Source organism: Amphibalanus amphitrite, unplaced genomic scaffold (genome assembly GCF_019059575.1).
Source record: "Amphibalanus amphitrite isolate SeventyFive unplaced genomic scaffold, NRLGWU_Aamphi_draft 002052F_arrow, whole genome shotgun sequence".
Lineage (NCBI taxonomy): Eukaryota > Metazoa > Arthropoda > Thecostraca > Balanomorpha > Balanidae > Amphibalanus > Amphibalanus amphitrite.
The window spans coordinates 1-67,633 of NW_024883545.1; the positions used below are offsets into that span (position 1 = coordinate 1).

The 67,633-nt window shown below is 49.1% G+C and overlaps 2 protein-coding genes across 3 annotated transcripts; both read right to left on the bottom strand.

The window, feature by feature from the left end:
* Positions 1-8,824: 8,824 nt before the first annotated feature.
* On the bottom strand, positions 8,825-13,180 carry LOC122376207. The gene is made up of 2 exons (XM_043355985.1): positions 12,292-13,180; positions 8,825-10,063 (listed from the first exon to the last, which is right to left on the bottom strand). The coding sequence occupies exons 1-2, from the start codon at positions 13,063-13,065 to the stop codon at positions 8,948-8,950; spliced, it is 1,890 nt and encodes a 629-aa protein (XP_043211920.1). The 5' UTR covers positions 13,066-13,180; the 3' UTR covers positions 8,825-8,947.
* Positions 13,181-33,444: 20,264 nt separating this feature from the next.
* On the bottom strand, positions 33,445-40,121 carry LOC122376209. Of its 2 annotated transcripts, XM_043355986.1 has the most exons (3): positions 39,958-40,121; positions 38,679-39,835; positions 33,445-38,061 (listed from the first exon to the last, which is right to left on the bottom strand). In XM_043355986.1, exon 3 carries the CDS (start codon positions 37,861-37,863, stop codon positions 34,048-34,050), a length of 3,816 nt encoding a protein of 1,271 aa, XP_043211921.1. In that variant the 5' UTR covers positions 37,864-38,061; positions 38,679-39,835; positions 39,958-40,121; the 3' UTR covers positions 33,445-34,047. The 2 variants fall into 2 exon arrangements, with proteins under 2 accessions (XP_043211921.1, XP_043211922.1); XM_043355987.1 differs by having other exon boundaries at positions 38,679-40,121.
* Positions 40,122-67,633: the final 27,512 nt, after the last annotated feature.

The following is a 67,633-nucleotide window of genomic DNA, read 5'->3' on the forward strand; positions in this document are numbered from 1 at the left end:
GCATCGGCATGCCGACGTCGGCCCGACGTTGGTCCAACCTCGGCACGACGTCGGCTGGATGTCGGATATGCCCTCATGTTCCGACGTCCAGCCGAGTCCATCCGACGTCGGGCCGACGTCGGACCGAGATCAATTGCTGAGGTCCAGCCGACGTCGGGCCGACGTTCGGACCGACATCGGCCGCTGTTTTGACCGTTAAAATAATATAAAATACATGTTTCATGTTTCATAAAGAGCTTCTGTATTCAAAATATCCTCAGGAAACTCAAATCTTCCTCCACGCCGCAACCCCCTGATCCGGACTGGACGGGAAACTTTATCCCATTCCCATTTGGGATTGCCCTAGCCGAGCTCGCCCGTAAGCCGGGTGCGGTGAGTGCTTGGGGGCTGCTCGGCCTATCCTTTGGTCAGGCTCAGCCCCGGCAACTCACCAGGGCCGGGCCCAGTTCATATAAAAGGCCAGTCGGCAAGTGTCACTTTGCCAAAGTGCCACTTATCAAAGGGTCACTGTAAGCAGGAACTGTATTTCCACTGCCGCGGTCGGCACCTGCACACCGAACGACGCGCAAACCCGATCCTCCCCTCCGCCTGACCCCCACTGCCCGGCGGCCGCTGCAGATGGCCTTCGCCGCTGCCGGCCGCCGGCACATCCGAACTTTGACCCGCCTGCGCGCGCGCCAACATGAGCGAGCCGGCGAAACAGATCAGCGCTGCCAGTACACAGTACAACACAGTACAGACACTTTGGGAAACGTTGGTGCAGGTGTGTAAGAGTGGCTATATGAATCCATTGTGGGGTCGCCCTTTCCAATAAGTGTCACGTAACAGCAATGGGACCAGGGACTCTACATATATGAACTGGACCCAGGGTGCTCGCCAAGAAGACCAATGTCTCCATCCTATGATCCTTCCGGGTCTGAAATGGTCTTGTCAGACCGAAAGGGCATAACCCAACAAAACAAACCAAATTTGTTAGCTGGCTGCGTGGTGTAGTGGTTAGCGCACTAACCTCGCGTTCGAATGACACGGGGTTCGAATCCTATCGCCGGCTGATGCTTTTGGCGTGTTGTCCCAGTAAACATGCCGACGTCGGCGACTGGGGGGCTCGAATCCCGCCGCCGGTTGATATTTTTGGCGCGTTGCCCCAATAAACATGCCGACGTCGGCCCCGTCGGTCCAACGACAAACGATCTCGTCAACCTCGGCAAACGATCTCGGCCCGACGTCGGCTCGACGTCGGCTGGACTTCGGCTGGACGTCGGAACATGCGGGCATATCCGACGTCCAGCCGATGTCGGGCCGAGGTTGAACCGACGTTGGGCCGACGTCGGGCCGAGCCTCGGCCCGACGTCGGGCCGACGTCGGCATGTTTACTGGGCTATTACCACGATGTGGTTAGCCAGATGCTTTTCTTCAACGCTCCCTTTTGGCTCAGACACGTCGCTAAACGTGGCACCCGTAGCAAACGTGTCAAACGTGACAAAACTTCACAGTCCCTACGAACCCTCATCAGCACTCCTTGGCTTGGTGTGTGACCCGTGCCCTTTGGGCGAGACAGCCGCCAGCCTATACCGCGCGCCGCGCGGCGCACCCCTCCTTGGCGGGCGGGGGAGCGCACCACGCGCTCCCCGCCCACACCCCTCCCTCCTTCCCGAGGTCGTGTCACGAAGGTTCGGGATTACGCTACTATCAGCCACTGCGTAGCTGCCGCCCAGCGCATGGGAATGCGTGGTTTGGTCCGGATTCAGCCAACTACCGGCTCGCGACACCAGCGCCGCGTGGTGGCGAGGGGACATTCTTTTTAGACATACTATACTGTCGAACTGGCTGCGCCGGCGGCGGCGGCGGTGGCGGCGGTGGCGGCGGCGGCGGCGGCGGCTGCGGCGGTGGCTGCTGCGGCGGTGGCTGCTGCGGCGGTGGCTGCTGCGGGGGCGGTGGCGGAAGCGGCGGCTGCTGCGTCGGTGGCGGCGGCGGCTGCAGTGGTGGCGGGGGCGGCTGCGGTGGGGGCGGCGGCGGCGGTGGCCGGGGCCGGAGGTGGGATATGCGCAGAGACAAAATTCAAAATTTTCAGTTCGCTCACTTCTGAGAAAAGCTGGCTTATTTGTGGCGTTAGTCGCCTGACCCCGCTGCCTTTCCCTTGGTGCACCTACCTCTTCTGCATTATTGCCATCCAATCTCCCCCCCCCCCCACGAGCAAACAGTGTTCAATAGAAGAACAGAGATAATGACTACCCTACATATTGCATCAATGAACTGTAGGGGCCTTTCAAGCACGCAAAAGAGAAGAGATGTCCTCAATTACCTGAAAACTACTAGCTATGACATTACACTGTTACAAGACACCCATGTCACATCAAGATCAATCCAATATTTCAATCAACTCTGGTCTGGAAAATGCTTTCATGCCTGCAAATCGTCTGTAAGCAGGGGAACCGCTGACCGCAATACTTTTTAAGCAAGGTTTACAATTTGATATAATTGATGAAAAATACGGTGAAGATGGGAACCTTGTGGCAATTGTGTGTAAAATCGAGTCCGACTTATACACACTGCTCAGTATCTATGGACCAAACGATGATTCACCCTCTTTTTACCGTGATCTAGATGAAATGCTGGATGGTTTTCCCCACGACAATATTATCATAGGAGGCGACTTCAATTTTGTGATCAATCGTACATTAGACTCCAACTATATGCATGAACATAACACACAAGCCAAAAGGATATTCATAGACGCTACACAAAAATATGAGCTTATAGATGCTTGGCGACACCAACACCCAGATGTAAAAGAATACGCCTGGATGAGACGAAATCCTGTTAAGTACGGGAGAATAGATATGTTTTTTTTTTTGTAAGTGAACACTTAATAAATCAACTAAAAAGTACGGAAATTTTAGCTGGTTAGAGAACCGACCATAACAAAATAACCCTTTCACTGACTACGACGAATGAGCCACGTGGACCAGGCATTTGGAAATTTAACGATTCCTTGCTAGAAGAGGACGAATACTTGAACATTGTTAGATCTTGTATTTGTAAAACTGTTCAACAATTATGCAGTTCCAATATATACGAATGCATGTTTATCTAACCCCTTAACCCGCGCCCTGGTGGGGTCTGTTTATAACGCGACCTGGTGGGGGGGGGGCTATTTTTTGCCCCCCCCCCTCATATCTCCGAAACTACTGAACGGATCCGCAAAATTCAAACGGCGTTCGAAAGGCCTGTCAAATTTGTTGAAGGGAACCAAATTTCATTGACCTCGAGGTCACTGATGACGTCACGGGTCAGGTCAAAGATGAAATGTTTCACCGTTCACGGGTCTGCTAGGGAATGCGCTATAACACCGAGGAAAACGCATTTTGTCGATAATCAGCGATAGGGCGTCAGTTGCCTGGTAGATATGTTGCTATTAGAGGTCACTGACAATACCAGGTCAGGTCACAGGTCAGGTCACCAAGGGTCACAGGTCAGGTCACATGAGCCCAACTTTACTAAGGTTGTGTGATGCATGTTTTATGGCCAATTTTTCATTTCCAACTCAATGGTGTTGGTTATAAGACTATCAGGTACGGCTTAGGTCACTTTCTGGTGAAGTTCAGGTCAAGGTCAGGTCAAGGTCAGGCCAAAAGAGGTCAAATTTTAAAGTTGATAGTTTTGCATAAAATGGGTATTGATTCGATGCAGCTCGTCACGGGGAGTCTAATGGTGGTCTTTGTTTGGCGCTACGGGGTCTAGAATTGCTAAAAATTGAGTTTAAAAATTTGACGTCATCAATTTTGAACAGTTTTTTCGCTATAACTTCGCCAAAAAAAGAGGTATCAATCTCAAATTTGGTATGTGGATGGAAGGCGGTAAGGACTATCACATATATTCCGGTTTTTGCGAAATTCAAAAAACTTTTTGGATTTTTCTGGTATTATATCCAAAAAAAATTATTTTTTGATTTTTGGGGGTCCACATCCAAAAATTTCAAAAATCCGAGATAACTGTTTTGTAGCCCTGTTGATTCTACAGCTTTTATATCCTTATCATTTTTCTGTATTTGCAAAGCTATAGGCCTGGCAGCTCTTCCCGCGAAACCCTTTTTTGGGTCGAAAACGGCAGAACATGACGTCACTCTGACGTCATTTCCGGCCAACCTATCATAGCCTTTGGAAAAATTTTAGTAACAATGTGTAAAATTGATGTCCGGGAGGGTACTGAAAGTTTGGTGACGATCGGCGCAGCGGTTCTGGAGATATATCGAAAAGTCTGGAGGGGGGGGGGGCAAAAAATAGCCCCCCCCCCCCACCAGGTCGCGGGTTCAAGGGACTATCCCACCTTCTAAAATGTTGTTAAAACCAGTTAAATTGTGCCCGACTTTATAGATTGGATGACCAGGAACACGGTTCTGGCATTTATTCTTCATTAAACCATTAGAGCCGAAAACTTTTTTTGTCGACTTTCACTGCGATTTTAACATATGTTTGTCAGGCACCCTTTAGGAGAATACATGTGCATTTTTAGCCAGATCACGAAACCGGAAGTGTACGTTTCCGGTCTGGCAGCTTTTGCTGCCAAGCGTATCTTACATAGTCAAAAATGGAGTGGTTTGTCACATTTCAAAGCACAAACATATCAAAACCGCGAGGAAATGATCTTTCGATACCAACAACCTTTGCCACAGAGTGTCTCCTGTTGGTGCATGTACAATTTTCACGAACTATTTTATTTACGTACCAGATATGATCTTAAATATGTGTAATTGTTCGAAATTCCATTCGACCGTAGCCTGCAAATAACGACCGTTGAGCCAATAATTCTCAAGTATAATGAACTCAAAATCCAGACCTCAGCTAACAGTTCAGCTCGTTCTGAGAGATCATGTTATTTCTCTCATTATTTCAGCTCACACGCGCTTCCCCTCCCCACAACATCTTATATAGGATGCGACGAAGGTTTTGATGACTTCCGTCGACCGTTTACTCGTATTTAAAGCAGCTTGGCGTGTTTCCAATGTGCTCCTAAATATCGCGTTCCTTTCAACGCATTGTGTCCCTGAGTCTTTCTCTGAAGCGGAGATTATCTGAAAAGCTGACCTTTACCAATGGGGGTCACTGGCATGGGTAATTGTTTAACCATTGAACGGCGCATTTACTGAACGTCTAAGCATGACGGTTTAGCTTTACAGTTGAGAGGTTCGTAGTTGCGCTGTTGGCATGCTCCAAGCTGGCAAGTGGCAACACATGGAAGGACGCTGCCTCACACTTCTAAGCCCCCGTTTTCACCAACAAGCGCTGGTGGAAGAAGTTTAGGGACAAGTAGCGTCACGCATAAGCCCCAACCAGCATGGTCCTCCTGCGTCTCAACCGTCGCCAAGATTGTCATGAAGAAAGCACCTGGGAAGTCTGACCATTTTGCGGAGAATCTGAATTCTTATTCATAATGATCACTCGGATAATGTTGTCCATTGATAAGGGAGGAACGCCCTTGGACTGAAGGCGCTTGACTATTGGTGCGGCCAAAATAACGAAAATCAGCAAGCCCAGAGCCCTCAGATTTGCACGAAACGGAGAATCTGGCCGGTAGAAGAGTGGAAACGGAGTAGGTATGTAGAAGCGGGTCTAGTTCGGCGACGAGTCTCCGTTTCAATGGTTTCACCACACGGACCCCCAAAACGAGCATGGGCTGAAAACGCGGCCCAAGTTCCGACAGACTTCTGCGAAAAATTCTCGCCGCAATGGTATGTCGAACGATCACGATGTCCTAGCAGGGCCTGAGCTGAACCAGCTGGACGTGATCTAGCAAAAGACGAAGTCGATCCCGACTACTACCTAGAAAACATACTGAAAAAGCATGCATTTGACATTAAAAGACCACTACCCCGTGCTCCAACGGCGCATGGTGTCCTGCAGGTCGGACAGCATTTTCATGCTGGACGGTAGGTACTCCATCTCATCGATCTTCCGGAACTAGGCGGTGCCAGGACCATCTGTCCGATATCTGGGGGAAGGACACTTGGCTAGGGAACAGTCCTGGCCTAACTACAATCGAATTATTTTGGAGGATAGTGCAGCAGGAGCTGGACATATGCAAACTTTCCGGCGACCTCGGACAGCTCGAAAGGGCGCTCAAGTCCCAGGCGCCCCTTTTTCACATGGAGGACGTCCCTTTAAGCTTTATAGGCACCTCTCTTTCCCATGTAAGCGCCCATTTGGTCATCAAAGGCGCCCCTGTAGGTCTCAGAGGCGCCCCTCTTTCTTGTGCAATGCGCCTCTTTTTCATATGCAATGCGCCCCTCTTTCGCATAAAGGTGCCCTATGGACATTGCATGCACCCCTATAGACCTTACAGGTGTCCCTCTTTCTCGTAGAGGCGCCCCATTGGGCTTCATAGGCGCCCCTCTTCGGCATGCAGGCGCCCCTCTTTCGTGCAGATGCGCCATTATGGCCATGACCTTCGTAGGCGCCCCTCTTTTGCACGGGGGGCGGGAGCGGGGCGGGGGGGCGGGGGCGACCCCATAGTTAGGCCTCAAATGCGCCCCAACAGGCCTAGCAGGCGCCCCTCTTCCCGTTCATCTATAGAGCCACGGCACCACCTTCCCTTAGGCGACGGCGCGCCCCTTGAGGGATGGCGCCTCTGATGACAGTTTGTCCGCACCACTCCGTTCAACGTCCCTGCTTTAGCAATGGCGGAATACATTACACGCCTGGTAGTGTGTTGGTATGCAATGTTCTGCAGACAAGAATAAATAGCAGAAACCCTGGTAATGACCATTTTTGGAAAGGCAAAGAACTGGGGCATTACACTATGAGCCATAAAGCCAGACATTGTTGCTCACTTACGAATGGCATAGCAAAAAGGACGTAACTGCTCCATTTTTGACTACGTAGGTAAGATACGGTTGGCAGCTTTTGCTGCCACTTAAATATAACGCACGATTGGCGATGCTTAGAGAAATTCATGTCGCACCTAAGCTCTTCCCATTGATAATCACATATTTCTTTACAATAATCAATAATAAAAAGGTAACATTTATTCACACCACCTTCGCAACTGACTTCTTTGGTGTCCGCCACACGGCCGCCATCGCGCGCCCCTCGCACCCCCGCGATAAATTGTTTATTTCTCAACCCATTCGCTTTCTCGATCAATAATTCGGAGCGCACATGACGTGCATTGTTTTGGTCTTCCGTTCGGGTGAGAACTTTGAAAGTTCACCGCAACGTTTAGGAATGCGGCGCTATTTTGCCCTGTGGCAGCAAAAGCTGCCAAGCGTAGGGTAAGGTGCCTAATTAGCGACCCTTTCCGATTTGCGACCTACCTCCCTACAGAAAAACTGGCAGGATAAAACGGGGTAAAAACATCGTCAAAAGGTCAGCCATACTTTGGTTATCAAATTAAATTATTTTCCGGTCGTCGATGTTTCTGGTGGGACGTTTCAGGTGAGTTTAAATGAAAATAACGAGTTTCTTATCCAAAACGTGTGTGTTTGGGCCCTCTCTGATGAAAAGCGATGCACATTAGGATGATGCACCTTTTTTATTCTGAATTGACATTCCTTTTTCAATTGATTGCCGTTTTCCCATAGTGAATCGCTCAACTGTGCACAGCATGGCGGTTAAAAATGTGTCGCAACTCATATTTCCTATTTGCGCCTGACATGGTCGCAAATAGCTCAAGAAGGGAAAGAAAGGGGAAAGAGAGAAATGAAAATGAGGTGTTGCTGAAGCTTGCAATGTGTGGCAGGGGATGCCAAATGTCGTCACCGACTGCAGGGGTGCCGAATTCAGCGCGAACCTCGAATATCATACGAGATAGCCCGCAAAATTTGGGTTTCCGCCTTCTTTTCGCATTCGGTGCATCACGTGATCAGCTTTTACTTACGTAAATGTGTTGGATAAACGTCCCTGTTCGAGTGATTGAGTGCTTTGCGAATAGGTTACCTTTTTGAGATCATATTTCATCTTTTCAGGCGTCGCATTTTTTGCCATTTTTAATATGGGTAAACCCATAGACTTATTAGCGACCGCTCCCCGGTCGCTAATCGGGAAGAGTTCCCTATTAGCGTTTTTTGCAATGTGTTGCCAAAATGCTCACTACAAATAAGTTAGTGAATATTGGGACAGAAAATGACAATATTTTAATAGAAAAATGAACGATCTCTCCGAAAATCAAGCCAGTAATACAGTGCCACCCACAGAGCGTGAGCAATGACGGTTCAAATTAAGGGGGTCGCTAATTAGGCACCTTACCCTATCTAATGGGTTAAACATCTTAGGCTTCCCATATTCCAAACACAAACTTTCAAATATGTGACGTCCAGGCATCGGTAAAATCCTTTTTGAAAGGATTGCATTCCCAATCCACATTCCTAGTGCCGAAGTGGATTGCATTCCTACCCGCAATCTCCTTTTTTCACTTGGATTGTGATCAAATCCGCAATCCTTTTTTGCAATCCTGTTGTATTATTATGTGCACTAGTGGATCTGGGGGAGGGAGGGGGGCATAGGGCCGTGCCTCCATCCCCAAATCACCCATTTCTAGTACCTAGTCTTGCGAGTAATTCCTATCTAATGCACAGGTATTTTATGGAAAATATTTTTTGCCTCAAACACCCCCACATTTAAACCTTTACCCAACCAGTGTTTTATATTTTTAAAACTCGCCCTCAAATACGTAATTTTGCCTTTCCTATGTAGTTCATCAGCGTATATTATTTTGAGCGTTTAAATTAAAAGCGTTTAAATTATTTCAAGTTTCGATGTAAAGCCCTTGATAGCAAAGTACATTAAGCCGATGAAGCCGATCTCATAATTTTCAATCGCAACAAACCATTTCAAAGCACTTATCAAACACCAAAACACATTTCTTTCGTCAAATCGTGAATGTATTTGACACACTTGGCTATAACTGCAAGTCAACCATCTCTGGCTGTCCTCTCCGACCACTGCCGACCACACTACGTTGTGTTGAGCTTCAGCATCAGCTGCATCTCGAATGTGTCGTCATTCAGCCTATACCGGTTCTTCTTGAATATTCCTGCTCCGTGCGAAAACAGGCGCTCCACTGCGGCGGAGGATGGGAGCGTGGTGTTTACCTTGCGGAACAGTTTCTCCACAGTTTCGTGGAGATCTCGGAGGGTACTGCCGCGTCCGTGGAGGTGCGTATCAACAACCTCCTCCACAGACTCACGCGTGGATGAGCATGGTCGTGGAAAGAATAAGTCCACATCAGGATCGTCCACATCAGCATCACCCTGGGTTTCACCAGCTGCTTCTTCCACTTCCATGAGCTGAATCTGTGAAATACCGTCCTGTAGGAGCCGCTTGGCACGCGTCCGAACCACTTCATCATCCGTCCACGTCAGCTTGAAACGCGGGTGGACGGCAGCGGCCAGGATGTGCTGGTCGTCGTCGAACTTGGGTCCGAAGCGCCTCTTCAGAGAAAGTAGGAGTGCATCTACCAGGGGGGCGCAGATACGTAGGTCGTGCACTTGCGCATCCAACACCTTCTGCAGCTGTGCAACCGTGGGCAGAACGAAGCCCAGGTAACTGTTCTTCTGGCCTTGCAGGATGTTCAGTGCCTGTGCTACTGGCTTCATGACCTTGACGTATTCGGCGATAAACGCGATTTCCACCTGCGTGAACCGTGGGAGACCCAGTTTGTCCATCAACCCATCCAGGTTATCCGCTGGCGCTGACTTAGCCATGATGTCTTGCACCCGCTGCAGGGCGTAGTACAGACTGTTCCACCGAGTGGCGCAGGGGACCACGAACAGCCGCCCGCATGTCTCACGGATGATGTCCGCACTCGTGGAACTACGTCTCTGTTTGTTCCAGAGCGCCTGACACTTCCCCATCGCTGATCGCGTTACCTTGTTGAATCTGCTGTTCGCCGACGCTTTTTCTGAGTCGTTCGCCACGAGATTCATTGTGTGCGCGGCACAGCGCTGGTGAGGCGGGAGTCGGAACAGCTGATCGTCATCGGCGGCTTCTTGCAGCATATCGGCCACGTCGATTATGTCCACTTGATCATGTTCGTCAGCGTCACCATCTTCCGGCTCAGCGTCGACCACCTGCAAACCGCATTAATGTCATGTGATGTGATCACGAACCCCATTCAGGTGTAAGAGTTGCGCGTTTTTCACCATATTCGCCGGCGTAGTTATGAATGGCCAAAGGAATAGTGTACATTACATTAGATTACATATGTACATTACATAACGTTAGAAATTAGTGTGATACACAATATAGCGACATTGTGGCATTGGGGAAAATGTTCACTCAACAGCAGGGGCAGGTCCATTTTTAGGGGGTGGGGTAGCAAGCCGGGGGCACATGTAGATAAGTGCATATAGGTATCCGCAGAAGGGTGCCAAAAAATGAAAGTTAAATTTTCGACTCTTCCTTGGTCGGATACTGCGGGACGATGAGAAAACGCCGTGGATTAAGTTTGAGCTCATTCGAAGCAAATTTAGAGGTGGCGGATGGCGATTTTTCGTTTTCCCATTGCGCCATGTATGTACATATTTCAATTTGCAATGGGGTGACGTCTGTGTTCGTCTGTTAGAATTCTCTTGAATAACTCAGGAAATAGGAATAAATAACTCCAGCCAACTGAACGCTTAAAAGTAGTTATGTTATTTCCAGCACATTGACCGGTCCTTGGATACCCGAGTCAAGCCGCTGCCATGCCAGATCGGTGACGTATGACGTCATCAGTTTTTTTTTTAATTTGCGATATTGAAGTCAGGTTAGCCCTCGCCCGTATAGGGGGGGGGGTCGAACGGACCCCCCCCCCCCATGGTTTTTCGCGAATAACTCGCGTAAAGAGCGGCCGATCGTGACGAAACTTTCAGTACCCTCGCGTTCATCAATTTTACACCTACCCTGAAAATTTCATGACCCTGACCCAAATGACCTTTGACCTGTGACCTACTTTTCGAGACCATGTTTGGCCGGAATCGCGATTCGGCGTATGTCGGCTCGCATTAGCCGCGCGTTTGCAGTCTTCGTGGTTTCAAGCGTTCAAACATGTGATATGATGTTGCCCCCATGCATTAGGGTGGGTGTCAAGGTCACCTGAAGGTCAGGTCAGGTCATTGACCTTTGATGACCTCGGTTCACTTTTTCGAGTTTTACATGTTTCTAGGCCAGTTTTTAGAGCTGAATTCGAATTTAGCAACCATATGAACATTTACGAAGTAGTTTTGGTGCCTTCGTAACATGTTACGAAGCTGTCAGAGGCGGTTGCCACCTACTACGAACACCCTTACTGGTTGACCTGACCTGACCTGACCCGACCCGGCCTAAATGCATGAAGACATCATTTGTGATCAAAACTAACATGATATTCGTGATCAGCACCCCGAAAAACCCCATAGCAGCCACACTTTACGACGTTCTAACAGGTCCCGATTTTCCCGACTTTTGGGTCATTGACCTGACCTGCAAGGTCAACCAATGACCTAGGACCTTAAAATTGGGTATCATCGGCTTCCTCTCGTCACGGGCAACACGCTCGTTTTTTCCGCGAAGCTCTAGCTCGATCAGGGGCGAAACGGCAAGGGGGGGGGTCCAACGGACCCCCCCCCCCCCTTATACGTTCGCGGCTGGAAAAACACCAATACGGGCGAGGGTTAAATCACCAGCCTGACGTGGCATTGACTTAGCCCGGGTCCTCAGACCGACTTATGGGTTGGTAGGTAAAAGCATTCTAAGAGTTTACGAAATGTTATTTTTAACTGGTCTATAACGTCATCAATGTCATCAATATCCTTTTTTCTGACTAGGTATTCAGAGAGACCTTTCACAGAGGTATCGAATGTCATTTGAATTTCATAAATCGACCCAGTATTTTCGGAGATCACGGGGGGAGGCCAAGTGACACCAATCCCACGGCCCCGGCCAAATGACCGGAGTAGGCAGCGGGGTCATTTGACCACCTTTCAGACCTTACATAAAAAAACGGTACCTACCTACAAGCATTACTGCTGGAATGAATTTAGCCAGGTTAATGAAATCCACATGCCGGGAGAACAACTGAATGTACCTACCACACTTCCACAATGTGGTAGTGTGGCCATTGTGGTACCAAAATTTGGAAGTACCACATGCTCCCATTGAGAAATCGATGGAAGAATGTCAGTTTTTTTCACAATTTTGACAGAACAAAAAAGCGGCCAGATGACCAAGTTCTCCCTTTTCTCCTTTTCCAGGCAGATAAAAGTCGATTTAGGCCCAGCTCTCTGTTTCCTAAATCAACCTATCCCAAATTCAACATTTGGCAGAATTAGCTTCTTACCTGGAAGAGACGGAACGCCTTGACGAAGTTTGATCCGCTGTCCGTTGTGACGGCCGTCACCTTGTTCTGAATGGAGTACTCCTTGAGGACTTCCTCCATGGCGCTGGCGAGCTTGTCATACGTATGCTTCCCGATGATCCGTTTGCAGGCCAACACTACAGACTTTCGTTCCAGGTCAGCTTTCAGCCAGTGGGCGGTCATTCCGAGATAGGATCTGCTAGTAGCCGTCCAGCAGTCAGCTGTGACTGCGATGTGATCCACTGACGCCATCTCTGACGTCATGGATTTCTTCATTTCCTGAAACGCTGCTGTTAAACGCTCCTTCATGGTTTTCACGCTCATTACTCTCTTCCCAGGAAGGCCTGCCAGCACTAGATCTCTGAAGGATTCACTTTCAACGATGCTGAAAGGCATCGCCTCTTGCACTACGAAGCGCACCACCTTTTTGTCGAGGGACTGTTGTGTCACGAACGCAGCCTGTGACGACCCTTCTCCGGCAACGAAGGCGTCAAGCTTGGCTTGTTTCGGTTTGGATGGTCCTTCTTTCGCTTTCAACAGGTTCAGATATTCTTGCATGTTACCTTCATGCTTTCTCTTTACATGTCGCGTTAGATTAGACAGAGCTCTGCTGGATGCCGAGATAGTTTTCGTTCCAGGGCACCGCAGGCACGAAAACAGCAAGTTTTTGGAAACTTCGTCTTTGTCATTTGTAACTTCCACCAATTTAAAGAAAGAATCAATACGCTTATACTTTTCCTGTTCCTCTGAAGCCATTTCAAAACTGTCACAGTTTGTAACACGGCACGTCAGCGACACACAACGGACCACCCGGACCAGCCCTTCTCGGTTGCGAAACTGTGCCGCCCCCGCCCGGAGCTGCGCCGTCAGTCACACGAGAAGCTGTCGGGGGGGGGGGGGAATCCCCGTCGCTTTTCTGCGCGCGCTTCCATTGTTGGCCAGGGGCGTACAAAGAAAGCGCTCCGTGTACGTCATTATATGGCGGTCTTGTTTTCTTAAACCAGGGGCTTACCTATTCTCACCTCGACATGTTCCATAGTGTATGGAAATATGGGCAAACAGGTATAATACGCACCTTCTTCACTTTTCTCTATGTCCCCCCCTCTGTCTCTCTCTCTCTGGATCCGCCATTTAACGTGGCGTAGTTCTCGCCTCTCGCCCGGCCCCGTGTTGTCATGCAAGCAGCGCAGCGCCAACTTTGCCTTGAAGTTGAGACTGGGATAATTTGTGTCTATGGCAGCCGGCAGTACTCTAGTTAGTTCCGTCGATGCACATTGCACAACTTAGCGGCTGCACATCATTTTAGGCCTATTAAGATCGGGAAAATATCAGACACGACTAATTGCCCCAAGAAAGGATTGCAATCCGGATTGGATTGCAAAAATTGGACGTATGATGCAATCCAATCCGCAATCAAATCCTGTTTTTTGGAATGGATTTCAAATCCAGGTGCAATCCACCAAAAAGGAATGCAATCAGGATTTTGCAATCCTGCAATCACAATCCTACCGATGCCTGGTGACGTCACAGCCCAAAATTACCTCCTTCCCCAGGCCACATTACTGTCATAAAGCTGATTCTTTTTACTCTGTAGGCACCACAACAAAGTTCAGACCAAGTTTTAAGCGATTTTTCAACGAACAAACCCATTTAAATCAGCATGACTAAACGAGGTGACGTCACACTAACGGTCGCTCCATGTTGAAGATAGGGCCTTGCACAAGGCCCATTTTCAAATGAAGGGAACGAATTTCTTCAACACCAAGAGGCCGCGGGGGTTGCAACCTAGATAGATAGTGGTTTCTGAACCTCGCCGCAAACTTGGCTATCTCAACTCAAACCCCATGTTAAAGGTGGGATAGTCCCTTTAAATTTCGGCGAAATAGCTTTTGGCATTGATATTAAGCTTTTTTATGAAACACTCCTGATGATGGTAAGGGGAGAAACGGTCCAATATTCTAAGCGAAAAGCTGGGAAACGTAGGGAGGAAGAATGCGCGGCCATAGCAAAGGTTAACCAACTACGAACTATTTTTGCAGCAAGCGGCGAAGAAATAGACTCAGAAAATCTCGCATTAGCTTAGCACAAACGGAACTAGAGAGGATTCGAGAACCCAAGATCAAAGGATTGATAACGAGATCAAGGGTACGATGGTACGAGGAAGGCGAGAAGTGTTCCAAATTTTTCCTTTCACTTGAAAAAGGTTACTCGAAGCGCAAATCTATCCAGACATTAAAAGGACCCTCCCACCTTCAAAAAAGTTAATGAATTGGCATGAAAGTGATGTCCCTTGGTTCAGAAAGAGCGAAAACGAATATCTACCAAATTTCACCGAAAAATATTCACTGGTTTTCAAGATATTAGGCTTTTACTTTTGTTTACTTTTTGGGATCTCCCCTGTTACTAGCGACTTTATTTGGAAGCAATAATTTGGCAGCCTTAAAGTGCGGCAGACGTTGCGCGCAAAGCAGCGTATACCACCACGTGTTAACGATGGTTTTAGTCTAAGATTTAAAAATCGTTAGATCTCCGCTGACGTCACAAATTCTAAGGGGGCATTCCAATGCATTAGCCCCTTAGAATCCGAAAACTGCAAGTTTGAAATTTCATATCTTCGAATTAAAGCATTTTTCGATGTTGTGAGTGCCCAAACCGGTATTTGCAGGCCATGGCCACCAATTTGGCTATCTCAACTCAAAACTAATGTTAAGGTGGGAGTGTCCCTTTATGGCACGGAGATGACATTTATGTGAGAAAAAAGATATTATCTCTAAATTTAGTCAACACCTCAGTAAGCGATATACCTACACCTAGAGTGGCTCAAAATAATGAACAATCGGAATATTTGGCAGCTAATATTAGGAATAAACTTAATGACGAACAAAGGAGAAACTTTCGCAAGTCCACCTACGGCACGTCGCAAGTTACGACACATGTCCCGTCGCAAGTTGTGTCGTAGCGAAAAAGGAGGGATGTTGAGGAAAGAGGGGTTTGTCGGAGCTACGACAGAACGTAGCTACGACGAGGCTTAAATACCCGCTTTACTCGAGAATTTAACCCGCGCCCGGCTGGGGGTCCTGGATTTCCACGCTGTCAGGTCCCTGTGTGCGCCTCTGCGCCGCTCCGCTGTCCGGTCCCTGTGTGCGCCTCTGCGCCACTGTGCCGGCCGGCGCAGAGGGTCATGTCACGGAAAGACAGTTCGGTACTGGCGACCGCGGTGTTTGGATCGCCGTGCCGTGGCGGAGTGGTGTCGGGCCAAATCGAGTCACACCGTGACATGGTGGCAGCCGGGTGTCTGAACCCCGCGGCAGCAAGTTGCGATGGCCGAGATCAGTGTTTCGGTCAGTGACTTTCCCGGTTATGACGGCTCGTCACCACCGGACGGGTTTCTGAGACAGTGCACGAGACTGGCCTCGCTTGGCAAGATCTCCGATGATCAACTCTGTGTGATCGTTGCGGCTAAGTGCCGTGGCCGGGCGCTAGCGGTGATCAATGATATTGAGGACTACGGGGATAAACTGTCCTGGGCTGCAATCAAAACGCAGCTTCATGCTCACTTTGGTGACGCGGACAGGTCTGTGGAGCAAGCAGCACAGAATCTGTCCTCTCTGGTGAAAGGCAGCCTCTCCGCCCAGGACTACGGACTCAGGGTCAAGCAACTGGGGCGGCAGGCGTGTCCCGAGTTTTTCGGTGATGGAGGTCAGTTGAAGAAAACATGCGTGCCATCTTACAGTGCAGCTCTATACAGACACTTTTTGATTGGGCTCACGGTGGAGGAGAAGCGCCTTCTCTCTCGCCTGAAGGCTACTACTTTTGACGAATGCCTGACGGAGCTGACCCGGGAGGAGGGTCTTCAGTCGGAGGGGGCGTCCAACGCCGTGACCGCACATCGTGTCCGCTGGCACAGCCTGGACAGCCCTGGGCGTGAGCCGGGACGTTCCGGGTGGTCGGGCTCTCCAGGACGCGATGAACCTCGTGATACTCCGGTGGACAGTCCAGACCGACAACCGGGCGGCGCCGACAGGTGGTACCGCCAACCGACAGACGGATGGCGCCGCAGGCGCTCGAGCTCACCGGCCGCTGAAGCTGGTGGACCTATGCATCGAGGTAGCTCAGTTTCGCCGCGGCGGCGGGACGACCGGCGGCGGGACGACCGGCGACAGACGACGGGTACGAGCGGTCGCAGCTGGACGCCGTCGCGCCGGTTCGGCCGACCTGGGATGGGACGCAACACGTCACCTACGGGCGGCGACTCATCGGACTCGTCTGACGGCGGGCAGGGACATCGTGACCGGCCCAGGGACGGAAGTCGTAAACGGGCGCCGCCCGATCGGCGAGCCGAGACGCAGGAACCACGGTACCCAGTCGAGGGACGGAGATCAGGTACCGTTCGCTGTTGGTCGTGTGGAGGAGTGGGGCATATAAAACGACAGTGCCCAAACGAGTACGCGGGCAGACGCACAAGGTGGGATTAGTTTCCTTGCCAGTTACCAGGGCCTCAATAAACGGTTTCATCATTAATGATTGTCTCTTAGACTCAGGTAGCCAGAAAAGTCTCATAGACAGCCGGGTGTTTAACATTATCGCACCGCGGGCGGAGCTCAAGCCAGCTACCACCCTGATTTCGGCATCTGGTCATCATCTTCATGCCCTGGGGACGTGCAGTCTGCCCGTGAAAATCGATGCAGATGGGGGAGGGCAGGACGAGTGTTTTGTTTTCACTGTTGTTGAGAATCTTTCCCATGGTTGTATATTTGGCTGGGATTTTTTGAGAGCGAATCATGTAGTGTTCGATTGTTCCGACGCGGTGAATCAGGTAAAGATCAGATTGAAAAAGCCGGTGCGTGTGCCACCCAGATCCGTGTCTTGTCTCTGTGTACGTACTGACCAAGAACTTTCCGTGGATACAGAGTATGTCTTTAGCGGTGTTCACGCTGCACCAATCGAATTTAGAGACACGCTTGTCAAACCGTACTCGTCTCACGAAATTCCGCTAGTGGTGAGGAACAGGTCGGACCGTTTCGTGACACTCCGTAGGCGGGATGTAGTCGGCTATTTGCAGCCTTTAGATGGCGCAGATGTGGCCGATGCTATTCCCCGTGACACGCCCACTGACACGCCGGAGACAAATGCCGTGTCTAGCAATGATGCACAGTTTCTCGGTTCGGACACGGATGAAATTCTGACTCACTTCGCAGTGGGTGATCAGGTGACGGGATCGTCTCGTGAAAAGATGGCCTCTCTACTACAGTCGTTTTCTGGGGTTTTCGCCACCAGCTACGCAGACGTGGGATGCTACAATAAGGGTGACGTAGATTTAGAGCTAGCACCAGGCACCAAGCCCCAGTTTTCAAAACCATATCCGGTTCCCTGGGCTAAGGAACAGGCACTGAAGGAACAGCTTGATGAGTTGCAGGCTAGCGGTGTCATTGCCGTAGGCGAAACGAGTGATTGGAACTCTCCAGTCATTCTGGTTCCGAAAGGGAAGTCACGCGAGTTTCGTATCGTGCAGGACATGCGGGACATCAACAAGAATTTGCTACCGAAAAAGTTCGTTCTGCCGAACATCGATGAATTTTTACATTCATTAGAGGGGTGGAATGTCGCAAGCTCGTTAGACATAAAACATGCTTTTTGGAACCTCCGTTTGTCCGAGGAATCTCAAAAGATTTGCGCATTTTACGCGCTGGGAAAGACATATTATCCACAGCGAATGCCCATGGGCTGTGCCCAATCATCCTATTTTTTGCACTTAGTCATGCATCGGGTACTTGGTGATATACCCGGCGTATCTATTTACGCGGATGACGTACTCTTGACGAGCAAAAATATGGAGAGTCATCTGAAGCTCTTGCACACGGTTCTAAATAAGCTTCATGGGGCGGGTTTCAAGTTGTCACCGAACAAGTGCAAGATCGGCATGCGAAAATTGTCCTATCTTGGGCACCAGATCACCCCCGAGGGTATATCAATCGACCCAGAACGGATTCAGTGCATCGAGCAACTCAAACCGCCCGTATCGGTGAAGGAGGCGAAGCGTATTTACGGATTTTATGCTTGGTTTAGGAAATTTATCCCTTCTTTTGCGAGCATCTCAGCGCCTTTAGTTAAGCTCTCAAACTCGGACACATTCTACTGGAACTCCGAGTTGGATGAAGCATTTCATTCTTTGCGCGGGTGCCTGCTGTCGAATCGCGTTTTGTCATATCCATCTCGCAACGGCGACGGATTTATATTGTACACTGATAGCAGCACAGTGGGCTCTGGTCAGATTCTGTGCCAGATGCAGAACGGCGAAGAAAAAGTCATCGCGTTCAATGGAAGCAAATATAGCAGGGCACAATCGAAGTGGACTATTTTTGAGCTCGAGGTTTTCAGTTTTATCACAGGCCTCAAGAAATTTTATAGATATTTGGCTGGAGAAAAATTCATTTGGATTTGCGATTGCAAAAGTGCGCTAAAAATTTTGCAAAATAACGATGACACGAATCCCCGTATCGCTCGGTGGCGATCATATGTAAGCCAGTTCCAGTTTGACACTGAGCATCGCCCTGCGGCCTCGATGCAGCACGTTGATATGATCTCAAGGATCCCGGAGAATCAGCCGGAGATTGAACAGATGAGTAGGACTGAGACGGTCAATGGGGCGGTAACGGTGGTGGAGGCTACGGCGGGTGGCCGCAGCCCGGCGGTGGCGGCAGGTGGCCGCGGACCGGGGGTGGTGACGGGTGATCGTCCCCCGGCGGCGGCGGACGGTCGCAGGCCGACGCGCGGCGACGGTGTGCCGATCGTGGGCGATCGAGTCAACATCCGTAGTTGCGGCGCCCGCCACGGGCGGCGCTGGCCCGGCGAGCGGCGGTGACCCGACCGCTCGCCGGGTCAGTCTGGGCGCGTGCCAGCAACGTTGGTTTTCTGAAATGTCAGTGATCCGGGCAGTGCCGACCTACCGATGGCTCGTGAGTCGATCGTTTGGTATCAGAAGCACGACAGGGACTGTCGCGCTCTCGTTCATCACTTGAAGTATTCGAAATGGCCCAAATTCTGTCCCCCCGCACTGAAAAGGGAGGACATTTCTAAATTCGAACTGCGTGAAGGCATTCTGTGTGTGCGAGGGAAGGAGGGGAGAGAGCCACGGATCGTATGGCCACGAGCCAAGCGATTCGAAATGATGTATCATCATCATGACCCTTCACATCACGGACACTGCGGCCACGAAAAACTTTACGACAAGTTATCGCGACAGATTTGGTATCTGGGTCTCAAACGTGACTGCAAAAACTACGTCGATAGTTGTAGGCGCTGCAGTGAAAAGAAAGATGATCGGGGACCACCGGCGCCGCCCCTGTTACCTCAGCCGCCCGGGGGGCCCGGTGACACGCTGGTCATTGAATTGTGTACATGCCGACCAGCCGTCTCACAGGGAGAAGTCTGGTGCTAACATGCGTAGACAAATTCACGGGATTTCTTACACACTATCCTCTTCAGACTGGCGCTGCTGACGACGTAGTCGAAGCGTTGTCGACGCAGTTCTTGACATATGGACCCCCTCTGCATATCGAGACGGATGCGGGGGCTAATTTCAAAAGCCAGAAGGTATCAGCGCTGTGTCAATTTTGGGGTATTACCATTAGACATTCCGTCGGCCATCACCACGAAGGTATAGGGAAGGTAGAGAGGAAGCATCGTGATATTAAGCGAAGGCAACGGGCGTTAACCGATTGTTACGGTGTCGATTGGGAGAGCCACTTGCTACCCGTAATCTTTTCACTCAACAGCGAAGTTTCCGATTCACATGGATATTCACCTCACTTTCTTTTCTTTATGAGGCATGTCAATGCGTCTGTCTCTCGTCTCATCGCGCAGCCGGTATCGAGATATTCAGACGATTTTGTGCAGGAGAAGATGCGACTGGTCGCGGACACCTTGAAAAATGCACATGACACATTGCGAATGACACAGGGGGATCAGAAGCGGCGATATGATTTGAGGCATCGGGCGCGGGAGCCGCTTATCAAGCCCGGCGATCAGGTTAGGATACGAAACGTCGGTGTCATACCGTTCGAAAGCTCCTGTAGCAGCGGGAATCGAACTAGAGTCGAAGAATCGTCTACCTCGATAGTGGAGTGGTTAGAACCGTGGACTATCACCGGGGAAACCCGAGTTCGATTCCCGCTGTCTACAGGAGCTTTCGAGCGGTATGACACGTACGGCGCAACGCCACCAATATCCAGGTCCTTCTAAGCCCTAAGGGCCAAAGAACACCTGACGACGGCCGGAGAAGTAACTGGCCGAAACGTTGTGAAACTAACATCTCAACTCAAGACGGGGACGAAAGTCCGACAACTAACATCAGTGATGTGATATGATGTTGCCCCATGCAGGGTGGGTGTCAAGGTCACTTGAAGGTCAGGTCATTGACCTTTTATGACCTCTGTTCTCTTTTTCGAGTTTTACATGTTTCTAGGCTAGTTTTTGGAGCTGAATTCGAATTTAGAAACCATGTGAAAATCTACGATGTAGTTTTGGTGTCTTCGTAACATGTTACGAAGCTGTCAGAGGCGGTTTAGATATTAAATGTCTTAGCTTTGCGACTGTCAACATATTCTAAATTATTCAACACATTCTGTGAATGATTCAGTCATTCTTACGCGAAAACAAGCTTATAGGTATTCGGAATATTTGGGGGTACTGTACCCCCAGGTAAATTATTGGGGGGTCCGGGCCCCCGCGTACCCCCTGTGGCGGCGCCCCTGTTAACGACCCTATCGCTGCAGACTGCAGAGCGGGCAGTTCATCAGTCCATCTGCGTGGCCGTCTGTGGACTGTTCCGACCGAGCGGGAAAACGGGACTGCCGCGGCCGGGCTCCAGCCTCTAACAGCTTCTTGCGCTGCTCCGCTCGTTTCCCGTTCCTAACCACATCCTGATATGGATCAGGTGCTGGTAATCCGTGGCTTTTCTCGGCCGCGCTCCCCTCCAATTTCCGACGGGTGGAGATGGGCTCTCAGGGCCGCCGCCTGCAGTAAGTATTTCCTGCCGCCGTCGGCCGGCTCCCGGCACGGGCGGGGCGCTCAAGACAAATGCCGCGTCTGATTGGAGTTGACAGCAGCCGGTTGTCATGGCGACGGTATCGACGACGGTGGATGGTCGTCGGGGACGGCGCAGAGGGCGCACCGCCGTCCAGAGATGGAGGGCGGTCAATAACTGGGGGCCAGAGGACAGGAAGTCCGCGCCCACCGGTATTCGTAAAAACAATTCCATTGTTCTTAACAAATCAAAGCTTAGCCTAACAGTGTACCTAATACCTTTATCAGAACAACATAATGCTTACTCTTGTATGTATCATGAGGTTATCGGTGGAGCCAACAAATAACTAAATGAAATTACTTTTATTGACGTTTCGGTTCCAAGCAACCTTCGTCAGAATTACAGGTTAAAATGTAAACATACGTATCAAAATGCACATATTTCAAACATACTGCAACTGAGAACATGGCAGAGATAAGTTCAAACTGTGTCAACACTCTATGTACATACATTTGAAGTCTTCGTGGAACGTGACGCTCAAAGTTTTGTTCATCCTACTTGTAGTGCTATTTTTGCAGTATATTTTGATAGTGTGAAGAAACCGGCTCTCGTGTTTAGTTGTCTCTTCAAGACAGATGAACGCTTTACGCTGCTTCAATCGTTCTTCTTAGTTGCCTGCTAGCGCATTCCCGCAAAACTGAAGCCCTATCCCACCTTGGTAAATGGTCTGACTCTGGCTTCCTTGTTGAATGCTTTGCTCACTTTCTGTGCGAATCCATCGGGCTTCTCTAGGTATGTGTAGTTATTCTGTAGCAAATCCTTCATTTTTTGGTCGTATTCAGACTTATCCAGATCAGGACCGTCTCCATGCGTTGAAGGAACGATGGGTACCTGCGAATCGGGACGAGTTCCCCACGTGCCATCATGACAATAACGGAAAATCGCGCCCAGGAGGTGCACGGAGAAAACCTTGACAGACTTCCCGTGGCTGGCAGTGTCCCAGTTTGGAGAGCAGACCGGCGCCTGGTGTGTCAGCTGCCTGCTGTTTGGAGATTAGCGACAAGGGCGGGGGTCAGAACTGGGAAAACTTGTCACGCAGCCACTGAGATGCTTCAAAAGACTGACTTTTTGCGCCAACACGAACTCCAAGAAAAGGAAAGATGGACATCTGACAGAGCACAACTCCCTTCCCTACCACGTGACGAACAACATTCGAGCAACAGAGTTCGTTCGGAGGATGGAGGCATCCCAGGGACAAGTTTCAGAGCAGATGAAGGCTCTTGCAGAACGACAGGACAAACGGACGGTAGTCGCACTGAGGTCTGTCGTGGAAACAGTTTGTGTGGCTGCGACTCGAAACATAAGTTTTCGCGGGCATAGAGACGACGGGAGAGTCGATCCGGAAGCGAATGTCCTATCAGAGACCAATGACGGAAACCTCCGTACCCTCTTGAGGATGAGAGCTCAAGCTGGAGACGACACACTTGCTGAGCATCTGAAGAAAGCGCCTGGAAACGCCATGTACTTGTACATATGTGTCAAAAACAGCACAGAACGAAATATTGCAAGTATGTGGCAGCATGATCACAGAAAGCGTTGTTAAGCGGTGTAACGAAGCACCTTTTTGGTCCATTGGTGCAGATGACACGACTAACGGCGCAAATAGAGAACAAATGTGATCACAGTGCGATACGTCGCGAAAGGCAGAGGGGGCAGTGTCAGCGGTACGTCCAGCCAAGGTATGGTCGTAAGAGAAGAACCTGTGGCGCTATTGAATGTCATGGACGAAATGGAGGGCATTGATCATGAGACAGAGAAAAGGATGAGTGTAAAGAATCTTTTTTTCCCTCTTGAACGTTTATTTACACAAACGTAAAACATATGTACCAACGGTAACAATACTGATATAACTTATCGCGCTGATCGGGCTCTAGAAAAAAACGCTATAACGGCGGCATTCACGCAATGCAGTTTACCGCGGCATCGACACCAACGCTTCCCCACGTGCGTGTCTTACCCTGGTCAGGGATACATGAACACACGCATTCTGTACACAATCTTATACACACATCGCGCTCAGGCAGACATAAATAGAGGTTCGCGACTCGATCAAAGCGGTTAGAGCCAAGGTCCCACGGAAGGCAGGCGACAGATGCTGCCGGGATCGGGGACACCCGGGGCGGGAGCACGCCGAAACGACGAGGCAAACGGGACAGCAGCCCGTGACCGCAGCAGCGGCAGCGCTCAAGTGCTACAGTGACTGGGATACCTGTCGCCCGTCGCGTCGATCCGCATCCAGCCGATCCAGGCTTAGCGCCCGTAGTGCGTCGGGGGACGAAAACCGGCCGCATCGTGGGCGACAGGTATGATAAAGGTAAATGATGTCAGGCGAAAAGGATATACATCGTGTCCTTGTGCAGTGTTTTATGTGTTAGGTATATATTGCTAGATATTGATGCTAAGTAAATGTACAGGCTATGTTATACATGTTATGAAAATAATACAGCTTGAGAGGCAGCTTGTGTATCGATAATTATAGTATATTATCAGTTATCTTGTGTTTCATGCTGATATTATATTGTAGGTAATTTACTGATCATTACAATAGAGTAATTTATTAGAATAATTTATTACTTTATTTTTAATAGAATAGCAACAGTTCAATACCTTCTCAATAATTGCATAGTTTACGAGTAGGTATAACTAATTTAACGGATCGTCTTTGATAGCTGCTTAAAGCACCTTTCTCGCGATCTTATAAGAGTTCGCTGATGTTGACTCCTGGAAGTGTCTCAAGCTTTTTCCATTTATTCTTGTATTTTTCTACATTGTTATTAAGCTTGGCGGAGTAAAACTCTTTCTCCGCTTCTAGTTTCAGATTATTTAAAAAGTGTTGCACTGATGGTTTTGTATGTTGTTGTTTCGAGGAGTATATTGTTATTTTTGCAAGTGAATATAATATAATTTGCATCTTTTCACAGTTGTTGTTCTTATTTGGGAAAAACCATGTTTTCTCCTCTATTGTGTACGTTAATCTGAAAAATCTTGAAAGAACATTGGATATTTTTAAAATAAATCTTTGCACTTCTTCACATCCCCAGAAGAGATGGTGAATTGTTTCTACTTCAGAAGAGCAAAATTCACATAGGTCATTTTCAGTTTTTCCAATAATGTGTAAAAATCTGTTGGTGGAAATAATCCATGAAGTTATCCGAAAATAAAAAGATTGGATGTACGTATTTTTTGTAGCGTTCTTCACATCTTTCATGCTACCTTCTTCAAAGTAGTTGATGTCTCTCATCCACTTTCCTTGTAATTTGTCTTGCGAACTCTTATAGTCTTTCCTCAAGGATGCGATGTATATGCCATATGCGATTCGAGAAAATTTTTCTTTTCTGTGCATTAAACTTATGTTATGCGGTATTAATGGGTATAATATCGCTGACTTATGATTATTGTGTATTATATTTGTTGGAAGAGACCCCATTAAGGCGGAATAACAGAGGAAAGTCATGCGAATGTTATAAACACTTTCCAATTCTTCTTTTGAATATATAGACCCAGTCGTGTTGTTGATCCGCAACGAATCGTATGCCTTTCTTATCCCAAGCTCTTCTTATTCCATTTCTGAATCTAGAAACATCGTTGAACCAAAGTCTTTCATTTATTATCTGGTCCGGGGTTAGAACATTTAAACAACAAAAATCGATCCACGCTGCAATGACTTGCTGCCAAAAAGGATTTTTTAACTTGTTTTTCACTTTGGATAGCGCAGTATTGCCGTACATTAACAATTCTTGGATGGGTGGGAGCTGGTTTTTAATCATAGTCGCCCAGTCTTGTTGTGACTGACTTAGCCTCTTAATCCAAGTTACCTTCAAACTTTTTACGAAGCTGTTTATATCGACCATGTTTAGGCCACCATATTCAAACCCTTGAACTAGTTTTGAACGTTTTACACTGTCGTTTTTATCGCCCCATAAGAATCGAAATAATTTTGATTCTATTTCTTTAAGATCTTTTTTTTAGGGAGTTGGCATTGACAGTAACAAATGCAGCAGCACCAGTGGTGATGTAAGTAAAGATTTGATCACGGTTATCTTCCCTAGCATGGTTATATGTCTACGTACTATCTGTTTTTCCATCTGCGGTAATTTATATTTCAGGTTTGTTGCAAATATTTCATCGTTCTTATTCCTGAATACTATTCCAAGGATTTTTAAATCAGTAACATATTGAATATCTGGTGAATCCACCATAGGGTTACTAGAATGGCGACCTATTGGAAGGCATTTCGTTTTCTCAACGTTTAATTTTAAGCCTGACATGGATGGCTACGTGTTAATTTCTGAAATTGCGCAAGCTATTGAACGAGGTTTTTTATCTAAAAATAATATCAAATCGTCTGCGTACTGCGAAATGCGTACTTCTTGTACGCACTACGTGGTACAATAGAAGACACTACGTGTCTTCTATTGTACAGTATGTCTAAAAAGAATGTACCGTCGCCACTACGTGGCGCTGGTGTCGCGAGCCGGTAGTTGGCTGAATCCGCACCAGACCACACATTCCCAAGCGGTAGGTGACAGCTGCGCAGCGGCCGGTAGTAGCGTAAGCCCGAACCTTCGTGACACGACCCCGGGGGGGGGAAGGGAGAGAGGGAGGGGATCGCGCGGGGCAGCGCGTGTAGGGAGGGGTGCTCCAGCAAGCTGGCAGTTGTCGCGGCCAAAGGTCAAGGGGTCACACACCAAGCGAACGGACGCTGATGTGGGTTCGTGGGGATCGTGAACTTGTGTGTGGAAGGTGCGTCTTGCGATGCACGGGTGATACGCCAGGGGTCTAAGCCAAATGATTCAGGGGAGAGCTGAAGAAAAACACCTGATCAACTACGGCGAATAATGGTGCTGAAAAATCGAAAGTATGGGTCAATGCAAGCCTCCATGATTATAAACAACTTTCCTGAGGACGCAAAGGCCAGCATTGAATAACTATATCCGGATCGAAATTAGCAATGATTTATAATTACATGCCAAACAAATAGCACTGCAAAACCAGTAAATTGTCAAGTCGGATTCATACCGACTTGAATTGCAAAACCCACCTAGTAAATTGTCAAGTCGGATTCATACAGACTTGAATTAAACTATCCTAAATTAAATTGTTAACCCGCGCCCCGTAGGGCTACCGGCGGACCCTACCACCCGTAGGGGGGGGGGGGCGTTTCGGCCCCCCCTAAGATCTCGGAAAGTTACCGGCCGATTTTCAAAATTCAACCGGCGTTCGATAGCCCCACCCGGGAACTACCTAGTGACCGAATTCCATTGACCTAGGTCAAACCGATGACGTCACAGGTCAGGTCAAAGATCAGATTTTCACCGTTCACAGGCATTTCAAGAAATGTGTTGTGAAATCGAGTTAATTGGTAATTTATTGAAAACCATCGATGGTACATTGTTCGACAAACACATACTTTGCTATATGAGGTCACTGATACCAGGTCAGGTCACAGCGAGGTCAGGTCACCGGGGGTCACAATATGAAAGTGTCGTGTGATACATGTTTTATGGTCCATTTTACATGAAAAATGCGATTATGTGGGTTAGGCAGCCTTTGGGGCCAGCCTAGGTCACGTTTTGGTGAAGGTTAGGTCAAGGTCAGGTCAAATTAGGTCAAATTTCAAAGTTGATATTTTTGCATAAAATGGGTATCGATTCGATGCAGCTCGTCACGGGGAGTCTAATGGTGGTCCTTGTTTTGCTCTACGAGGTCTAGAATTGCCAAAAATAGAGTTTGAAAATTTGACGTCATCATTTTTGAACAGTTTTTTCGCTATAACTTGGCCAAAAAACGAGGTATCGATCTGAAATTTGGTATGTAGATAGAAGACGGTAGGTACTATCACATATATTCCGGTTTTTCGAAACTCAAAAAACTTTTTGGATTTTTTGGCTAATACTTCGAAAAAAAAATGCTTTTTTGATTTTTGGGGGTCAAAACTCAAAAATTTCAAAAATCCGAGATAGCAGTTTTGTAGCCCTGTCAATTCTACACCTTTTATGCTTGATCATTTTTCTGTATCTTCAAAGCTGTAGGCCTGACAGGTCTTCTCGCGAAGGTCTTTTTTCGGTCGAAAATGACAGAACATGACGTCATTCTGACGTCATTTGTGGCCAACCTATCATAGCCTCTGGAAAAATTTTCGGTCACAATGTGTAAAATTGATGCCCGGAGGGGTCCTGAAAGTTTGGTGGCGGCGATATCTCCAGCCGTTTAGGAGATATCGACCGAAAAGGACAGGGGGGGGGGGCCGTTTCGGCCCGCGCCCCGTATATAAATTAACTGTCTAACACTGACGTTCTTTATCATATGATAAGTATGGGGTTAACCAAGATTCAGCATCTTCCGCGCTTAAACAATCACCCGTAAGGTTAGAACATTAACGGCCAGGGAAAAACAAGGTCGGGATTTGATTAACCTCGCAATATGGTCACAGGGGAGCTCGGTGGTATTACGTTTGTCATGCTCAGCCGCGCCAAATAGTAGAAATATGCACAGTGTATACAAAAAAAATGTATACATTTTTCCGGGCAAGACCATTGTGAGGCCCTAGGGTCAACTTATAAGACAAAACCCTTTTGGCTCATCTGTTTTTCGTCAATAACTCCCGATCAACTAAAGCTACCGAGTCGATAAAGCCACTAATGGACATGGAAAGACCTGCCGAATCGATTGATATGCAATATGACCTCCTTTGACCAGTTTCGTGACCTGACGGGCTGTGACCTGACCTTGACCCAAAGTTAACACCTTAAGTTGATCTCACCCGAAGAAAAAGTATACCATTCGACACGCCTGAGCCAGACAAACACGATGCTGCTAAAATCGCGGATCTGCGATCATTTTTAGCTAAGTTATTTACCAAAAACCGAACCTGTGCCTTGGACCACTTGACCTGACCTCAGAAGTCATCGGCTGACCCTAGTCCTTAAAATCGGAGACCAATCGCTGCATTTCGTAACGACGGACACGATCGTTTCTTTCGTGAGGCTCTAGCTCAATTAGGGGCGAATCGGCGAAGGGGGTTGTTCCCTCACTTCCAACCCCCCAATGCCTCCTCGGTATTCAGAGAGTTAAAACGTTGCTCCTGAACGAGGAAGAAATGTAAAAGTCAAAGCTCTATAGACGTCCTGTAAAAGTGGCCATAATAAATAAATTGGTTAGAGATAAGATGCTTTTTAAACGACTTCCTCATATAAAATCGGGTGCTGGGACCAATCTTATAAACGCTTTAGAATGGACAGGGCGTCACTGGCTAAAGTTTGGGTGCAGAAAACGGCTAATAAATGCAAAATGGTTTTCATGCATTTCAGTCAATTGTATATTGACGGTCCCAGTGGCCGAGCTAAAAAAAGTTATGTAGTGTTTTGCATCTTTTACGCCCTAAGAAACTACACCATCTGTTGAAGTGGGCGGGCTTATTTGAATGGGAGGTCGCATTATGCACCAATCGTGTGCTTTCGTTTGTTTTGGACTGTATTTTACCACATCCACTGCTGGTATCACTATTTATTATCTAATGCCGTGAATACGACAGCATTCCATTTATAAAATTCGACCAATGGAGTCGCGCCCCGCGAGCTCGGTTTTCCGCTCGGCCGCTACGGGCCGAGGAAGTCGGTCTTCGCCTGAGGGCAGGACGGAGGTCAGCGAGGGAGCGCGGGGTCAGCCAGGTCAGCCCAGTGCCGAGCGGATGCCGCTCCCTCCCCTCTCTTCCCCTCTTCTCCCCTCCCCACCTCGGTATAGATGGGGAGGGACCGAACTGCCAATGACATGCGAGCGGTCAAGGCCGCTCGCGCGCCAGCGACCCTGGCGGCCGGGTGCCGCAACTGGGATTCAGCCAAGTTAACGAATCGCCTCCTGTGGGAGAGCCAAACCAGGGGACATACTTTTTATATATACTGTACAGCGTGATGCCGCGTATCGCTGTCGATTGCTGAATATGGCAAAGGTTAAACAGATAACCTGATGCCGGGTCCCCCTGTCTAATTCCTCGATTCATAACAATTTTGTCTCCAAGATAACCGTCTAAAAGAATCCGGGAAAAGTTAGATTTATTTAGGTATGTAAGTTGTATTAAAGGATATAAAGTTTTGACCAAAATTGCAACAACTTAGTACGTTTTCTAGAAAACTCCATGATATACTTTCGAAAGTGGCTTCGAAATCTGCTGCAACTATAAAACCGGCGCCTTTTTCTGCATTTATTTTTTCGATAACGTCATACACAAGCCTACTGTTCTCTGCAATACATCGTCCTTTGATGTATGCTGATTGAGATGGCGATATTATATCGTTAATCACACTCTTTAATCGATTTGTTAATGCTGATGATATTATTTTAAAATCTACGTTTAATAGAGAGATGGGTCTCCATCCTTTCAATGAATCCGGTGATTTTCCAGACTTTGGTATTAAAGTTACGACGGCTTCTCTATGAGAGCCAGTGAAAGAGCCTTCTTTTACGCTGTCTTGAAAAACTCTGAACAAAAATATTCCGAGGTATTCCCAAAAGTGTTTAAAAAAGCTCGCTGTGAAGCCATTGGAACCAGGAGATTTTCCGTTTTTCATTGATTGAAGTGCGGCAGTTAATTCTGACATCGAAATAGGTTCTTCTAGGATTTCTTTTTGTTCCTCTTTCAGTTTATTTTTTACATTAAGCTTGATGAATTCGAATGAATACGTTTTGTGTACATTATCTATTGTATTGTATCGTGCTCGTAATTGCTCGCTGAAAGCAGATACTATTTCTCGCAAGTCTATGTGTATAGACTTGCGTTTAGCGTTTGTTTGTTCTAGAGACAAAAAGTACTTGGTACACTTTTCACCTTCATCGTGCCAGTGCACCCTTGATCTGGTAATTAGCCCCTGAATTTTTGGTTTCCTTATGGTTTCTAATTGTTTTTGAGCGAGCAAAAGACGATCTGCATTCGCCTCTTTCGAGCTTAGTGCAAATTCCTCTCGTAGCTTATTAAATCGTGATATTATCTGTTGTTCTTCATCGCGAGCTTTTCTTGATTTTTGTTTTGAGTATTTAATGGTCTCCCTTCTAATAAGTATGAGTAGTGTTTCATAAAATAATTTAATAGAAATAGTAAATTGGATTTCTCTAAAATTCTTTGGGCTCGATACAAAGGAGGTTGAGTACACTGGATTCGCGTATTGTTTTATTGTTTCGACTATTACCGATTCCACAATCGATATGTATTCTTTGTCTTGCAAGAGGGAGTCATTAAATTTCCATAAGCCCGGGCCGCGGGGTTCTGTGGTTATTTTCAAAGACATTGTTACGCAGTTGTGGTCGGTTCTGTATCCAGACAAAATATTGATGTTGTCTGTAAAATTAACTAGGTGGTCGCTTACGAATATCATATCGATTCTGCCGTGTTTTAACGGGTTACGTTTGAGCCAAGTAAATTCACGTAGGTTAGGGTGCATATGTCGCCAAACATCTATTAGGCTATGAGTTTGAGTTAATTCAATAAATTTGTTTTTCGCGCGTATGTTATTATCATGAAGGTAATTTGAGTCTGTAATGCGATTGATCACAAAATTAAAGTCACCGGCAATAATAATGTTATCTGGCGGAACTTCTTGTAACTTCTGGTTTATACCGGGTGGCCCAGAAAAAAACGTTCCCAACTTTAAATCAATATTTCTCAGAAAATGATAAAGACACAACATTGAAACTTCCAAGAGTCAATGCGGCATATATTTTCAGTAAATTGTATTATTTGTATGTTATTCGGGCAATTACCTTTTAAATGGTTCGTGTTTCTAGCATGCCATGTAAAAATTACTTTTTTGCTCAGATGTTTACTAAAAAAAAATGTGAGTGAACGGGCCACTTCCATCTCCGTACCACGGCCGGCAGCCATGACTGCTACTGCCAACTAGCCTCACTGATTGTTCAGGCCTTAGGGTGTCACATTCCCTGTAGCTTTTTTCCTTGTTCGGTCGATTTACTGATTGATCTTCTTGAAGGGAGGGCAATGGCAGCAGTAACCCATGCACCGCGCCACTCCTGCTCGAAACAGGACTCTGTTGCAACGAATGGCATCCATTAACACCATTTTGGCTCAGTATTTGAATATTCGGCACATAAGTGGGACAAAATATTTAAAATAACATCACTCGTGCTGGTTTCATTCGCGTGTACCATTTTTCTATTTTTTCCCTTTCATGTTACGTCTAAGCCAATCATCACTACCGTCCAACATCGGCAAAAAAAGCAAAAACGTCTTACTTAATTCAACATAAGATTGCTGGCTTGAAAATGATTACGGAGCGAGCGAAGCGAGCGTAGTCTTTCCTTAGATTAACAGAAATTTCTGAGTATGAGCGGCCGGCCGGCCGGCCGGCCGGCCGTGGTCACGCTTTTGCGAGGCTTATATCTCAGCAACCACTTGACCGATTTACACGCGGTAATTTTTGTAGGGTAGCTTCATTCCTGCTACCAAGTATTGGACTATTCCCGATGCATGTAGGTGACCCCTTATGCACGTGCCACGTGCAAAACGAAGAGGTGTCAGTTTTGTAATTGTTGCAATATCTCGGTAACTACTTGGCCGATTGCGCTGAAAGTTGGCATGTAGGTAGGCACCCAGTAGGGACTGCATATCCATGTGCCAGAGTTGGGGTGCTGCTGCACGTGCGCACGTGCAGGGGTCGTTTCCAGATCTCGGGAACGGCTGGACCGATTGCGCTCAAATTTGGTACACGGATAGGGACCGGTTAGTAGGGTGCCGTGCACAAGTCAGTTGGGACCCATTTTGCACGTGCGCACGTGCAGGGTGCCGCTTCCAGATCTCGAGAACGGCTGGGCCGATTGTGCCCAAATTTGGCACATCGCTAGAGACCAGTTAGTAGGGTGCCGTGCACAAGTCAGTTGGAGGTACCCCCTCGCAATTTCGCACGTGCAAGGCCCACCCTCTCGCTCGCTCCGTTAGTCGCCCCAAAAGGCGTTATACTGGTGATAGAGTGTTATAATTTGGCATACCAATGCGCAAAGAAGTGACGCAACCTTGATGAGAATTTTGGCTCGTTATTTGCACTCAACTTTGAGATATAGGCCTCCAAAGTTCGGAACGTTTTTTTTTTGGGGGGGGGCCACCCGGTATTTTCAAACAGTGATGGACAATCATCATTTGGCCCGTAAATGTTCACGAATGTATATATGTTTGAAAGGATTTTGCATACGATTAAGATGTAATTACCGTTTGGTTCGTGTTCTTCAGCTATAATATCGTGGTGCAAATTTCGCCTAATCAGTATTGATGTACCCCTACTGTTAAATGTTCCACAAGAATGGTAGCCCATTCCAGGCCACAGCCTATCAAAATTTGCAATGGACTCATTGGTAATATGGGTGTCTTGTAAGAATATTATGTCGTACTTGGAATTTCTTAACCCGCGCCCGGCTGGGGGTCCTGGATTTCCACGCCCTGCTGGGGGGGGGGGGTGTTTGAACATCCCCCTTGTAACTCGGCTCCTGGGCCACGTAGCGATACGCGGAAGGCGGCGTTCGAAAGAGCGTCAAAAACCAGTATAACGCCTTTTGGGGCGACTAACGGAGCGAGCGAGAGGGTGAGCCTTGCACGTGCGAAATTTCGAGGGGGTACCTCCAGCTGACTTGTGCACGGCACCCTACTAACCGGTCTCTAGCGATGTGCCAAATTTGAGCACAATCGGCCCAGCCGTTCTGGAGATCTGGAAGCGGCACCCTGCACGTGCGCACGTGCAAAATGGGTCCCAACTGACTTTTGCACGGCACCCTACTAACCGGTCCCTAACCATGTGCCAAATTTGAGCGCCATCGGTCTAGCCGTTCTCGAGATCTGGAATCGACCCCTGCACGTGCGCACGTGCAGCAGCACCCCAATTCCGGCACATGGATATGCATTGCCTAGTGAGTGTCTACCTACATGCCAACTTTCAGCGCAATCGGCCAAGTAGTTACCGAGATATTGCAACTGTTGACAATTCAACTTGACTCAACTCTCAACTCTCAAATAAATCCGAAAAATCTCCGACACAGACCTGGAGACACGTGGCTCAAGCCATTTCAATGCGTATATATTGAATCAGACGATTCCTGCGCACCACATCACATTTCTCAGGCCACGTCGACGACCGTCGAAACACTAAACCACTGCTAAAAAATAGTCGTTGAATCGCTGCCAAGAGAAGCGTTCACTAAATTCCGTAACATCCTCCCCCCTGAAATGCGAACTTCAGAGGGCGCGTTTCACACAGGTACGGAACCGATCTTACAACGACAGATCCATAGTTCACAGCGAACAAGACTGCATCACTTAATTCAATTCAGACAGATTCAGACAGAGAATCTGAGTCAAACGCATCAGTCTACAAACGCAAACGTAAATCGATTCACCACTCTTCAAACAAACAAACGCCAACCTCGACGCAAACGACATCAAACTTGTCACATCACCAGGGCCACTTTCACCCTGCACTCTGCGAGCCACCACACGCAACTGTCAACTCAGCGCGTCCTCTGCACGCCGCCTCACTGCTCAGAGCGACATCTACAGTCGGCGCCCAACACTACCTTGCCTGTAATCGCAGACGAGAGAAAAACAAACTAACACTGCTGACGAACACTGCGGTCTAACACCGCCGACGAATGTGAGCGGTTCACGGCTCAGAGGACAGCGGGTCGAGGTCAAAAAGCCTCTGGATGGGACGGGTTTTTAGACCAGACGGAGTCCGGACTTCTGCCGACCTCACCTTTCCGTCTCGGCCGGTGATCAGTCTCGTGACGACGCCATGTACCCACCTCATGCGCGGCACGTTATCCTCCTGCAGCATGACCATGGAGCCCTCGGACAGCTTACCTTGAGGCCTGAACCTTCTGACAGAAGGCGGCAGGGTCCTGACATACTCCTTGTACCAGACAGACCAAAATCTAGCCAGACGCTTCTCACACACACGAGCTCTCTCAGTCAGCGCCTTCGCATTCACACAGGCAGGGTCCTCCACCACCCGCGAGGAGAACCCGGTCCCTCTGCCCGTCAGAAAGTGCGCCGGGGTGATCGGGGGGCTCGAGTCCAGTCCATCACCAACAAACGTCAATGGACGGGAGTTAACACAACACTCAACTTCTAACAACACAGTCTCCAGCTCATCCCGTGACAGACAGCGTGACCCAAGCGACTTGCGCAGGCCCACTTTCACGGAACGGATGAGCCGTTCCCACCATCCGCCCCACCACGGCGAATGCGGTACAATGAAGCGCCACTCAGGCGCCAGATGACTGTAGACACGCTGCAGCTGCTTATCAGCTCCCCTGAAAGTAGGTGCGTTGTCAGAGTACATGATCCTTGGTAGACCGCGCCTGGCTGAAAAACGCCTGAGTGCTAGCATGAATGCCGGTAACGACAGGGCGTCAGTCATTTCAAGGTGAACGGCACGCGTGACAGCACACGTGAACAGGCACACGTAAAACTTCTTCCGTGGAAAATCGACGCTGAACAGGGGACCACCAAAATCAACACCAGTCACTGTGAATGGAGGGGACTGAGTCACTCTGCAGCCCGGCAGAGGCGCCGCCTCCTCGTTGAACGGTCGAGAATCGTGACGAAGGCAGCTGACACAGCCGCGCTTCACACCCTTGGCGATGCAGCGCAAGCCCAAGATCCAATACGCTCCTCTGAGCGAAGTCATCATCGTTGAGACACCCGCATGTTTCAGAAGAACATGCTGCTCTCTTGCCAAAAGCACAGCCAAGTGACATTTTGGCAGCAGAATCGGGTGCTTCTCCTCGTACATCAAGTCAGAGAACTCCAGCCGACCCCTCACTCTGAGAAGTCTATCGTCAGCGATAAACGGGTCGAGACCGATCAGGCGCGAGCCCTTCGGCAGCGACTGGCGCTTCTCCAACGCGCTCCATTCTCCAGAAAACGCCTTCCGCTGCTCCTGTCGCAGCAGATCGAGCCTCGCGTCAGCTAGCTCGAGAGTCGTCAGATCAGGAAGACTGCACCTGTCAGCTGGGACACGACAGTTCCGTATAAATCGACGGACCCAGCCCGCCACACGGACAGCCTTGGACATCTTACCCCAGCGTTCAACAGGAAATACTTCCTCAAACTGTGAAGTCACCAAACAGAAGGACTCTACTTCAACCATCTCCTCAGTAATAGGATCAGACACCTTCTCGTCAAACGAACACACAGCTCCGTCCGGTGTGCACAAGGTAGCACCGGGCGAGCACACGGCAGCGCCGGGTGAGCACACAGCCCCGCCAGGCGAGCACGCCGCACCGCCGGACGAGCACACAGCACCGCCAGGCGAGCACACAGCACCGCCAGGCGAGCACACGGCTGCGCCGGGAGTGCGCACAGCCCCGCCAGGCGAGCACGCCGCACCGCCGGACGAGCACACAGCACCACCAGGCGAGCACACAGGCGTGCACACAGCACAGCCAGGCGAGCACACAGGCGTGCGCACGGTACCGCCTGGTGAGCACACAGGCGTGCTCACATCACCACCAGCTCGGTACACATCACCACCAAGGGAACACACGTCACCTCCACGGGGGCACACGTCACCTGCACGGGGGCACACGTCACCTCCGGGAGAACTCACAGAGACGCCGGACAAATCGTGCTGCACCAAGACAGACTGGTTCACGTCAGGTGTGTGACAGTGTGACAGCCAAGATGGCCCACTGAGCCACAGCTCTGACCTCACAAGCTCCTCAGCAGACACCCCGCGTGTGGTGAGGTCAGCCGGGTTACACTCCCCCGGACAGTGCTGCCACCGTTCAGGATCCGTCAGACTCTGAATTTCAGTCACTCTGTTGGCCACAAACTCCTTCCACTTACGTGGATCGGCCCTGATCCAACCCAGTGCTACCATTGAATCAGTCCAACAGAGGCACGGAGTACTGTGCGAGAGACGGAGCGCACTCCTCACGAACACGACCAGGCGGGCCGCGATCAGGCAGCCAAGAAGCTCTAGCCTAGGAAGACTAAGCTTCTTAACAGGCGCCACACGGCTCTTTGCCATCACCAGCGACACATGAAATGACCCATCCTCCAAAGGGACACGGATGTAAACGGTAGCTCCATACCCTTTGGGCGATGCATCGCTGAATGCCAGAAGCTCAGCGCCGTGGCCGTCCCTCCACGCGCTCGGCGAGTAGCCGCGCGGCACACGCAGCTCCTTCAGCACCGCCAGTCCACTCAGCCATCTGGCGAACGTCTCACGACAGGACTCCGGCAGCGGGTCATCCCAGTGCAACCCCAGCTGCCACAGCTCTTGGAAGAGAGATTTCAGAGTCATCACAAACGGGCTGATGAATCCAAGGGGATCGAACATGCGTGCGACAAAGCTGAGAACGACACGTTTTGTGGGAACAATGTCGTCAGGCAGTGACACGCCCTGGAATGCGAACAGGTCATCAGTCGGGTTCCAGATCACACCGAGCACCTTCACATGCTCACTCTCACCAGACACACCCTGCGCCTTGTCGAACAACAGGGGGCTGTTAGAGCGACACTTGGTCAACATCATGTGGGCATCTCTCATCACACGCTGAGCCTCTGAGAGCAGCGCGGAGGCCTCACTCTCGCTGTCGGCACCCGACAACAGGTCATCCACATAGAAATTCTCACGCATCTCACGAATGGCAGGAGAATCAGGGTACAGAGACAAATGATGTCTAATCGTAGCACTTAGGAGGAAGGGAGAACTACTGACACCAAAAATGACCCTCTGTGACTTCATCACACGCACACGACCGTCACAGTCCCACAGGAAACGGTGGGTGTCTTGATCCTCGACACTCAGACCGACCTGCAGAAAGGCTTTCGTGATGTCAGCGGTCACTGCGAACGGCCAACGCCTGAAACGCAGGAGAACCTCCAGCAGGTTAGGCAGGAGGCAGGGTCCCACCTCCAAGCAATCGTTCAAAGAGACACCGTTAGGCCCACGAGCGGACGCATCGAACACTGGGCGGACTTTAGTAGAGGTGCTGCTCTCCTTGACTACCGGACGGTGGGGCAGGTAAAATGTAGGGTTCTGGGTTACCAGCTCCTCCACAGGCACCTCTGTAATCACCCCAGCCCCCTCCATCTCACACAGGGCACCATCATAACAGGCACGCAGGTCAGGGTCCCGCTCCAGCTTACGTCCCAGACCAGTCAGCCGCTTCTCAGCACTAGCTCGGTTATCCTGCAACAGGTCAACTGCACCCTCCTTCCATGGCCGTTTCACCACATAACGACCATCAGCTGATCGTTCCACAGTGGACTCGAACGTGGTCATCACATCAGACTCATCACCAGTGGTCACATCCGTCACACCTACTCCCTCCAGTGACCACAGACGGCGCAGCGCCGACTCATGTATGTCACCCAGACACAGGAGCTGACATCCACCCTTGTGGTCATCTACGCCACTCACCTGACCGCTCAGCACCCAGCCGAACACAGTTCTCTGAGCCACCATACCCTCTCGCAGTACTCGCGTCTCCCCACTTACCAGTTGCCAGAACTGATCAACACCGACCAGAATGTCGATGTGCAGACTCTCACTCTCTAGCGGGTCAGCCAGGACTACACCATCAAGCTGATCCAGAACAGAGGCCGGCAGAAGTGGACGCGCGAGGGGGGCACATATGGCTGGAACCGCCACAGCTCTGAGGTTCTGAGGGGCAGATACAGAACCATGTGAACCACTCACACTCAGCTCATACACGTCACGGGTGGCTCTGGGAACCTTTCCTCCTCCGAACACTGCATACCCCACCTCCGTGGAGCCACACCAACGCGGCTGCACCTTGCGCACAAGCGCACTGCTCACGTAAGTAGTGTCTGAGCCAGAATCCAACAGAAGGTTGGCCTCAACAAGACTCCCCCCGTGACCCTGCACCAGCACCCTTGCTACAGGGAGCACAGAACACTTCTTATCTCCATCACATGACAGTGACGCACCTCCACCCCCCTGGGGCCCTCCCTCCGGGGCCGCATCAGCCACCACACTGAGACTCTGAGTCTGACTAGAGTCAGACTGAGGCAGAGCAGCTGTCTGCTCTCTCTCCACACCACCTACCTCTACACGGGATGGCACTCCGACACTCTTACCCATGCACAACAATGGGTGATGGTTACCTCCACAACGATCACACATCCTACCACAATCAGTGGCCCGATGGCCCACCTCAAGGCATGAGAAGCATGCGTACAACTCACGAAGCTTCTGAAATCTCTGACGGAGATTCAGACGCTGGAACACTCTACATCTCTCAGAGACATGTCCCTTACCGCAGAAAGAGCACTTAAGCTCAGATGAGTGCAGAGCTGCCCCGGAGGGTAGACCAGGGCCGGTGCCCCGCGCCTCCGTGTACACAGACGGGCGCCGGCTAGTGACAGCAGGGTGGCTGCCCCCACCTCTCGAAGATGAAGAACCGCCGGCACTGCCAGCCCGAGCGGAGACTCCGGCACCACCAGCCCGTGAAGAAGCGCCGGCACCACTGGCTCGTGAAGATGAAGATGATGCTCCAGCACCAGCCAGTCCCACGTAGACACCAGAGCGACCTCGCCGCTCCACCTCCCTCGTCAGGAACCCGATGAGATGATCAAGATCAGCCTCCTTCTCCTCGGCTTCACGGGCCCACTCCAGGCGGACAGCATTGGGCAGTCGGGAAAGGATGATAGGATTTAGAAGGACACCATAGGACTCTCCTGTAATGCCGAGGGCTTCCAGGCTTCTGATGTGGATGAGGAGGATATCTACTAGGTCACGGAGCTTGTCCAAAGGAATAGGATCAAGGTTGAGGAGAGCTTGCACATGAGAAAATATTATTAAATCCTTGCGTCCAAACCGCTCTTGCAGAAGATCACATGTTATCTTGTAACTCTCGCTACTCAATGCGAGCCCCTCCACGCATCTCTTCGCCTCACCATCCAGCAACGTTCTCAGATAGGTGAGCTTTGTGACATCTGCTAACTTCGAATCATGTACTGCGACACAAAACGCCTCCCAAAATGCAGGCCAATCTTGGGGTTTTCCAGAGAAACGGGGCAGGTCCAACCTCGGTAGCTTGGGGGTCTCACCTCGGATCCCAGCACCAGAAGCTGGTGCTGCTTGGTGGACTGCCAGCAGTTTCATGGCCCTCGCTCTCAACATGATCAACTGGTCCAACGACCCTGAAGACTGGTCGGACAGGGTGTCCTCCTCAGATTGTTCCGACTCAAGAGCCGTCTGCGCGGCTTCAAAGTTACACATCCTCCTATCAAAGAGAGCAAGCATGGTTTCCAGTTCAAAAAGATCCACATCTTTGCTTGTCTGTGCGTCACTTTGCTTTGCATCTTTGCTTGTCAGCGCGGCGCTCAGGGACTCGCCTGCACGATTCAGCCACCCTCGGGCGGCGTTCCTCGAACGCTTCAAGCGCTCTATCTCCGCCATACTCGATATCAGACTGGAAACGGGAAAGAACAACTCAGTAAATATTCCCGGGCAGTTTCGGCACCAAAATGTTGACAATTCAACTTGACTCAACTCTCAACTCTCAAATAAATCCGAAAAATCTCCGACACAGACCTGGAGACACGTGGCTCAAGCCATTTCAATGCGTATATATTGAATCAGACGATTCCTGCGCACCACATCACATTTCTCAGGCCACGTCGACGACCGTCGAAACACTAAACCACTGCTAAAAAATAGTCGTTGAATCGCTGCCAAGAGAAGCGTTCACTAAATTCCGTAACAGCAACAATTACAAAAGTGACACCTCTTCGTTTTGCACGTGGCACGTGCATAAGGGGTCACCCACATGCATCGGGAATAGTCCAATACTTGGTAGAAGGAATGAAGCTACCCTACAAAAATTACCGCGTGTAAATCGGTCAAGTGGTTGCTGAGATATAAGCCTCGCAAAAGCGTGACCACGGCCGGCCGGCCGGCCGGCCGCTCATACTCAGAAATTTCCGTTAATCTAAGGAAAGACTACGCTCGCTTCGCTCGCTCCGTAATAATGACGAAATCACTTCAGTCAATTTTTTGGTCAGGTCAAAGGTCAGGTCACCAGAGGTCATTGAAGGCAAAATTTCGCCGATTTTCAGGTCGAATGTCGAAAATTTCCAAGAAGCCAACGCATAACTCGGGAACCAATAGAGCTACAGCGCCGCGGAAATACGCATTCGATAGCCCTATTAACGCCCTTTCTGAGTAATTCTCTCAGATTTGACCTAACGTCAACGGTTTTGCCTGCAGGGGGCAAAAACTGCAAAAATAGCCGATTTTTTCGGAAACAGTTTTTCTGCAATAACTTTTGACCCAAGCCTTGTACGAGCTTACTTTTACCGGCATCGTGTTCCTCTCGTCAAGACGCATCGAATGAACTATAACTTGACCTTGAAAGGTCAGCTTGAAAATTTGACCTCAGGTCAAGGTCATGACCTGACCGGAAAGGGTCATGTTGCATATCAGTCGATCCGTATCGTCGAGCTGAACACATCTAAGATGTTTTTATCGCTCTAGCATGCCTCTATCAAAAGTTATTTGCGAAAAACTGTTAGATACCATTCGTGACCTAAGATGACCTCAGGGCATAAACAAGGGTCACGGACACCATTTTCATGTTCAGTGTGTCTAAACCACTTGTAATTCGGTGTTTGGGAGTGTTTATAATGTCTTTCGTCCAAAAGAGGCGCATTTCAATTTTCTCCCATTGACTTATAACCCTCGCCCGCACATGGGGGGGGGGGGTGGTTGCCACCCCCCCAGGCAGTCTTTCTGCTCTGCACTCAACATTTTTAGAGCTAGAAGGCTGATTTTTCGTATAGCTGCTCGTCTATCCTTTCTTGATGTCCACTGAAAATTTCAAGTTTCTGTGATTTTTGGTTTCGGAGATATGACCTTGTTTTTCAGGTCATGTCATGACCCAAATGGCCAATTCTCAACATCTTGCGTTTGCCATGGGCCTTGTTAGCTTTTGACACCCTGATTTCGGCCTTTTTTGCCAGTCTTACCTCCCACCTATCATGGAACATGTTGTTCGACGATGTACAGGGGTCAAGGTCAGGGTCAAGGTCAACCTAGGTCATCTAAGATAATTGCGTTTTAGGCAAGCTGAATTTACTTTTTGTGAAGTTTTTTGACTGCATTTTTGGTAAAAGCTTCTCAGATCATGATTTCATGTGATATGGACCCAAAAACAATCGGTGCACACATCAGTATACACACAGACACACACAGACATACAAACACATATAATTGACCTTGACCTAACTTGACCTGAAATGACCTCAGCAGCAAAATTCTGGTCGGATAGTGTGACAAAGAGGCTCTAGCTGGCTTGGCACCAGAAAACAGCATCGTCATCGGTATTTGATAAGCAGCGCACTTGATATCCAACGGTGACCCAAAACAGCTACATTTTTTAGTTTGACCTGACCTGGAAGGTCAGTGACTGACCTGAGAAGGTAAAACTGGGTATCATTGGATTCGTCTCTTCCCAAAGAATCTTTTTGGTCTTTACTGCTAAGCTCTATCTCCAACAGGAACGAAATGGCGCGGGGGGGTGGCAACCACCCCCCCCCCCATGTGCGTTCTAGGATGGGAAAATGGCATGTGCGGGCGAGGGATAATGGGAGGTCTCAAAATTGACCTGACCTTAGGTCATCGATATCAAAATTCTGAGATATACATTTTGTACATGCTATTACTCTTAGCAATCGCTGAAAGTTTCAAAGCGATCGGTCACTCGGTGTAGCTGTGACAGACATTGAAACTTTTTATGAGGTGAGGTCACTTCAAGTGACCTGGTGACCTGACCTTGAATGACCTTGGTCTAAAATTTTCACAACATGTGTAGAATTGATGTATGATAAGGTGTACCAAAAACGGCGGCGCTCCGCGCCGCCGTTTTTGAGATATTCGCGAAAAACCACAAGGGGGGGTGTTCAAACACCCCCCCCCCCAGCAGGGCGCGGGTTAACCCGCGCCCGGCTGGGGGTCCTGGATTTCCACGCCCTGCTGGGGGGGGGGGTGTTTGAACACCCCCCCTTGTAACTCGGCTCCTGGGCCACGTAGCGATACGCGGAAGGCGGCGTTCGAAAGAGCGTCAAAAATAATGACGAAATCACTTCGGTCAATTTTTTGGTCAGGTCAAAGGTCAGGTCACCAGAGGTCATTGAAGGCAAAATTTCGCCGATTTCCAGGTCGAATATCGAAAATTTCCAAGAAGCCAACGCATAACTCGGGAACCAATAGAGCTACAGCGCCGCGGAAAAGCGCATTCGATAGCCCTATTAACGCCCTTTCTGAGTAATTCTCTCAGATTTGACCTAACGTTAAAGGTTTTGCCTGCAGGGGACAAAAACTGCAAAAATAGCCGATTTTTTTGGAAACAGTTTTTTGGCAATAACTTTTGACCCAAGCCTTGTACGAGCTTACTTTTACCGGCATCGTGTTCCTCTCGTCAAGACGCATCGAATGAACTATAACTTGACCTTGAAAGGTCAACTTGAAAATTTGACCTCAGGTCAAGGTCATGACCTGACCGGAAAGGGTCATGTTGCATATCAGTCGATCCGTATCGTCGAGCTGAACACAGCTAAGGCGTTTTCATCGCTCTAGCATGCCTCTATCAAAAGTTATTTGCGAAAAACTGTTAGATACAATTCGTGACCTAAGATGACCTCAGGGCATAAACAAGGGTCACGGACACCATTTTCATGTTCAGTGTGTCTAAACCACTTGTAATTCAGTGTTTGGGAATGTTTATAATGTCTTTCGTCCAAAAGAGGCGCATTTCAATTTTCTCCCATTGACTTATAATGGGGAGGTCGCAAAATTGACCTGACCTTAGGTCACCGATATCAAAATTCCGAGATATACATTTTATAGATACTGTTACTCTTATCAATCGCTAAAAGTTTCAAAGCGATCGGTCACTCGGTGTAGCTATGACAGACATTGAAACTTTTTATGAGGTGAGGTCACTTCAAGTGACCTGGTGACCTGACCTTGAATGACCTTGGTCTAAAATTTTCACAACATGTGTAGAATTGATGTATGATAAGGTGTACCAAAAACGGCGGCGAGCGCCGCCGTTTTTGAGATATTCGCGAAAAACCACAAGGGGGGGTGTTCAAACACCCCCCCCCCCAGCAGGGCGCGGGTTAACCCGCGCCCGGCTGGGGGTCCTGGATTTCCACGCCCTGCTGGGGGGGGGGGTGTTTGAACCCCCCCCCCTTGTAACTCGGCTCCTGGGCCACGTAGCGATACGCGGAAGGCGGCGTTCGAAAGAGCGTCAAAAACCAGTATAACGCCTTTTGGGGCGACTAACGGAGCGAGCGAGAGGGTGAGCCTTGCACGTGCGAAATTTCGAGGGGGTACCTCCAGCTGACTTGTGCACGGCACCCTACTAACCGGTCTCTAGCGATGTGCCAAATTTGAGCACAATCGGCCCAGCCGTTCTGGAGATCTGGAAGCGGCACCCTGCACGTGCGCACGTGCAAAATGGGTCCCAACTGACTTTTGCACGGCACCCTACTAACCGGTCCCTAACCATGTGCCAAATTTGAGCGCCATCGGTCTAGCCGTTCTCGAGATCTGGAATCGACCCCTGCACGTGCGCACGTGCAGCAGCACCCCAATTCCGGCACATGGATATGCATTGCCTAGTGAGTGTCTACCTACATGCCAACTTTCAGCGCAATCGGCCAAGTAGTTACCGAGATATTGCAACAATTACAAAAGTGACACCTCTTCGTTTTGCACGTGGCACGTGCATAAGGGGTCACCCACATGCATCGGGAATAGTCCAATACTTGGTAAAAGGAATGAAGCTACCCTACAAAAATTACCGCGTGTAAATCGGTCAAGTGGTTGCTGAGATATAAGCCTCGCAAAAGCGTGACCACGGCCGGCAGGCCGGCCGGCCGCTCATACTCAGAAATTTCCGTTAATCTAAGGAAAGACTACGCTCGCTTCGCTCGCTCCGTAATAATGACGAAATCACTTCAGTCAATTTTTTGGTCAGGTCAAAGGTCAGGTCACCAGAGGTCATTGAAGGCAAAATTTCGCCGATTTTCAGGTCGAATGTCGAAAATTTCCAAGAAGCCAACGCATAACTCGGGAACCAATAGAGCTACAGCGCCGCGGAAATACGCATTCGATAGCCCTATTAACGCCCTTTCTGAGTAATTCTCTCAGATTTGACCTAACGTCAACGGTTTTGCCTGCAGGGGGCAAAAACTGCAAAAATAGCCGATTTTTTCGGAAACAGTTTTTCTGCAATAACTTTTGACCCAAGCCTTGTACGAGCTTACTTTTACCGGCATCGTGTTCCTCTCGTCAAGACGCATCGAATGAACTATAACTTGACCTTGAAAGGTCAGCTTGAAAATTTGACCTCAGGTCAAGGTCATGACCTGACCGGAAAGGGTCATGTTGCATATCAGTCGATCCGTATCGTCGAGCTGAACACATCTAAGATGTTTTTATCGCTCTAGCATGCCTCTATCAAAAGTTATTTGCGAAAAACTGTTAGATACCATTCGTGACCTAAGATGACCTCAGGGCATAAACAAGGGTCACGGACACCATTTTCATATTCAGTGTGTCTAAACCACTTGTAATTCGGTGTTTGGGAGTGTTTATAATGTCTTTCGTCCAAAAGAGGCGCATTTCAATTTTCTCCCATTGACTTATAACCCTCGCCCGCACATGGGGGGGGGGGGGGGGGGTGGTTGCCACCCCCCCAGGCAGTCTTTCTGCTCTGCACTCAACATTTTTAGAGCTAGAAGGCTGATTTTTCGTATAGCTGCTCGTCTATCCTTTCTTGATGTCCACTGAAAATTTCAAGTTTCTGTGATTTTTGGTTTCGGAGATATGACCTTGTTTTTCAGGTCATGTCATGACCCAAATGGCCAATTCTCAACATCTTGCGTTTGCCATGGGCCTTGTTAGCTTTTGACACCCTGATTTCGGCCTTTTTTGCCAGTCTTACCTCCCACCTATCATGGAACATGTTGTTCGACGATGTACAGGGGTCAAGGTCAGGGTCAAGGTCAATTTGTATTTGTATTTGTATTTGCCATCGTAGAGCGGTCCACTCAAAGTGTGGCTATTAAGCTCCGAGTCAAACATGGTCGCTGTCATGGATAAAAAAAAAAAAAAAAAACACACACACACACACACACACACGCACGCACACATACACGGTACACAGGGCTACCCCTGTGCTGTGGCGGCCACGGCTGTCGGAACGGTCACGTTCGGTGGAGATCCAGCAGGCGTCTCTTCACGGTACGTGAAAAACGCTGCTGGCTAAGCGGTGTCAGGTCACTCGACAGCCGGTTGTAGAGGGCAGGTGCCCTCGAGCAAAAGCGTCTCTTGCCGGTCTCGGTGTTGGACCTCGGCACGTAGAGTTGCCCGTCCTGCCTCGTGCGCCGGGACCGCCGGTCACCGTTGCACACGAATGCAGCCGCCAGTGACTCGGGCTCGCCACCAGCAATCACCCTGTGCGCCAGACACAGTGTACGGTGGTCGGCCATGTGCTGAGCGGGCAGCCAGCCAAGTTTCCCGCGCAGGTCACTAACATGATCAAATTTTCTCTTTCCAAAAATGACTCGTGCAGCAAAGTTCAGTACCTTTTGAATTCTGTCAATGTTTTTCTTAGTGCCGTTGCCGTAGACGGAAAGGCAGTATGTGACCTGCGAGAGAACCAAGGCGGCTACTAGTGTCTTGATGACACCGACAGGCAGGACGTGACGGACATGTGACAGCGCGACAAGAGTACCGCTGCATCGCCTGCCGACGACACCCACGTGACTGTCCCATGATAATTTCTGGTCGAAAATAACGCCAAGATTTTTTACCTCGCGGCAAGGTACGAGGTCAGTGTTGCGGAAGGCAATTTTGAAGTCTGGAAGGCCGCGCAAATTTTGACCTGTTCCGAGAGTGATGAGCTGTGTTTTGTTTGCGTTTACTTTAAGGGCGTTTGCGCAGAACCACTGATCCAAAGCAGTCAATGAATTTTCCATGCTATGAATAACAGCCGAAAGTTCGTTCTTTTTGCCAGAGACAATCACCTGGGTGTCGTCAGCGTACTGCACGACACTTGCACCCGCAGCGAACAGTGACATGTCATTTGCAAACACGGTAAACAAGAGGGGGCCCAGGGCAGACCCCTGGAAAACCCCCATCGAGTTCGGCATCGGCGGGGAGACGCTGGCAGCTCCAGTGTGGTCTCTGAGTGACACACTCTGGGTATGGCCGGTCAGGTAAGCTTTAAACCACTGAACATCCACACCGTGCAGCTCGAGTTTCCGAAGTAAAATGTCATGGTCGATAATATCAAAACACTTGCTCACTTGCTCAGGTCAATAAGACATAAGAGGGTGATCTCCCCGCCGTCGGCAGCTGTGAGGATTTGGTCGGTTACGGTAGCCAGCGCGGTTTCCGTCGAATGGCGCGGACGGAAACCGTGCTGGCTGGGGGATAGGAGGTGGTTGGAGGATAGGTAATGGTAAAGCTGCCGCTGGACAACGCGCTCTACTAGTTTGGCGATGGTGGGGATGATGGAAATAGGACGGAAGTTGGAAGGATCGGATGGGTCGCCGGTCTTGAAGATGGGGTGAATGAGCGAATGTTTCCAGGTTGGAGGGTAGTCGGATTGGGTGAGACATGCGTTAATGATATGTAGGATGACATAGCCGACGGCGGGGAAGCCAGCCTTCAGAGCACGAGCACACAAACCATCAGATCCGCACGCAGGCGAGTTCCTCATGCTGTACAGCGCGATCGTCAGCGTATCGAGGTCGATGGGAGAGACTGAGAAGCCGCAGGCCCCCACACGCGGCAGGCGGCAGGGCAGGTCTGCCGCGTGCTCGGCCGCATCGGCCACCTCCGCCGCCACCCTCGGCCCGACAGACACGAAATACTCATTCAGCGCGCTCGGTGATAGCTGTGGTGAGGTGATATCTCGCTTCCGGCCAGCAACAACACTCCGAATGTTGCGCCACACGGTGTGGGGTCCCTGCTCCCTGATACGGGACTCTATGGCCAGGCGCGTGTCGCGGCGGATGGCGGACCGGACAGATCGGTTCAGATCGCGGTATTCGCTCGAGTCACGGCCGAGGGTGCGCAGAGCGCCGCGGCGGCTCGCCATCAAGTCCTTAGTGGTGGCCGTGACCGGTGGGGCAGATGGGTTGTGAACCTTGCGGCTCCGTATCGGCGCGTGCTTGTCCAGAACAGGTATGTAGAGTGATAAAAAAGCTCGCCACTTCCCATCGACCGTCTCAGATGTAAAAACGTCATTCCAGTCACAGCACTGTAAATCGAACAGAAACGCACCCGAGTCTATCCTAGCGAGTGGGCGTGACCGCGACACTACAGTGTGCGATCGTGGACGGCGCGGCACACTGAGACTACAACTAACGATGCGATGTGGGCTAAAATCACAATGTTTATTGCGGCGCGGCGTTGCTACGTTAAGACGATTGACAATGAGAACATCTAAAAGCGATCCAGAGGTAAATGTCGGGCCAGTCACTAGTTGAGAGAGCGAGTCATCTAGGTCATCGAGTCAACCTAGGTCATCTAAGATAATTGCGTTTTAGGCAAGCTGAATTTACTTTTTGTGAAGTTTTTTGACTGCATTTTTGGTAAAAGCTTCTCAGATCATGATTTCATGTGATATGGACCCAAAAACAATCGGTGCACACATCAGTATACACACAGACACACACAGACATACAAACACATATAATTGACCTTGACCTAACTTGACCTGAAATGACCTCAGCAGCAAAATTCTGGTCGGATAGTGTGACAAAGAGGCTCTAGCTGGCTTGGCACCAGAAAACAGCATCGTCATCGGTATTTGATAAGCAGCGCACTTGATATCCAACGGTGACCCAAAACAGCAACATTTTTTAGTTTGACCTGACCTGGAAGGTCAGTGACTGACCTGAGAAGGTAAAACTGGGTATCATTGGATTCGTCTCTTCCCAAAGAATCTTTTTGGTCTTTACTGCTAAGCTCTATCTCCAACAGGAACGAAATGGCGCGGGGGGGGGTGGCAACCACCCCCCCCCCCCCATGTGCGTTCTAGGATGGGAAAATGGCATGTGCGGGCGAGGGATAATGGGAGGTCTCAAAATTGACCTGACCTTAGGTCATCGATATCAAAATTCTGAGATATACATTTTGTACATGCTATTACTCTTAGCAATCGCTGAAAGTTTCAAAGCGATCGGTCACTCGGTGTAGCTGTGACAGACATTGAAACTTTTTATGAGGTGAGGTCACTTCAAGTGACCTGGTGACCTGACCTTGAATGACCTTGGTCTAAAATTTTCACAACATGTGTAGAATTGATGTATGATAAGGTGTACCAAAAACGGCGGCGCTCCGCGCCGCCGTTTTTGAGATATTCGCGAAAAACCACAAGGGGGGTGTTCAAATACCCCCCCCCAGCAGGGCGCGGGTTAACCCGCGCCCGGCTGGGGGTCCTGGATTTCCACGCCCTGCTGGGGGGGGGGGGGTGTTTGAACACCCCCCTTGTAACTCGGCTCCTGGGCCACGTAGCGATACGCGGAAGGCGGCGTTCGAAAGAGCGTCAAAAATAATGACGAAATCACTTCGGTCAATTTTTTGGTCAGGTCAAAGGTCAGGTCACCAGAGGTCATTGAAGGCAAAATTTCGCCGATTTCCAGGTCGAATATCGAAAATTTCCAAGAAGCCAACGCATAACTCGGGAACCAATAGAGCTACAGCGCCGCGGAAAAGCGCATTCGATAGCCCTATTAACGCCCTTTCTGAGTAATTCTCTCAGATTTGACCTAACATTAAAGGTTTTGCCTGCAGGGGACAAAAACTGCAAAAATAGCCGATTTTTTTGGAAACAGTTTTTTGGCAATAACTTTTGACCCAAGCCTTGTACGAGCTTACTTTTACCGGCATCGTGTTCCTCTCGTCAAGACGCATCGAATGAACTATAACTTGACCTTGAAAGGTCAACTTGAAAATTTGACCTCAGGTCAAGGTCATGACCTGACCGGAAAGGGTCATGTTGCATATCAGTCGATCCGTATCGTCGAGCTGAACACAGCTAAGGCGTTTTCATCGCTCTAGCATGCCTCTATCAAAAGTTATTTGCGAAAAACTGTTAGATACAATTCGTGACCTAAGATGACCTCAGGGCATAAACAAGGGTCACGGACACCATTTTCATGTTCAGTGTGTCTAAACCACTTGTAATTCAGTGTTTGGGAATGTTTATAATGTCTTTCGTCCAAAAGAGGCGCATTTCAATTTTCTCCCATTGACTTATAATGGGGAGGTCGCAAAATTGACCTGACCTTAGGTCACCGATATCAAAATTCCGAGATATACATTTTATAGATACTGTTACTCTTATCAATCGCTAAAAGTTTCAAAGCGATCGGTCACTCGGTGTAGCTATGACAGACATTGAAACTTTTTATGAGGTGAGGTCACTTCAAGTGACCTGGTGACCTGACCTTGAATGACCTTGGTCTGAAATTTTCACAACATGTGTAGAATTGATGTATGATAAGGTATACCAAAAACGGCGGCGCTCCGCGCCGCCGTTTTTGAGATATTCGCGAAAAACCACAAGGGGAGGGGGGGTGTTCAAACACCCCCCCCCCAGCAGGGCGCGGGTTAAGTAATTCAATACATCTCTTCTTTTTTGCTGACCGGACAAACCTCTACAATTCATTGACATGAGTCTTAGATCAGTCATTGGAGTTTGCTTGCGTACTAAGGTTTGTGACAGTGGAAAGGTTAGAGAGTGATTTTCTATTTATCTGTCTATGTCTTTGCATGAGAATCAGTTGGCTATCGTGGTAAAAGATGTCCGGTCTAAACTGTGTGCATATCTTGAGTGTAATGAGAGCAATATTGAAGCTGTGAATAATGAAAGGGTTCTTACGTCGGGTTTGATGGATGGAAGAGGATGCGACGCAGCTCGGCCTCGCCCCCGTCAGCACCGGCAGACGCCGGAACCCGGACGCAGGCGAGAGCAGACCAGCGACGGCCACCAGCACCGGCACGAGCGCCGCCGCCGCCGCCGCCGCCGCCGGGGCCGGGGCCGCCACCTCCGCCCTCCCCGCCGAGACGACGGCCACCTCCCCGAATGAAGCCGAGCCCGACGAACGAGCCGCCGCCGCCGCCGCCGGAGCCGAGGCCACACCAGCAATGCGTTGTATCTCTGAGCAAATGCAAATTGCAAACAGCGCCAGAACAAAGCAAACACGCAGGCCGCTCATGAGGTCTGACAGTCATGGAGGTTGGGAAACGCGATAAACAGAGCAGAATATTCAAGCATACATGTAAACACAAAAATGCAGTTGGACAAACACAAAACAAATCACGAATAGATGGGGAACCTGCGGTCATAAATGCATGATCTAAGCCATCAATCGTTAGAGATAGAACAAGATGCAATAATGAAACCATAAATGAAACTATGTAAAGAAAAATGAACAAAATTAGACAATAACCTAAAAAAAAAATAGAAACACGGAGCCTGCGACACTACAATATTACACGTAAGAAATACATATTATCATCTTACACACCAAAACAATGGCATTCACCGAAAGATACAAAAACAACCATCAACGACGCTGAGCGGGCAGCTTAACCTATTGTAAGTGGCGAGTCTGCGCTACCCACGCTTCACCAAGCTACTGACAGCGTGGCCAGTCGACTCGGCGTACCTCGCACCGCTCTCACCAGAGCAGCGCAGACAGACCAGGCACTGCTGCTGCTCTGGCACTCACCGCTCCAGAACGCTGTACCCGAGCTCACGCACTCGGTCCACGGAGTTCACCCTCGTGCTCACGCCAAACTGCTGCTGCTTGAAAAAGACGTGGCCGCTGATCTGTCCGCTCTGACGATCAATTCGTTCGGTCGGAAACGCAAAGCACGTACCGCGCTCACAACGTTCTATTCACAAACGCAAAGCACGTACCGCACTCACAACGTTATATTCCCGACTGACTCTCACTCACCCGTCACACCACAACGGCTGCGGAAACGACCCCGGTCGTCTCCGTCCGTTCACAGCGCCGACAGCCCACCGTGCCCCGGGGACAAGGCGGACCCAAACACAATCAATCGCAGTGCATAACCCTAATACATATCAACTCCTCCCCCCTAAGTTAAAAAAAAACGAAGGCAGAAAAAAAAACATAGCTTGCTTAACAATGCGCCAACCTCACCATGATCTTTTTTACCAGAATCGAGCGGGTATCACCCGCTCACGGCCCGACCGACGCGGGACGGCGGCGGGCTGGCTGGACTGCACATTGCCGCTAGCTACATCCGGGCTTGTCTGACCCGAGGTGTCCGCGGAAGGTAGCTCACCTCCGCCAGGATCAGACGCGGTCACACTCCTATCAACTGACAAACTGTCAGCAAACCGAGCTCGGAGGTGGTCGATATGGCGCCGAAACCGACGACCGTCCGGCAGCTGGACGTCATACTGACAGCCAGACGCGGCCACTACCACTGCCGGCTGCCAGAGGCGCTGGCCCACCGACGACACATACACCCGGTCACCCGGCTCGAATTGTCGCTCTCCGGTACAGTGCCGGTTGTTCGCCAGTGTTTGTCTTTCCTGTTTGGTCCGGACTCGGTCGAGCAGAGCGCCGTCTGGCTGCAGCCGCGTCAGATGGGTAGCCATTGGCCGGCCATAGAGGAGCTCCGCGGGCGTCACGCCGGTGGTGGAGTGGGAAGTTGTGCGATACTGAAACAACACCCGACTTAGGCGCGTCTGGAACGACCCCTCAGTCTGCTTCTTCAGACCGATCTTGATCACTTTGACAGCACTCTCTCCCTGGCCGTTCGACTTCGGGTGGAGAGGTGGAGAGAGCACGTGCTGTACACCATTACCGGTAAGAAACTGACGGAGCGCGTCACCGGTAAACACCGCCGCGTTGTCACAGACTATCACACGCGGCACTCCGTGTTCTGCAAAAGCCATCCTCAGCCTCTCAATGGTCGCCTCCGCCGTGGGCGACGCAGTCGGGTATGCCGATATCCACTTAGAATGCGCATCAACTAGCACCAGGATCATTTGTCCGTCCACCGGGCCCGCGTAGTCCATATGAAGGCGATCCCAGGGCGCCTCCGGATACGGCCAGGGGCTTTCAGACACCGGAGTGGCCTGGGGACGGCTCAGCTGGCACGCGTGACAGTTACGCACCGCCGACTCAATGGCGGCGTCCATGCCCGGCCACCACACGTGAGCACGCCCTTTTGCCTTCATGGCCACCACTCCTGGGTGTCCTTGGTGTAGAAGTGCCAGCATAGATTTCCGCAGAGCAGCGGGTACCACAACACGGGTTCCCCACAGCAGGATTCCAGGCTGGACACTGAGTTCAAGTCGGCGGTGGTAGAATGGCTCCATACCGTCACCAGCCGGCTCAGACCAGCCGCCGATTGTTGCCTGATACGCACGCGCCAGTACTGGGTCACGGGCGGTGCACCGACGGATCTGATCGACACGAATCAGCTGATCCACAGACTCCAGAAGGCAGACGATATCTCCAGGATCCGGAACACTGGTCGGGTACACCGCCAGAGGGAGACGGCTCAGTCCGTCACTGTGAGTCTGCCGAGCTGAGGGGGCGTACACCAGCTTGTACTGGTACGCCTGCAGCGCCATGCGCCACCTGGCGACACGAGGCGACACCATAAGCGGCAGTGGTTTGTCGCCACTCAGAAGGCCCAACAGCGGTTTATGGTCTGTCTGAATGAAGACGTGTCGACCACACACGAACTGGTGAAATTTCTTCACCCCGAAGACCACAGCCAGGCCTTCCTTATCCAACTGACTGTAGTTGGCCTCCGCCGCCGCGAGGGTCCGTGACGCATATTCCACTGGCCGCTCAGTCCCACAGCTGTCTATCACCAGACATCGGTAGGATTGTGATTGCAGGATTGCAAAATCCTGATTGCATTCCTTTTTGGTGGATTGCACCTGGATTTGAAATCCATTCCAAAAAACAGGATTTGATTGCGGATTGGATTGCATTATACTTCCAAGTTTTGCAATCCAATCCGTTTGTGTTTGATTAGTGCTTTGAAATGGTTTGTTGCGATTGAAAATTATGAGATCGGCTTCATCGGCTTAATGTACTTTGCTATCAAGGGCTTTACATCGAAACTTGAAATGATTTAAACGCTTTTAATTTAAACGCTCAAAATAATATACGCTGATGAACTACATAGGAAGGGCAAAATTACGTATTTGAGGGCAAGTTTTAAAAATATAAAACACTGGTTGGGTAGAGGTTTAAATGTGGGGGTGTTTGAGGCAAAAATATTTCCCATAAAATACCTGTTACTTAACCCTATTAGTGGCAGGGGGGTTGTTTTTATCCACCCCTCAGGTTTTTCGGGAATATCTCCGAAACCGCTGAAGCTACGATGCTGAAATTTTCGGGCTTTTCCTAAAACTAAATTGGGCACATTCCCTGAAAATTTCAAGTTCATACCTTTACCAGGGGCGGCTCCAGAGCACTGGGAATTGGGGGGTCCTATTCGTGAAGCGAGTCATTCGGGGCGAAGATCACGATACTGATGTATTATAACTGTATACCTACACCAGTTTTACGAACATTGAATGAAAGATATCATGTGATAACATATACAAAGTTATTGTGCATCCTCTTTTAACACGTTTTTGCTATAATAGGCGGATCCAGGCGTCCAAAAAGGGGGGTTATGTTTTACCTCCCAACATAGGTGCCCTGACACCGCCTATGCATGACCAATACAATTGTAGTCGTCTTCTCATAAGAAAATTGTAACATAACAAGACCATTGCCACCCTTTTTAGAAACAGTACCAACAAAAACCTTATTTACTATACTTTTTGTGTACCCCCAATCTCAATTATCTGTATCCGCCTATGATTTTTGGAAATGCATATTTTTAGGATCCATGTGAATTCCTGGTTCATTCTCTATCGATCGGCAAAAGTTGCGTTAAGATTGGTTCAGAAACCTGGCCGTGATAGACAGTCTAAAATGTATCTACAATTTGCCCGTTTTTACCCCCTCTACCCCCCCCCCCTATTGACATTTTTAATTTTTATTTTTTAGAAATGTAGATCACGTCGAGCGAAATCGAATGCCGTTTGAATTTTGAAAATCGGCCCGTTAGATCTCGAGATATCAAGGGGGGTCGTAAACAGCCCCCCCCCCCCCTGCCACTAATAGGGGTAGCCAGGAGCCTGCCACTAATAGGGTTAAATATAGGAATTACTCGCAAGACTAGGTACTAGAAATGGGTGATTTGAGGATGGAGGCACGGCCCTATGCCCCCCTCCCTCCCCCAGATCCAGGCCCAGATCCACTAGTGCACATAATAATACAACAGGATTGCAAAAAAGGATTGCGGATTTGATCACAATCCAAGTGAAAAAAGGGGATTGCGGGTAGGAATGCAATCCACTTCGGCACTAGGAATGTGGATTGGGAATGCAATCCTTTCAAAAAGGATTTTACCGATGCCTGTCTATCACTGACAGCACCGCGCCGAGCCCGTATGGGCTGGCATCCACCGACAGGACGAGCGGCAGGGCTGCATCGTAGTGCGCGAGACACGGCGCCTGCACCAGCAGCTGTTTGGTGCGAGCGAACGCCGCGTCCTCGGCTGATCCCCAGCGCCACGGCTGATCCGCCTTCAGGAGCCGATACAGCGGTGCCGCCACGGTGGCCAGGTTGTCCAAGAACTTCGAGTAGTACATGAGAAGACCCAGGTACGCCTTCAGCTGCTTGGTGTCTGCACGTGGCGGCGCCTCCGCCACCGCACGCACCTTCGCGGCTGTGGGATGGATGCCGTCACGATCAACGCGGTAGCCCAGATACTCCACGTCATTTGTCATCCACTTGCACTTGCTCGGATTCAGCCGAAGACCGGCGTCCAGCAGACGCTTCAGCACCGCTTCCACGTTGTGGCGATGTTCTTCATCATTGTGGCCCGTGATGCACACATCGTCGAGAAAAACGGCGACGTGCGGCAGGCCAGCCAGGAGCTGCTCCATCAGGCGCTGGAACGCCGCAGGAGCGGACGATATGCCGTACACGAGCCGCGTCGCCGCCATGAGACCACGATGAGTGTTTATCACCGTGTACCTTTGACTGTTCTCGTCTAGAGGCACCAACAGGTACAGTCACCAGCAGTTGCTACCCATCACCCCCGGACGGCGGGGGAGCAAGCTACCACCGCCCCTGCGAGACTAGCGCCGCCATGCGCCAAGAAGTGGAAGCACCACGTGACTGAGGCCACGTGAGGGCAGGGTCACGTGATGGAGGGGCGGAGCATAGTAGCTTTTGCGCCCGACACTAACTGAAATGCGGCGCTGTGATTGGGCGCCTTAGCATGAATGAAGCCCCGGCGCCAGAATCAGCCGTTCGCCTTATATGGAAAGTGAACCTTTGCGTTTCACTGTTCTGTATTGGGTTGAGAGCCACGGCACCATACGAATTGTGAGCCCCTTTGAACGGGTCACCGCCCGAGGCGCTGAGGCGACGGCTGTGCCGGGCAAAGTCTAGCCTGGTGGGAGAGGTGGGCCAGGGAAAGTGCGATCGAGCAGCCACTGGGACGTGGATTGGTATTATCCAACCGCGACAAACGACGTCAGCAGCCTCTTCTCGTGTCATAGACAGTGTCTATGACACGAAAAGCTAGACAGACAACGTGGGCAGTGCCCAATCAAAAGCTACTAAACGATCCAGTTAAGAAGTTGGCGAGGTAGCCAGACCAAATAAAAAGTTTTTAATTCGATTTTGGTTGACAAGTGACATACAAGCCCGCTGTGATGGACCAAAAAAGGAAGGAGCTGAACAGTTCATACAACTTCTAAAAAGCTCAACGATTTAAAAATTCAAAAGTTAAATATTAAACTTCAGCCTGCATGTTTAAACTCTGGTCCGGCGCTGGCAGGAAGCTTATATTGCCACTTACAATTCCACTACGTCGTAAAAGTTATAACCAATAGTTCTGTGAGAGCAGCAACTGAAAGCCCCGTTGAGAGGGGGGAGGGCGGCGCGAAACGGCCCCCTCTCTCCTTTTCAGTCGATATCTCCTAAAGTATAGTAAATGTCGCCACCAAACTTTCAAGACCCCTCCGGGCATCATTTATACACCTTGTGACCAAATTTTTCCAGAGCTCTTATAAAAGGTTAGTCACAAATGACGTCAGAGGGATGTCATGTTCTGTCATTTTCGACCCAATAAAAGGTTTAGCGGGAAGAGCTGTCACGCTTACAGTTCTGAAGACAACGAAAAATATTCAAGATCAAAAAGATGTAAAATAAACAGCGCTACCAAACTGCTAGCTCTTATTAATCGGTGAAAAATGCGACCTTTGACCTGACTTGTGACGTCATGGGTTGCACCTAGGTCAACGAAACCTGGTAACAAGGTAGTTCCCTGGTGGGGAGTTGACCGGTGACCGCGGGCAGAGGCGGACGTGCGCGCACCGCTCCGCTCCCGACGCCTGTGGAGCGCGTCCCCAGTGGTGAACGGTGCCCTGCTAAGCCGGCGACGATTGAAACCAAGTAGTGACTATGCCGACGGACGCCGCGATTAGTGCCGAGGAGCGTCATTCCGTGAGTGACCTAGTCAGGAACTTCGGTGACCCACTCACGGAGAGTCACGGTAAGCGAGACAGGTCAGAGTCTGGCGACTCAGCTCCAGCAGGAAAGCGCGGCGCTCGGGGAACAGACTCCACCGAGCCAAGTCCGTCATCGCGCAACACCAACCTCAAAGGCTACCTGGACGTTGCTCTGGAGAAGTTAGAAGATAAGTTAATGTCATCAATATCAAAAGATCTCCACGAGTTTCGAGAGATCGTCGCAGCTGAGATCAGCGCTCTAAACGACCGTGTCCGTGATTTAGAGCGTCACGTAGAAGAGCGCGACAACGAGGTTGCCGATCTGACAAGAGATCTCGCAGCTGCGCGCAGCGACATCAAAGCGTTGCAAGAAAGAACAGAGAACGCCGAGATGAACTCTCGCATCCCCTGCCTGATTTTGTCGGGTGGAGCTATGGCGTCCCGGCGCAAAGCTGTCCTGGGCGCGCCCCTGCCGGTCGACGGGTCAGCGCCTCGGGCCCCGACGTCTGACAGCTCGGCCGCTGAGCCGGCCGGCCCCGGTGGCGCGCCAGTCTGGGCGCGAGAACGGGGACCCGCGGCCGCGCGCCGTGCCGGCGAGCCGGAGGATGTCGGCGGGCTAGTGATCTCCGCTGTCCGAGCCCGGCTACCTGGACTGAGCATCACAGAACAGGACATCGACCGTGCTCATCGACTGCCGGGACCGAACAACAAGGTGATCGTCCGGTTCGTCCGCTCCGGGCCTGGCAGCGTGAGGGACCAGCTCATGTCTCGGCGCCTGGAGCTGAAAGGTCAAGACCTCTTCATCAACGAGAGTCTGACCGCAGGCAAGAGTCAGATCTACCGCTCTCTACTTGAAGCAAAGAAGACCCAGATGATCTACACTGTCTTCACAAGATGGGGACACGTGTTCTTCAAGTCCGAGAAGTTCGGCACCAGCACTCGCGTGGACTCCATCGAAAAGCTAAGAGAGTTACGTTTCCCAGTAAAACAGTGATGCGCCTATTCCCAAGCATTAGTCAGCAGTTTCAAGTTGGTCCGATTGTACTTTTCGTTTGTTCCTTGTACTTGCTAGGTTTTGTTTACTTAGTTTTATTACCACTTTTTGTTTCGGGCTATTATTCATTGTTGCTATATGATGTAGAAGAACACTCTGTTCGTTTTAAGGTGCAGCTTCACATAGCCTGTTTCGCGTTTCCCTTTATACGTCAGCGAATCGCTTTTATTCAAACAAAGTTTAATTCGCCTAATTTATTGTCCTGGGCAGTGGTACTGGTTGCGGCCGGCGGCTGCGGCGGCGGCGGCGGCGGCCGCGGCGGCGGCGGCGGTGGCTGCGGCGGCGGCGGCGGCGGCGGCGGCGGTGGCGGCGGTGGCGGCGGCGGCGGCGGTGGCGGTGGCGGTGGCGGCGGCTGCGGCGGTGACTGCTGGGTAGCTATCAGCTTCAGCCAGTACCCAGAGTTAATAACCGTCCCCCTTTCAAGAAGCCTAGCCCGATATCTAACACAAGCAATGTTCAGGTGCACAAATGCGCAGTTTTACCTGTCAATACTCTATTTTTCTATCCAACATGGCTAGTATAAAGTTTATGTCCATGAATTGTAGAGGACTCTCCGGACACCAAAAGAGAAGAGACGTGGTCAACTTCTTAAAAAATACTGCATATGACATAATTTTCTTGCAAGATACACACTTCACTGCTAAAACATTAAGAAACTTTGACAAAATCTGGCCGGGGAAAGGATATCATGCTTGTAAGACTTCCAATAGTAGAGGCACCTCAATACTGATTAGGCAACATGTTCAACATAACATATTACTCGAACAGCAGGATAACAACGGTAATTACGTCATCCTCGTTTGCGAACTTGACTCAGGTCTATACACATTTGTCAATATCTACGGTCCAAATGAGGACAATCCATCCTTTTATAAACAAATAGATCAGTTACTGCAGCAGCTTCCGTGTGATAATATAATAATCGCCGGAGACTTCAATATGGTTATGGATATTCACCAAGACTCAAATTATCTGCACGATAATAACACGAATGCCAAAGAAGAACTAAAAAATATCATGCAAAAACATGAATTATCAGACATCTGGAGAAACTTTCATCCGATCAGAAAAGATTATACTTGGATGAAACCAACTCCCCTTAAGTATGGCAGGATAGACATGATTTTCATCAGCGAGCACTTAACAAATCAGGCTCAGGAAGTAGACATTAAATCGGGATATAGGACGGACCATAATCTTTTAACACTCACACTTAACACTACCGAAGAACCTCGTGGTCCCGGGTTATGGAAATTTAACGATTCATTATTAACTGACAACAACTACACTCTGAAGATTAAAACGTTAATTATTGAGACAGTAAAGCAATACGCAATCCCTATTTGCTCCACGCAGTTTTTGTGCAATAACTTAAATTTTGAAGAAGTACAACTTACCATATGTATTAAGCTGTTCTACGAAACTCTTTTGATGATGATTAGAGGAGAAACTATAAAATTCTCAAAAGAAAAAGCGCGAAACGCGAGAAAGGAAGAACAAGAAGCCATGGAAAAGATAAGAAAGATTAGAGAGAGTTTTGCACTCAGCGGTAGCGAGCACGACTCGGAAAAATTGCTAGTTGCACAAAAAAATCTCGAGAAGTTAAGGGAACCAAAAATTCAAGGTCTCATTACACGATCTAGAGTACGCTGGTACGATGAAGGAGAACGAAATACAAAGTATTTTCTTTCTCTGGAAAAAGCCAACGGAAAACGCAAGACTATTAAAAGATTAAACGTGGATGGAAAATCACTACACAAGAATAGCGAAATAATATCCGCATTTAGTAATCATTTTCAAAAACAATATCGCTCCGAAACAAACAACGAAAACGTTTCTGCTACTGAGTTTCTAAAATGCAACGTAACAAATAAGCTTAGCAGCGACCAAAAAGAAATACTTGAAAACCCAATATCAATGCGAGAACTGAGTACCGCAATAAACTCGATGAAAACCGGAAAATCGCCTGGTTCAAACGGTTTTACCGCCAGTTTCTTCAAACACTTCTGGGATCACATTGGTATTTTTCTCTTTCGCACATTCAAAAAAAGCATCGAGGAAGGCTCTTTGCCCATAACTTTTCGAGAATCAATAATTACACTAATCCCAAAGAGCGGGAAGCCTTTTGACTCTATTAAAGGATGGCGCCCCATCTCGTCGTTAAACGTAGATTTTAAAATAATATCATCCGTCATTACTGCAAGGCTAAAAAGCGTCCTAAATGACATAATATCACCTTCACAATCAGCATATATGAAGGGACGCTGCATTGCTGAGAACACCAGGCTCGTATATGATGTCATGCAAAAGCTGCACGACGAAAAAAGATCAGGTCTCGTACTTGCCGCGGATTTTGAGGCAGCTTTTGAAAGTATTTCTTGGAGGTTCCTAAATGAAGCCTTGAAACATTTCAACTTTGGAAAAAGTTTTAGACACTTAATTCGTACTGCTTACTTAAACAAAGATAATTACTCACGTTTAATTTTACACGGCCATCTAGGAGAACAAATACCAATGAACCGCGGCATTCGGCAGGGAGATCCTGCATCGGGTTATCTATTCAACCTCGCTGTGGAGCCATTAGCAAATCACATAAAAAAATCTTCACTCATTAAAGGAATTAAGATAAATAATGCAGAACTACGCCTTTCACAATATGCGGATGACCTTATCATATTTCTGAGTAATCAATCTCAATCTATTAATAATATAATACCTGCGGTTCAAGAATATTCATCAGTATCTGGGCTTCACCTCAACGTCGATAAAACAAAGTGCCTACAGATCGGCACACCATCAACGCATTCTCAAGAAAACGTTCATACAATTCAATATGTAAACGAATTAAAGATACTTGGCATATCTTTTCAAAATAAAATGGAACAAATAACTTCGAATAACCTTAGACCTAAGCTTTTGGGAATTGAAAAAGATATTCTGCAGTGGAATAGACGTAGCATCACTCTACTTGGAAAAATAACAGTAATTAAGTCACTTCTATTATCTAAGTTAGTTCATATATTTCTAGCACTTCCCTCGCCATCTGACATCGAAATTAAGAAAATTGAAAAACTGTTGTTCCGTTTTTTGTGGGGCGACAAGCCTGATCGAGTCAAACGGTCCAAAATTGTGCAGAAATATACAAAAGATGGACTTGAAATGGTGGATGTCAAAAGCTTTATTCGAAGTATGAAAGTAACATGGATAAAGAGGCTGCATGATTCACGACATGATTGGACCATCTTAACAAAAGAACAGCTTCCTCCTTCTCAAGAATTGCTGTTATACGGGGCTACGATGATCTCAGAAGTAATAAATAGGACTAATAATGCTTTCTGGAAACATGTTTTAGAAGCCTGGAGATATTTCAGACAAATATCACAGCCTGACAATCTGGAAATGACTTCCGAAACACTGTGGTTTTCAGACTTTTCCAAATTTAAGACAAGTAAGGTCAAAATATGGGACAAGAAAGGGTTACGGTTTATTGCCGATCTCATAAATAATCAAACCGGAGCAATTCATAGCAAAACAGAACTTGAAAAAGTGTATGGTATTCGTATGACCTTCCTCTGTTATTCGTCACTCATTAGAAGTCTGCCCGAAGAGGTGAAAACAACTAACTACAAATTTCAACTAACATACCCAATCATACCTTACCCATTAAAAATAATCCTCGCAAAAAAATAAATTATCCCGTATAGCGTATTTGGAATATGTTCAGCACCTAGGAAAAACGCATCACAAAACACAAAGCAATGCTGAAGGAAAATGGTTGAGAGATATAGATCACTTTCAAAAAGGCACTGTAGCAGATGTCCGCAGTGCTACTAGGAATACCTACTTACAAATTTTTCATTTTCGGTTAGTTCATAGGATTATAGCATCAAATAGTTTTCTGTACAAAATAGGTAAATATGAGAACGATAAATGTTCATTCTGCTGTCTCGAACCGGAAACATTATATCATCTATTCTGGGACTGCGCTTTAGTTAAGGAGTATATAAGTGAAATTTGCAATGTTCTTAGAACACGTTTTGGAATTGATTATAAATTCAACAAGAAGCAATGGTTCTTTCCAAATCTCAATGACTGCGAAAGCACTGAAGTTATTGTGTATGTTTTGGCGAAAGTGGCCGTTTACTCGGCAAGAAAGCAAGAAACAAAACCCTCAGTGCAACATTTTTTTAATGAATTGAAATTAGAGTTCGATAAAGAACGTCTTCTTGCGGGAAGACGTAATAAGTTGACTGAATTTGGAGAAAAGTGGGAAAGGCTCAGAATACTACCAACACTTGATAGTGGTCACCTTATCTCGATATAAATTAACGACTCCTTACATTCATGCTCGGTACACACACACACATACATATAAGGGACACAGATACATATACGCAAAACACACACACACACCGTTCAAACGAGCCGAACATTAGCCCCTCATCCTCGTCCCACCTTGTCCCTCTCTTTCTTCGCCCTCCGCTGCTGCCGCGGCTGCTGCCTCTGCTGCTGCTGCTGCTGCTGCTGCTGCTGCTGCTGCTGCTGCTGCTGCTGCTGCTGCTGCTGCTGCTGCTGCCGCTGCTGCTGCTGCTGCTGCCGCTGCTGCTGCTGCTGCTGCTGCCGCTGCTGCTGCTGCTGCCGCTGCTGCTGCTGCTGCTGCTGCGGCTGCTGCTGCTGCGGCTGCTGCTGCTCCTGCCGGTGCTTGGTCCGTCCGCTGCTGCGGCGGCGATGGCGATGTTGTGCCTTTTTGTGCTTTTTTTACAATCTTTAGCTGCGTTGGCTCGTGCGAGATTGGCCGTTCTTTGTGTGTGGGGTTGAGAGGGTGAGGCGCAGCCTGTGGCGACGCGACGGGTGTGGTGGATGTGGAGAAGTTGATGACTTGATGTCAGCTGTGTCCGATGTGTTTGTGATTTGTGTTGTGGGTTAAATAAAGTTAAAAAAAAAAGAAAAAAAATTCCCTGGTGGGGCTATCGAACGCTCTTTGAATGCTCAAAATCGGTCGGTAACTTTCCGAGATCTCAGGTGGAAGGCGAAACGGCTGCACCACCCGATCAGGTGGTAGGGTCTGCCAATAGCCCAAGCGGGCGCGGATTATTTATTCACTCATACAGTGTCATTTATTTTGAGAACACCTTTCTCGCGCCATGACATGGTCCTCTCGTAATAGAACGAGATGAGGAGTGTTTTCACGCCTCCTTATGCACGGCTCTATTGAGTCATCGGCTCTAAGTCGTCATTGAGCTATCAACTCTCACCGGTTTTCGGACAATGAAGTTCTTAGTTCTTACTGAATCCAATTTTATTTCAAACAAGTGTCACTGTGCTAGTTTTATTCTTATACGTTTTTGAAAAAGCGCTGAAGAAGTCTTTGACACACGAAACCGGTCCTCTTATTCTTTTTCTAATTGTTTTTTGAATATATTCGTAGACTACTGGCTCTTTACTACAAAATTTGAGAATGTTTGGTATTACTTTGACCCGAACGATGTCCAGCTGAATTTTCCCTCTTGAATGATTATGGACAGCTCGCGAAATTAACTTCAACCTAAATTACCGACAAGCAGAAGAAAATCCGACACAAGCCTACCTCAATCCTCTCACATTATTCAACCGTTGAAACATTAACCCGCGAGTTGCTGGGGGGAGGGCCTTAAACGCCCCCACTTTTTTCGCCGGGCCATAGCATAAAAAACGGCGCGCCGCAGGCGCGCCAAATTTTGGGTACCTGTAGAGAATTGATTGAAGTTTATTGTGACAAAGTTTCAAAAAAATCGGTCGGAAATTTTTTGAGATATCGAGTTTTTAGTGACGTCATGATTTCTGAGTTTTCGACCAAAAACGGCATATGTTCAAAAAATCATATAAAATCACAGAATAGACATACAGACATGCCGTAAACGCCATTAGACTGCCAATACCATGAACAATCAAATGGCTATCTTCGATTATTGATAATCATTCCACATTTCCAATATTTTTAACTGAATCTTGGCAATTTCTCGTGACTACTTCACGACCATGATACATGCATTTCTTAAATTGAACTTTTTTAGCCAAACACGTACACATATTATAAAATGAAGTCACCATCGTGTTCTACGCCCCAAATTACCCATAAAACATGCGTCACAGGCTTCGAATATCAGTTTTTATTTTTGGGGATATGTGCCTGCCCGGTTGACCTGACCTTGACCCTGACCTATACTTGACTGACCGCTGCATGTAGCTGACACTCTTGTAGGCCTTATATGATGGATTGTGCACCGTTTTGACAGAGCTTATGACGAGAGGCGCCCATTGCGAGGTCCTGAAGTCCATGCTACTGAAAGCCCGATTTCAGGTGTTTGACCTGACCTTGACCTGACCTGTGACCTCAAAATTCATCTTTAAAGTACTCATCTGAAGCGTCTCGTCGCGTTCTTTCGTTTGCCGCCTCTTGCGTTTCGCTGCGCCTATTGGTTCTCGAGTTATCGGCTGGGGGCGTTTAACGCCCCCCCCCCCAGCAAACGGTGGGTGGCGAAATGCCCCAGCAACTGCCGGGTTAAAGGCGGAAACGTTCGGTCCGAGTCGCTATGTCGACCACCCGCGCCGTGCTGGGGGGGGGGGTTATGCCCCCCCCTCAGGTTTTTCGCGAATATCTCAAAAACGGCGACACGACGCGTAGCGTCATTCAAGGTCGTCACCAAGTAACGTCAAGTGACCTTACCTCAGAAAAAAAAAAATTCGAAAGCTCGCTGTAGCTAAACCGACTGAGCGATCACTTTAAAACTTTCAGTAATTGCTTGCAGTAGGTATGTATAAAATGGATACCTCGGATTTTTTATGTCTGTGACCTAAGGTCAGGTCAATTTTGCGAGTGCTCCATTAGGTATAAGTCAATGGAAGAAAATTGAAATGCACCTCTTTTGGACGAATTTCGTTCTACACCCTCTCAAACATCGGTCCATAGGTAAACATGACACACTGAATCGGAAAATTGCACTTGTGACCCCTGTGTGTGCCCCTGAGGTCATTTTAGGACATAAAAGGTCTTCAACAGTTTTTTTGACTTTGACAGAGACGTGCTAGAGCGATGAAAACACCGTTGATCTGAGGTCAAATTTGAGGTCAATCAGAGCGGTGCCCTCTGGGGGCTAAACCGTTGATCTTAGGTCAAATTTGAGGACATGTTGGCGAAAGAGCGTTAAAAGAGCTATCGAATGCGCTTTTCCGCGGCTTTGTAGCTCTATTGGTTCTCGAGTTAGCCGTCGGGTGTTAAAAATCGTTGAAATCAACAAAATTTGACCTTTGATGAACCCTGGTGACCTGACCTTTGCCCTGACCTTAAAATGACCGAGTGTTTTCCTCCTTATTTTGGACGCTCTTTCGATTGCCGCTTACCGCGTGTCGCTACGTGGCCCAGGAGCCGAGTTAGACGGAGGGGCGTGAAACGCCCCCCCCCCCCCAGCACTCGACGGAAAGTTCATGCCACCAACACGGCGCGGGTTAATTGTTATGTCAGCTAGCTCCTGCTGTAAGCTGTGGAGTCGTGGACCTGATCTTGAAGGAACTGGACCTAACATTTTCATAGCAAACGTAAAAAAATGGTTGTGCAAAAAATAGCATCTCTTTTATGAAACATTTGCGAAACCTTCAACATCATCCCCAGACCTCATTAGTGCCGAGCTCCCAACGACGACCATAAAAGCGTCCCCATCCCGTCATAGGCGGCGGAACGGGGAGGACACCGGGCACCGTGCCCCCCTTTGATTTTGGCATTTCAGCATTAGCCCTATGAGCGTTGCATGGAAAGAATAAGACCAAAAGTCGGCAGTGCCCCCCCCCCCTTAATTGAAGGTGTTCCGCCGCTACTGCATCCTGTCAACGTTGGTTTTATCATAAGGGTGCTAACATTTAATTTCCAATCCGAAGCTGTAATGATGAAAAGCAAATTTACATTTTACATGTGCAACTTTTACCCTCTCTGTTTTCCTTTTCTGTCTCTCTTTTCTCTCCTCCCGTCCTTATCCCTTCCTCCAGTTTCTTAGCTCTCTCTCTCTCTCTCTCCTCTATCTCTCTCTCTCTCTCTCTTCTCCTCTCTATCTCTCCTCTCTCTCTCTCCTCTCTCTCTCTCTCTCTCTCCTCTCTCTCTCTCTCTCTCTCTCTCTCTCTCTCTCTCTCCTCTCTCTCTCTCTCTCTCTCTCTCTCTCTCTCTCTCTCTCTCTATCTCTCTCCTCTCTCTTCTCTCTTCTCTCTCTCTCTCTCTCTCTCTCTCTCTCTCTCTCTCTCTCTCTCTCTCTCTCTCTCTCTCTCTCTTCTCTCTCTTCTCTCTCTCTCTCTCTCTTCTCTCTCTTCTCTCTCTCTTCTCTCTCTCTCTCCTCTCCTTTCTCCTCTCCTCTCTCTACTCTCTGCTCTCTCGCTCTCGCTCTCGCTCTCTCTCGCTCTCTCTCGCTCTCTCTCGCTCTCTCTCTCCCTCCTCTCTCTCTCTCTCTCTCTCTCTCTCTCTCTCTCTCTCTTCCTCACAATATTCTCGACTGTCACAGCGTTGTAGGCTTGCTTCCAAACAGGTCCAGGCGTTCCCCACTCCGCAAGCCCCAGCCACACGGCCCAACCGCTCAAACACCCTCCGGCGGATGACCTCTGACCTCGGCGACCTGACCCCAGCCGACCGATCGCGTCCCTCTCCACGCCTCCGCCCCGCTTCCCCACTACAGCTGCGTAGTAATTGTAGCGTGTGCAAAGGTCACGTGACATTATTTACTTCGCGGCTTGTTCGGCTGACAAGAGATGGCACTAGTGGTCTGTGGATCAGAGGCGGGGCTAGGTTCTACGACTTCTTGGGGCACACTTTAGGGCAGAAAAAGAGTTTTTTTTTGGCTCCCCATCCCAAAATGCTTCGAATATACAAAAACAAGTTAGATATTCGAAAATCGGAGGACCAAACGGATCGTTTGACGTATCTTGCACGACTGAGAATTGATCGGTCTTCAAACTACTAAACAAAAACGAGGTGATTAGTAGCAAGTGCTGGTGACTGTACGCCTCTTTCAGGTCAAGACGGGTGAACTTTTGTCCTCCGCCAGCTTCGTCAGGAGCTCGTCGATCTTCGGCAGTGGATACTGCTCCACTCTGGACGCCTTATTTACGGTCAAATCATAACTGCCACATCCGTATGCTCTTCCTGCGGTTTTCAGTACAGTGACGACGGGCGCCGCCACTCAGAAGTCTTCACCGGTCTCAGGATACCTCGCTCGATTTGCCGATCCAGTTCCGCGTTCACCAACGGCAGCAGCGCCAGAGGCACGGGTCGAGGTTTGTAGAACTTCGGCGTGACCGATGGATCAATGTCCAAACTGACTGTCTGGGTACAGGCGCCTCCGTCGTCCTGAAACAGCTCGTTGTATTTCTGCTGCAGGTCGGACAGCGGCGATGTGACGTTAAAAATGGTCTTCCATGGCAGGCGCAGCTTGGCGAGCCAGTCCCGACCGAGAAGAGACGGCCCGCCACTCGAACCACGAGCAAGGTCAGCGTGCCTCTTGGTCACCACATCTGGGCGCGCCGTCAGCCGG

Excerpts from the sequence above, each read along its gene's own strand:
- LOC122376207 (XM_043355985.1), bottom strand. The coding sequence starts at position 13,065 with ATGGCTTCAGAGGAACAGGAAAAGTATAAGCGTATTGATTCTTTCTTT. Across the intron at positions 10,064-12,291 it reads AGGCGTTCCGTCTCTTCCAG|GTGGTCGACGCTGAGCCGGA; the intron begins GTAAGAAGCTAA and ends TGCGGTTTGCAG.
- LOC122376209 (XM_043355986.1), bottom strand. The coding sequence starts at position 37,863 with ATGGTGGCTCAGAGAACTGTGTTCGGCTGGGTGCTGAGCGGTCAGGTG.